The following is a 72,089-nucleotide window of genomic DNA, read 5'->3' as shown; positions in this document are numbered from 1 at the left end:
AGGGAGAGTGAGTGATGGATGTTATGCCATGGGAATGGTTATACCATCCAAGAATGTAGGATACCCTTCTAGACTAGTCGATGACAACTCTATCTGGAGGCTCAGTTTCACCTTAATGAAAACCCTAACCCAAACACAGAGTTGCTAGGGATTTGAGCAAGGACAGCTTTGGGGAAAGTGAGACGGAGAGAAAGGAACCCAACTTTGCTCTAGATATAGGCCACTAAGCTTTGTTTTCATATCCTGTGAAGGGAGACAAGCTGAAACTGAGGGCCTGCTCAGACCTCCTCCTCTACATTTCTTTTTTGATCTTGCCTCCAGTTTCTGAGCTTGCCTAGTGTTTTCTCTGACTAAACCAACGTGGTTATTCTTGCTTGTCTGGTAAGGCCAGAGAGCCTAGAAGGGTTGGAGGCAGCACATTCCTTAGAGCAGAAGTTGCTGAGAGAAGTTGTGGCTCCTGTCTCTCTGTAGGTAAGTGACTTGTCTAATTCATTAAGTTCTTGGCTGCCAGCAGAGACCAGATCTTTCATTGCCTCTCTTATGACAAGTCTCCTGTAACTGTGGGTGAATGCTACTCTCAGAAACTTTCAGGGAGAGAAAACTTTATCCATTGAGAAAGTGTTTCAGATCAAGGCTGAGCCTCCCTCTGACCCTCCCCTCTTAGGGTTCAAACTCTGATAGTTCAAGAGCTCATAAACAGTCAGTTTGGAAATGTCATTGAGAGGAGCTGATGTAGGCCCCAAACTTTCCAAAGGTTTTTGAAAGTACTTCTAAGACCTGAGGGAATGGTCAGTAAGCACACAAAGGGGTATGCAGTACTTGTAGTTGTTGCAGTATCCACAGGCATCATGGAGATGCAGAGTAACATCACAGTGAACATCATTGCATACCCATTGGGATGACCAAGTCGAATAGTATGAGCAGGACCACAACAAGTGTTGGGGGGAAAATGGGGACCTTACTGGAGGGAAGGTAAGGTGCTACCATCACTTTCAAAAACTCTTTATTAGTCTTTTAGCCAGTTGAATGTTACGTGTCTTTTACACTGTACAATGATATCCTGAGATGTTTATTTGGGAAAAATGAAGTGTTATGTCTGAAAAGATGATGCACAGTGACTCATGACAGACTTATTCACAGTAGTTCTAAGCAGGACATAGTCTTATTGTCCAACAGAGGAAAATGGGTAAAGAGTTGTGGCATAGTAATCCTGTCTCATCCATTGTTTTCTTTTTCAGTCACCTGCTTGAACTAGAGCTGGAAAAGTGCCAGCTATAGTTGACACTATATCAACTAGACAATTCTGGAAGCATATAACTTGTAACTTCTAAAATGTCCGTCACTCCAAGAAGTCTGATAGAATTTTATCAGCCCATTGGGGAGTGTGAATTACTCTTCGGTCCAGCATACCATATGTAGCCAGGGTAGACCCTGTCTGCTCTGAACTTCATGCTGAATAGTAACAGCATCATAGTCATGAGAGTCACTGTGTGGCTTCACAGCACTTATGTTCAGGCAACTCGCATTTTGCCTCAGCACTCTGAGCGAGTACAGAGAAGCAGTAACCCTGATTAGCTGCTGTGGGCATTTTCGAGGTGCCTACTTGGTGCCCCAACATGGTTACAAGTGTGTTGTTGGCATAGCCCGAGAAGTTTGATGTTCAAAGGACATGAAAGATGTGAAACAGTGCTGAACAAGTCACCCACAGCTGAGTGGGTATAGACACAGCTTGACTATCAGGAAGGTCATCAGGAAGAGAGATGTCCACAGAGGACAGGAGAGCAGGAGGAGTCTGGGCTCTAGGGTGGCCAGAGAATTAAGGAGTGCCTCTTCCCCAGGCCTTCAAGAGCTTTTAGTAACCTGTGAAGCTTCCCTGATTTGGAGAAGAGCCAGAAAGTTGCCCTCAGCTTGGAGAGTGACAGTCCAGAATATTGTGGCTTTATAAATGGCTTCCTTCTGCTATAACCACGAGAAGTATCTCGAAGAACCTCTTTTGCAGTAATACCCTTTAGCAAAGTGAGTGAAGAAAGTCAAGGCAGTTCTTTTGTAGGAGCAGTCTTAGCTCCATTCAGTTTCCCTAGCCTTTTTCTCTTGCTTCTAGGAATAACTGAATAGCATGCTGAAAAATACAATCCTGAGATAACAGAGGAACAGTCACAGCAGATGCAGTTTTGTTCCCACTTTAAGAAGTGTACCCTTCAGGACTTTAGCCCTGGGAATCCTGTGATTTGAGAATGTGAAAGGGTCTCTCATTTACAGCACAAATAGAGCACAGCCCACAAAGACACCATCCATCTGTGTAACCTGTTGAGTCTCTACCATATCAGCTGGTTGGTAGAGGAAATACAGAAAGAAATAAAAGGCACAAATGGAAGAGACAGGGACCCCCTCCCTTTATTTTTTTGCCCCACTGGGGCTGGTTCCAGTTCTTCTGCAAATAAGTGGTGCTTGGTTTATGTACTTAGGTCATAGTCCTGGTACACATGGGAGATTCTAGGTATGTTGGTATCACAGCAGAAATGGAGCCAGGGTAGGCACTGTTATTAAGAAGAGCATAATGGAAGCTATCATCACCTCTTGCTCATTTGTCTGTGAGTATCCTAGACACTGAAGATGCCGTGTATTTTGTGTCAGGATCGACACATACTCTAGATTGGACAGGACATCTAATTCACTGAGTTTCTGGAAGGGTTCCTACTGTGGAGGAGGCAGGAATGAGCGATAGTAAGGAAGAGAGCAATGGCTGTTTCTGCCTCACTAGGAAGGGGCTGGAGGTGCAGAAAACAGGTCTTGTTGCTGTTAAAAGGTGTGAGATGTGAAATTTGCTCTCAGGATAGCCCAGGGAAGTCCAATTCTATCAGTGCCAGTGACCAGTGCAAGATTGTTGAGGGCACAATCTCTTTGGGTTATACAAAGGCTTTCTACTCTAGTGTTCATTCCTTCTTAAATGTTGTATCCCAGGGACTGACTCACTGTTATTCTGACCATGACAGTTATTGTTATTAACACCTCAATCACTCCCCAAACCTTTCTCTGCTTGGAAAAAAATAACATGGCATTCTACGCAGAGAACAGTGATGGTTTGACAACTGTAGAGATACTGACTCCAGGGACCAGCATCCTGGGATGGGGGAAATGGTCTTGGCTCACTCTGGAGAGGGCATGAGAGCTACACCGTCCTAATGTTTATGAAATCTGTATTGCGAGAAGGCCATGTCACAATGTAATTGGGAGCCAGGGTGGATCTCCTGAACTTTCTTTTATAACTAAGGTAGTGGGTGACCCCTAGTTAAAAAAAACACTTTTGCAAAGACCTTATGTCAAGCTGATGCTCTGGGTCCTGGGTCTAGAATCACCCTGAGTAGCTCTCCACTGGAGCAACCTGGAAAAATTCTGGAGCTTCTTGGTTGGAGCCTAGATAAGGGGCCTGAGAACCTTTCCATCAAGACCTAGATCTGTGCCACTCCTGGATATGTCCTAAGAAAATGTTCTCAAGGAATCAGAGTCATTTATTTCCATTCCAAGTCATTTGCTTGGGGTTCATAATTTTTTTTCCTTCCTAACTGCTTGGCACAGAGGAAGATCAACAGAGGTGCCACAGAGATATAAAGAAGGAGAGTGTCACCTGGTAGAGAAGCTTCCTGAGGAGGTAAGTGTGGGCAGGGGGAAGAGAGGGTGTTTAGGGCTAGCAGGCAAGAGCTTGGAATGAGGTCTCAAAACTAGCATTAGGTGTGCACGGATTGGGGGCATGGGCACAGGTTCCAGGCTCCTTTGCCTCAGCACTCATGTCCTCCTCTCTCCCACATTCCCTGGACATTGGCCCAGGAACAGTCTTGCTTTTTGGTTAAATCTCATCTGATTCCATCTGTGGTTTGGGAACGAGATCCACAGAAAAGAAATGTGCTGAAGATGTAATAACAGACCATGACAAGTGCTTTCCTCTCATCACTCAGAAGACAGGAGGTCAAGTGGCTGGTGAAACTCAGTGGTATGCTTCCAGAGGTCTTGACTGGTGGCCAGGCTACAGTGGCTTTCATGTTAGTGCTGGCCTGAGTCAGTAACAGATGGCTTCCTTAGAGAAACAATAGTTTGCAGTGCAGTTCGGCAAGCCTTGCTGCCTTTGCCAAGGGCTTTCTGGAACCGGATGACCTCCTGTTCCCTTGAGGTCTTCAGTTGCTAGCCCTCCCTTCCTTCCCAGTCCCTTGTTCCCCTCTCCTATGCTATTCAGGTCCCTGGCAACACTCCTGCCATCCAGCAGGATCAACATCTCTGCCCTCAGCTTGTATGAAAGTGAAGTGTTTGAGTGGGAAAGAACCTTCTAGCATTTGAGGTGCTCGGTCCCAAAGGATGGATATATCTGTAGGATGATATTAGGAATCTCTAACTGAGAAGAAGCCCAGGAAAAACTCCTGGGCAATTCTTTCCATGTATTCAAATTTTGTTCTGAAATTTCACTGAGCCACCAGTGTCATTAAACAGTTCTGTTTCTCTATTGAAGCCCCAAACCTAGGTCAACCTCAAAACATGGCACTCAGATAATATGAAAGACAATGTGCTCTTCACTAGCACCACTGAATGCAGCAATGAGCACACCAGATCCCTAAATATTCACCCTTAAAAATAACTCTCCTCCATAGCCAAAGATGCGGAAAAAAATTACCAAACAAACAAAACCACAAACCAAACAAAAAATCCCCAACAGTGTCAAGTGGGATGGAGTCTAATCCACCTCATATTTATTTTTTGTTTTTTTTTTATTTATTTTATATGAGTACACTGTTGCTGTCTTCAAACACACCAGAAGAGGGCATCAGATCCCATTACAGATGGTTGTGAGCCACCATGTGGTTGCTGGGATTTGAACTCAGGACCTCTGGAAGAGCAGTCAGTGCTCTTAACCGCTGAGTCATCTCTCCAGCCCACACTTCATATTTTGTAACACCAATCCACTCACTGAAACATTATTACATTTGACAATTCAGTTATCAGGGAAATGTACTTTTTGGAAACTAGAAAAGGCCATTCTAATAAACATTTCATGCATTTAAAAAAACTTTTTATTGGTTCTTGTGAATTTCACATCATGTACCTCAATCTCACACATCTTCCCCTCCCCTTGTTCCAACCCTTTACCCTTGCAACCTCCCACTCAATAAAGGAAAAAAAATCTCATGGAAGCTATAGGGTGTCCCAGTGTGTCCCAGTGTTCCCTTTGGTTCACATTTCTTTGCTTGCAAATTTTCATTGCAATTACTTGTTGGCCAGTTAAGAGGCCTCTGGCTTCTGCTACTCTATCAATACTGGAATCTCATTGGGATTCCTCTTGGATTCTGTGTTGCCCTGTGTTATGGAGAGTCTATAGTTTTGGATCTGTAGAATGACACCTTCACGCACCCCGATAGTTCATCATTGGGATAGATATTAGGATGGACCAATTCAAAGTCCTGAATCTGGGCCTAAGAGGTATCAGCCTGCCAGCTCTCACATCCTTGGGACTGACTCACTCACAACCTCCAAAACCCCAGGCTAGCTCTACCTTGCTGCCCAAGTGAGGTGAAGGTCCACTCTCCCTAAGTTGTAGCCAGTAAAGGACATGGCCAGTTCTCCCACTCTCATGACCACGGAGGACAGCTCTCTTGCTCTCATGAACCCAGGGCCAGGTCTCCCACCTAACACAGGTGAGGGGGTGAAGAAGGTATCTCATCCATGAGGCTGGCTGACCTGCAGCTCCCACAGTGTGCAGGGCACTCTCCTCAGTACTGCAGCTTGAAGGCAAAGGCTGGGGTCAATTCTGCTGCTCTCATGCCTGTAGGGCCAGCTCTCCCACACTACCTAAATGAGGGCTGGGACCAGTTCTGCACCGCCCTCAGACATTAACATGTCCCTGGGTGGTAGCCCAAACCGTGGTCATGCCTGACCTTTGGTGGTAACAGACCTCTAACTGTTTCAGGGTCATGGACTCAGATGTGCAGCATGGGCCAGGACCCAACCATGGTCTCAGGTGGCATCACCAGCTCTCACAACAGGCCTCACTACCTTGGACTCTCCAGTTTTGCCCCTCTTCATTGTGCCCACATCCTTGTTTCTCTTTTTCTTTCATTTCTCCACCATTTCCTTGTTCCTCTTAGTGCTTCTTAGTGGCATCTGGGTGTTTGGGGTGATCTTAGGAGTTGTCTCAGAAGTGCTATGTCCCTCTGGAGCATTAGGACCCTGGGCAGGGGGATCATCTTGAGCATGGTCTGCGCCCCCAGTCCTGTGCAGTGATGGATTGGTAGTCATCTAAGGCTTGGTCCCTGTCAGGGCCCCATGACATGGGTCAGGTGTTTGTTCATCTCAGGCTAGCTCCTCCTCAGGCCTGCTCAAGTAACCCTTTGCAAGACTCATCTGTCTGAGGCTCATTCCTAGCCAGGACCTGTAGTCCCAGGTGGGGATCTTTTAGTCTTTGGTTTACTTCCCTTGGTGCCTGACTGGGCTAGACTGGTGCCAGACTGGTGGCCATCTTGGTCTCACTTTTTTTTTTTTCCCCCAGAAAGTGTTAGGCTACTAATCATTCAGATATCCGTAGGTCAGAAAACTGAAGGTAAACATAGCCTTTCTCCTCTCTGCCACCTACCGATGCACATGTGACACAGCAGTTACATCCACAACACCTCCAGAGGCACCGCACACTAGATCTGTTTTTTCAACAGGATGTTTTCTGTTCACTAGAAGTGGATTTCTTGTGGTTTCCTGCATTCTGGGTAACTGAAGTTTTACAACGCTAAGTGGTATACCCAGTCTCTCATGCACACTGTGTCACTCCATCTGGCTCACAAAACTGTCAGAAAGTAAGCTATTTGGCTTTGTAGCCAGATGGTCTCTGTCACATCTGTTCAGCGCATCCTGAAGGAAAGTGCAGAAGCCTGGGTGTGGCTGAGTTCTAGAAAGGCTTTGGCATTGGTACTACTGGAGAGAGAGACCATGTGAGCGATGTATAACTTTAATCATTTCAGCAGCAACATTTAAATGAAAGAGTAAGACTTGTGTGGTGGCTCATGCTGGTGACCCCAGTGTTTGGAAAGCTAGAGCCAGTCTGGGCTGTAGAATCCTGAACAAAGCCAAATCCAAATGGCACAGTTGAATTACTTTTAGAAGTACCTTTTTCATTGACTTAATATCTAAAATATTATTATTTCAACATGTAGCCAACAAAGAAGATATCTGCAGTCTCTTTTCATAATGTTCCAAATCTAGTGTCTGTCGTAATCATTTCAAGCATGCTTGTCTGGACAGAAGACTCTCGAGAATATTTTACAAACTATGCTAACTAACGTCATCTTTTCTGGCTTGGTAATTCCCTAACTAGCTTTGTTTCTTCCAGATTTGGGGAATCTGCTTGGTTTTTCATGAGAATGGCAAGGAAGACGTAGTATGTCAGTGGATGTATCTGTATGTACAGTTTGTATCGATATGTTTGTGTGTGAGTGTTCTCTCTGTGTGTGTATGTGTGTGTTTAACATTGTCATCCTCTTTAGTAGGTAAGTTGATGAGGATGTGATCTCTGTCCACAGGACAGGAGAGGACAGAAGGAACAATCATGGTCCACGTGGGGCTCAGTGCCTGTATGGAGGGGGAGGGAAGGTGCCATGGAATCTCAGAGGAGAAGGAATGAGAGGATGAGGTTAGAAGAATGGCAGGTACCTGTGGTGCAATTAAGAAAGACTGGAGGTCATTCTCAGGGTCAAGGTGGTGAGGCCTTGAACATTTGAGGAAACATATGCCTTTTTGTGGAACCTAGAATAGACTCTTAGAAAGGAGGTTCATACACACAGTGATTGTGAGAGAGGGGTCTGGTAACCATTGGCAGAGAAACTGTAACTGAAACTGCATGCTAGGGCTCTTCTCCCAGGGACTCCTGGGGACTGACAATCCTCATCTAGGAGAATAGGAAGGAAGGATCAGAACAAGGTGCAGGTTTGGGGCCAGAGGAGTAGGAAGTGGAGAAAGCCATACTGGGATTTCCTTCTCTTTGTGTAGCAATAGTTTCTGAGGCCAGTTTGGGGCTTAAGACAATGGAAAGAAAGCACAGGTGGTAAAATCCTCAAGATGTAAGGCTTTCCTAGCAAGGGGGAATGCCTTGGAGAGGTTAGAAGGAGCATTAACTGCTTAGTGACCATGTCTGCACAGAGGTTTGACTTTCTCTAGACACATGTCCTGGCTCCACAGTTGTGTTCCTAAAGGTTAGCTTAGGTTTTTGGCTTTAATAGAGGGAGGGTAAAAGGACAGATATTTCTGAGTCTGGGGTTGGCAAGGGATCCTTCGGGGAATGCTAGGCTGCAAAGGACCTTCATAATAAAGTCCTTTTCTTCAGTTATAGGACTTTGATGTAGCTTAAAGGTCACTTTGGCATCTTCTTAATGAATGGAGATTAATTCCTCTCTCTTTACTTAACATCCTGACCCTTGTTATCAAGTACTTTCCTGTGACATTTCTAAGATCAATTGAATTTCTCAACTTTTTTGGAGGTACTAATGAGGGCTTCAAAGGCTTTTCAAGATATGGCTGCACTGCAATATTCTCTTTCCTTACCCTGCATCAAAATTTAAATAGACTCGAGTGTTCACACTGCTTGTGTGCTGTTTGCAGTCCGTGATGGGAGAAGATTCCATCAACTCTGTTGTCCTTTGAAAAATGCTACAGGTCATCCCTAGTGCATGTGAGTCATTTGGAGTGATTCCAGGCCTGTGCTTGCCAACAGGCTCTGTGTCATGGTCAGGGCCTCCTGAGCCCTGCTGGTCTTTTCTGAAAGCATACAATGGGGGAAAGACTGGACTATATCACTGCCCTGACCTCTCTGATCTGTAGAGACAAAGAATAGGGGACAGTCTTCAGGAATGGGTAGAAAAAGGGGCCAAACAGGAGCTCCCCATTTCTCTCTTAAAATGAAGGGACATTCAGTTTGGTTTTCTATGTTAGGTTTTATTTGAGGAAGACAAGCATTACATGGTGTGCTGGTTAATTATTTTTCAACTTGCCACAATGAGGGTCATTATGGAAGAGGGACTCTCAATTGCAAAAATGCTTCCCTCAGATTTTCTATAGGCAAGACAATGAGGCATTTTATTGATTGATGATTTATTTGATTGAAGGAAATCCCAGTATGGGATCAATCAAATAAATATTTTTATTTATTGATTGCCCAGCCCACTGTGGGCAGTTCCATGTCTGGGTAGGAGATAATTGTGCATGCAGCCTGTCCAGATGAATGGGGGCATGTGGATGTAGGGAAAGTTAGGGTTGGGGTGTTACTCAGCTTCTCATCACTGATATAAAAAGCCTGAAACTGTTTTTAAAGATGGCTCTTTGGGCTGGAGAGATGGCTCAGTGGTTAAGAGCACCCGACTGCTCTTCCAGAGGTCGTGAGTTCAATTCCCAGCAACCACATGGTGGCTCACAACCATCTGTAAAGAGATCCGATGCCCTCTTCCGGTGTATCTGAAGACAGCTACAGTGTACTTATATATAATAAATAAATAAAATCTTTAAAGATGGCTCTTCATTTTATGCTTCCATAGACTCATCTTTGAACAATGAAGAGGCAGAACATTATGGTGGAGGAATTATGTTGCAGAAGAAGCTCCTTTCTTCATGGTAGTGAAGTAAAAACAGTGAAAGAGAAAAGGGAGTCAGGTATAGTCCCTCAAACGTATAACCTTAAAAGTCCACTGCTTCAACTGAGTCTTATCTCTTAAGTTCCCATTATCTCCCAGTAGCCTATTAAATCCACCCGTCACTGGATTAATCCATTGAGAGATAGAAGGCTGCATGATTCAATCACTTCTAAAAAGCACCATCTCTGGACAGTGCTGTCCTGGAGATCAAGCTTTCAACACACGAGTCTTGGGGGACATACATCAAAACATATGAGATCTGGTGTGGCTCTCTTCCTTCCGACCCTTGTTTCTTTCTCCACTCCCATAAGCCTTGAAGAGAGACCTAATTTGGTGGTGGTAGAGCCATCAAAATTAAGCCTCTGAGTTGCCCCAGAATTGCCATCTGAGAGATAGGTCAGAAGCAGCATCTGAGAAAGCAGCAAATTCTCTGTATTAAGCCTTTGCATTATCAGTAATTTTTGTGTTATCAGTTTAGTTTTGAAGCACAGCTTAACAGTTCTTACTGTTTACATCATTGAGAGCAGTTTTACCTTCACCATAGTCGCTTTTAGCTGTAGGAGCCTATGAAATTCTATCATTTCTGAATACAGGTCTGTTCTATTCTGACTGCGATTAGTAACAGAACAAGGGTCTGCAGGTAACACTATGGAACTGACCAAGTGCTAGATCATGTAAAAGGCTTGCAGATGTCTACTGGATGATTAGATCAGTCCTAGCAAAGGTGCTTAAGGGTATGAAAAGTTGACAGGGATTCTGAGAGGAAATGAATCTCGAAGGTCTGCAGGTTTGGTCCTTACTAGGAAGCATGATCATGATGTTTGGACAAAGAGACCAATAGGTATTCAGGTCTCTGCTAGATCCTATGAGAACAGCCTCCCTCCCAGAGCTGTGTAGTGGTACTGTCCCATTGCACCAGTAATCTGGGATTGAGAGATCGCATATAGGGATTTCTTTCTTAGGCTCTTTCTTACACTAAGCATTAATATGATAGTCGTCGGTGTAGAGTGACTGCAGTTCCCAGCATTTGTGGGAAAAGTGTGAGCAGTTAGCTGGTGGGCAGCTGAAAAGAGAGCCAATGGGTAGCTCCTGTTCCCAGAGACTAGCCAGAGCAAGCAAGTATTTTAAAATTGCAGGCAACATCTTGTTTCTTGGGTCTGTTTGATTGGAAAATTCTTTTCCAATGCTTTACCCTAAGATAATGTCTACTCCTCACATTGAGGTGTATTTCTTGGATGCAGCAGAAGGATAGATCATGTTTTCATTGATATTGATAGATATTAATAACCAATTATTATTAATTTTTGTTATGTTGTGGTGGTGGTGATCTGTGTGTGTGTGTGTGTGTGTGTGTGTGTGTGTGTGTGAGAGAGAGAGAGAGAGAGAGAGAGAGAGAGAGAGAGAGAGAGAGAAGAGAAGAGACTTCTTTTAGTTTTGATGGTGTGAGATTATTTATTTACTGTGTTTTGTAGGTGTAGTTAGCAAGCTAGCATCCTTGGCAGAGAGTTTTCCTTCTAGTACCTTCTGTAGGACTGAATTTATGAATAGGTATTGTTTAAATTTTACTTTGTCATGGATTACCTTGATTTCTCTATCTATGGAGACTGAAAATTTTGCTAGATATAGTAGTATGGGCTGGCATCTGTGGTCTCTTAGAGTCTGTAAGACATCTGTCCAGGCCCCTCTAGATTTTAGAGTCTCCATTGAAAAATTGAGCAGAGTTATAATAGGTCTGCCTTCTTATGTTACTTGGTCTTTCCCCTTTGCAAGTTTTAATATTCTTTCTTTGTTCTGTATGTTTAGTGTTTTGATTATTATATGATAGGGAGAATTTCTTTTCTTCTCTAACATTTTTGATGTTCTGTAAGCACCTTGTACCTTTATAGGTATATCTTTCCTAGGGTTAGGGAAATTTTCTTTTATGATTTTGTTAAATTATTTTAACAAGAAATTTTAAAGAAGAAAGATTATTCTCTTTCATCTATTTCTATTATTTTTACTGGATGTTTTATGTCAGGAATTTTTTAGATTTAATATTTTCTTTAATGTATCAATGTCTTATATTGTGTCTTCTATGCCTGGGATTCTCTCTTCCATCTCTTGTATTCTGTTGGTGAAGATTGCATCTTTTCAGTTAACGTTTTTTCTTTTTGAGACAAAGTCTCTCTCTGTATCTAAGGCTGATTTTGAGCTCTCAAGATTCCTGCTTTAGGCTTGAGAGTGCTGGGATTCCAAGAGTTTACCATGCCCTACCTCATTGGTCATTTAAGACAATGGAACGCCTCCTGGGGCAAGGTTTCTATTGAGCCAATATGCTCCAGTAGTAGGCAGTGGAGTGGGGACAATAGGTACTCACTGGGATGCTTTTCAATTCTTTTAGTGATTAGGTTCATTGCCCTGTTCTGTTTGTGCCCTTCCTGGCTGTGCAGAGCTGTAGTTTGGGTAAGGCTGCTATCCACCTGTAGTGGGAGAAAGTCGGGGGGGGGGGGGGGGACAAAAAGCAAGGGGAAGCTAAGGAGGTAAAGCTCACTTTTATAAGAGCCTGCTCTTGCAGTGACCTAATCAGTCTTTAGAGGAAAGGCCGTTAATATATTGGCTAATCTTTGGCTCAAGTCTCAAACATCTGTCTCTAGTTCCTACTTCCTACCACTGCTGTGTTGAACAATTAACATTCCAACATGTGAGTTCTGGTGGACTCTTAAACCATAGAACCACTGTTGCCCTCGTGCTGTGCTCTAGACATAAAATCATTGCCTCAGTGGAAGGATTGAAGTATGATGAATGAGAAGAGGATTTCTTTTGAATGTATTTTTTGGCATTTATTTTATGTGCTTGTGGCAGGATGAAACTGTTCTTTTACTAGTAAAAGCCGCACCTGGAAACAGTCATCGAAATAGTGACGAGGACAGTAAGCATCCCGCCACAGTTTTCATTTCTCTGAAATGCTTGTTTTCTCTTTAGTTTTATTCAGTTTCCTAGCAGCCTCCCAGAGACATGCCAAGGGGACTCAGTTGGTCAAATTAAGTGCTGTTCTGCAGGGCTGGTGACTGAGAGTGGGTACCTGCCCAGCGGTGACCTGTATTACCTCTTGATTACATCTTTGTCTGCCAGGCATGAGCTTCATTCCTTATCACTGAGAAATAAATAGGACTGATTTAAGCATCTTCAAATTGTTTATAAAAATACAGAGAATACCTAAATCTGTGTAGTGACTGGATACTCTGCCACTTTGCGGGACCCTTAGAGTTATCAGTGACTTGTGTTGTTGGCTATGTAAGAGTCCTTACTAACACACATGTTTGCAAATGATGGCATCCTATGTCTGTCTCTGTCATTCTTCAACCCTCAGTTTCCTTTTCCTTCCTGTTGCACCGTCTAGGCCCTGCCTTATAGTCTAAACAGAAGTGGTGACTTCTTACGTGAGATTAAAGCCCCATGTTGGTGGGAAAGGGCTGTTTGCCAAGAAGCAGGATGTTTTTAATCTTAGTTTTTATCAAGTTGTGGAAGTTTCCTGATTTTTGGCTTCCTTTGAATTTTATTCTAAGTGTCTTCTGAACTTAAAAAACAAAATGTGATTTTTCTCCTTTATTCTGGTAATGTAGGATCTTCATGGGAAGGCTAGTCCATACTTACAAGTCACCCAGGCCAGGCCTAGGCACTTAGCTCAGAGAAAATACTGGCTCCCTTCCTAGTGCTGCCTACATAGCCTCAGCCACCAGCCAGCTAAGTACATAGGAGAGCTAAGCCAGATTACAGTCCAAGTTTCAGGACTCACTGGAGGCCCTAGATGTATGGAAGTCATTGTAAGAATGTATAAAATGGTCTGGACAACTTTAGCTGGGAAGGAAGAACCTATCCAGGCCAAGATATGTGTGTGTGTGTGTGTGTGTGTGTGTGTGTGTGTGTGTAGGTGACAGACACATTTTCTCTGCAGCATTTTTGTTGTTGTTGTTGTTGTTGTTGTTGTTGTTCACTCTTGCCTTTGGGTTGCTTCTCAGTTTTAAGATGTCTTTGATTTTACATGGAGGGGCCTTATGCTGTCACTGGGACTGAGCAGGCACCAATCCACTAGCTCCATTACTAAGTGCGTGTCTTTGGGTAGTTCAGCTTAGCCTTTTGCACCTCTATAATAATGTCCTCAGATGGATTCACTACCTTACACATCTTGAACAGCTAAAAATGTGGAAATGTCAGGAAAGAGCAGTGCCTGGGAAATGTCTCACCTGCTGTGTGTGTATCCATGCTCTGTACCTGCTGGACCAGATTCTCTCTGCAAGGGCAATGGTTTGGGTATCTGTTCATCTGTCCACAAGAGTGAGCTCTCCCTCTCCCTCCCTCTCTCTCTCTCTCTCTCTCTCTCTCTCTCTCTCTCTCTCAGATCTATTTTACATGTATATGAGTACCTTGTTGCTGTCTTCATACACACCAGAAGAGGGTATCAGAGCCCATTACAGATGGTTGTGAGCCACCATGTAGTTGCTGGGAACTGAATTCACAACCTCTGGAAGAGCAGTCAATGCTGTTAACCACTGAGCCATCACTCCAGCCCGAGGCTTTTCTTAAACATAGTCTTTGCCAGCCTTCTAGATTGTGAAGTCAAGTCAGAAGAGCTCTGGGGGTGGGGGGTGGGAGTAGAACAAACAAAAAAAACCTGTGTATTTTTGTCCTTGATAGAGTCTCTGATGCCTTCTGTCTCCAAAAATCTCCCGTTCAAAGCAGTACATTTTGGAGTGACATAGTTGGAATTCATTCACTTGTCCACTTGAAAGTTTGGGAAGTCCCATACATCAGGAATCTGTGGGTAGCTGGGAAGAGAGATTCATAGGAGAATTTGTGTGAGAGATCTTTAAAGGGAGCACTGAAAAGAGATCAGAACAGGCAGAAAAGAGCAATGTACAGTATGTTGTCTCTGCCTTACTATCTCATGCACCCAGTCTGCCCACTGAATCAACTCATCCTCTGAACCTCATGGCCCTCCCACAGTTATATTAGGCAGTAAAGCTGATGACAGCTTGCAGCATGTCTGTGTCCATTTCTGCTACTATGGAAGAAGTCCTGAGCTGGAGTAGATTGTAAAGCAGAGATTTATTACCTTATGGTTTCAGAGGCTGAGAAGTCTAAGAACACTTTCCTGACGTCTGCCAGAGGCTTTTGTGCTCTGTCATCTCACTGCAGAAAATGGGAGGGCATGGGAGGGATGCCTTGAACAAGTGTCCCCCAATACCCACATTGAAGGCTTAGGCCCAGCACAACACTGTTGAGTCCCAGCCTTGTAAGAAGAAATCAGGTCATTTGTAGCATTCCCTTGAAAGGGACTTAAACGTCTCTTCCTTGAGGTACACAGCTTGCGTTACCATGAACTCTTACTCATGATGGGCCCCTCAATACTGGCCCAAAGGCATTAGTGGGCAAATTGAACATGGCTGGAAAATCCTAAAAGTGTGAACCAGAAGAAATTTTTCATAAGCTTAAACCCTTGGTTCCCAGCTGATGATGTAATTTGGTAGGTTATGGACATTTTTTAGACATGGGTCCAAGCTGACAAATATGGGGCCATAGAGGCAGGCTTGAGGTCATAGTGTCACCCTGTTTGAGCTTAAACTATCTGCTTCTTGGTCAGTACCATGTAACAGCTGCCCAAGTCTCAACATCATGTTGCTGCCTACCACCATACCAGCCCCAGGGTCATGATGGATTATAGCACCTCATACTGAGCTGAAATAAATCCTTCTTCCTTTAAGTTGTCTTTGCAAATATTTTGACATCACAGCGTGGGGTGTAACCAATGTTCTTCTAAGTGATAATGCTGCACTGGGGATTACCGGGCAGGGAAGCCATAGCCCATCCCTAAGAGCAGTTATTTCAGAGTGTGCCATGCAGCTTGGGAGGGTTAACTCAGCACACACCCTAGTGGAGGCTCCAGTGCAATACTTCAGTCCTTTGGAATGAAGACATGATGTCACTCGACCATGTTGTTGTTATTGCAGCAATGTTTTACTACTGATATAAATGCTATTCAACCCCACTATCAGAAAAACACATGACTCTTCAAAGCAAACCTACAAAATAAATGTCTGTTGTAGTCATCCTTACTTCAGTGCCCCTTCTCCAAACACTTGCTAAACTGTAGAACCTCACTGCTTAGGAAATGTCAGAGACAGATCATGGGCTTTGCAGAACTGAGACTTTGGGCCAGAGATGTTCATCCCAGGACCTGGGAGACCCTGTATGTTTACATGTATTAAGGCTGGCATGTTTCATCTTCCTCAATGTCTCTATTGCCTTGGCAAAAAGGTTCTTGTCTGGGAAATGGTGCAGAGATGAGAAGAATAAACATTTTACATCCCTAACTCCTGCCCACTCTAAAACCATCTATATAATTCCACAGCCAGAGACCAGGGAAATGTTTTCTCAATCCCCCTTAGGAAGAAAAGGAAAACAGACAGAAGAGACAAAAAGCCTTCCTTACACCCAAACACAGCCCCCCAGGGGTTTCCTTGGGCTCAGGGCAGGATATGAGCCTCACAGGAAGACATGCAGTGTGTGCCGCTGTCACCTGAGCCCTGATTACCCTTAGTTCCTTCTCACCCCCAGAGCTGCAGGCCCTTCCAATCCTGTCTCCAGTGTCCCTCCCTCCTCCCTAATGAATGCTTCCCACTCAGAAAGGATTTCCTGGCCCAAAACACATTACCCTGACCTTTGTTTTCACACACATACCATTTTCTTAAGAGGACTCTGTCTCCTTTCCTTAGAAATATTTAAGACTGTATTTTAGGAAATCTTATATTAAACACAACCACATATGGAGGCTGTTTGGTCCCTGCTATGGGTTTCTAAGGAACAGGATTGAATGTCTTTGTAGAAATGCTATTTGCTACCTGGCCAGGGTCTGCATGGATATGACTGTCAGAACACACAGGGATGGGGGTCATGGTGAGTAACTATCAGCTCAACAAGCAGAGGCAGGCTTCATCCTAGAGAGAGCACTTGAGGTGAGGCAGCTTCTTGAGAAGCCAGGATTTTAAGGAGGTTGATGGACCCATATCCCATCTAGCCATTTGACCCCATCACACACATGGGTTGTCTGGAGCCTTGTCACCTTGTCATACTGACAACACAGTAGGTGCCCAGTGATAAAGGACTAGATTGATCAAGCCTCCTGATATCAGGTCCCCTGATTAAGCTAAAAATCTCAACTGTCTGCAATTATGGATGAACCTTGAGGAAATGGGTTCAGGGCTGACAACAAGGAATTTTGAGGAAGTGCGTAGTCTTTGCATGTTTTCTGAAGCCATGTAAGGTGTCTCCCATGAGATTTCACCACACCTTCTCAGTGTTAAAAGGCCTTGGTGCCATGGGCTGAACTACGTTCCCTAACATTTATATATTAGAGCTCTGGTACCCCAGTATGTGATGATGTTTTGAGACAGTCTCTAAAGACAGGATTAAGTTAAAATGAGACACTATTTATAAGTCTTAATCCAGGACAGCCAATTTCCTAGTTAAAAACAATGAGAGAACTGGTGAGATGTATCAGTAGGTAAGATGAGAGAAAATGGTCCCCAAAAGCTGACTTCTGATCTCCACATGCATGCTTTACCATGTGCATACCCCCAACTAAAACAATACAATAAAAAATGGTATTAATGATGATGATGTTAACAATGTGGTTTAGGTAGTTAAAACATAGACACACAAGGCATAGACAGCAGGAGAAGATGGATGTGTAACAAGGTGAAAAGAGAAGCCTCAGGAGGGAGCAGTCCTTCTAGAACCTTAAACTTGAACTCTCAGCTTGCAGACCTGAGAGACAGGTTTTTGTTATTAAACCATTTGATCTGTGGGTTGTTTAGTTTGGAAGCCATCAGATCAATACATTTGTCTTCAGTCCTTCATATACAGGCAGACAGTACAAACCTTTGAGTTCTCCATAGCACGTAACTTGGTGCTGACTTGTGACTTCCCCTTAAGAAGCACGTGTGGATTACAACAATGACAACGGGCATTCAGTCTTAGTATGCTTAGGTAAACTCGGTTGAACTTAGTTCAGATACTGAACCGCCCATCCTGAAGGACGAGCAGAAGCTGAGAGGTAGTTGTGTCCTCTTCGTTCCTGATTAGATCCGCTCTGTGTCTTGGCCTGCTGCCTCCTGCTTATGAAGCTTCCTAGATGAACTGATCTGGTTTTGATCATAATTGTAAAATGAGATAATAAAGGTGACAACGGAAGAGGGCTATTGCTCAAATTTGCATAACATATTTGAAGTTCAGAATCTAGTTTAGTTCCCAGCACAGAACACAGATGCAAGATGAGTTGGGTGTTGTACGAATTTTTTCTAAAAATAATTATGATGATAATCAAAACGGAACAATTGTTTTAGAAATTTGCCTTGGCTTATCACAGAATCAAATGCACTTAGATCAACCTATTTGCAAGAAGGCTTTGCAATTTATTTGTTAAATTTGCTTAAACAAGTTTGTTGTCTAAGACCTGCCTCTGTTTCTTCTTTTCAGCCCTACAGATATATTTTTGTTCCTTGTTTGAAAGTGATGGCTATTTATTAGGAATTAAAAGTAAGTTGTTAAGAGGAGAATAATCTATAAAGTTATTTGAAGCCCCTTAAACCTACAGTTGCAATATTTATGTATTGTTTTTTTTTAAAAAATTTTTTAGAGCAGGTTAAGATGACTCATTGGGTAAGAGCACTTCCTGCCAAACCTCACAGCCTGAGTTCATTCCCAAACCCTACATGATAAGTTTCTCACAGGTTCCCCTCTGACTTCCACATACCTATGCTGATAAAATAAATAAATGTTAACCAATCTTGTATTTGCTCATAAACATTGTTTAAAAAGCTGAAGCCTACCTATTTCTTGCTCTGTGGTGGTGGCAAATCCATCATTCCAGCTGATCCTAGTGCAGTATCTGGATTCTTTATATTTCATTAAATGACTTTCTTTTTGAACATGGGATTGCTCTCTGATGCCTTACCAGAATGGCAATGGCGACAGGATGGGATGGGCATTCAGCTCATGCACAACATACTTTGTCTGTGTCCACCCAGGTTTGGTTACAGGAAGGAGGAGGTTGCATCCCCCATCCTCTTTCATTAGGAGTCTGAGTCTAGCTGTTTCAGAAGAGTTACAGTAAGTAGAGTCACCTTGACAGAAAACGTCCTGGGCTTCACTCTCAGTATTGTCTACTGTCTGGATTTCACAGGTCAAAGGCTGGGGAAATGATGCAGATGTCCTGTTCCGAGCTGAGCAGTTCACTCTGTTGTCACTTATCTGAATACTTTGACCAGCATGAGTCTACCCTAACCACAGCCTACGGCAAAAAGAAACATCTTTGACAAAGGCAGAGTGTAGCACCAGTCCCTGGATACAAACATAAGCATTTAAAGGGCAGTTTGACAGCACATTTGTTTAGCAAAACAAAAGTATAAGGTCTCCTTACCCCTACCTCCACAGCTCATGCCCTTCCCAGGCATAGGATTTTGACTAAGTTCATAGTACTAAGCATGAATTGCCTTCTGTGACGTAGGTTTCAATTTAAAAAAGAAAAAGCTGCTCCCGAATATCTTTGCTTAAACTTTTCAAATCCCAGTATCTCCTCCTGGACTTCCATATCACATGTGTTCTATTATCCCCACTTACGGCTCTCCCCTTTTTCATACCCTTCAAGGTCTCTTCCTACTTTCCTGCCTCTACAGATTTTCTAGGTTAAACACACAAATTTAAAAACTAGAAGCTAGAGTCCATACCTGAGAGAGAATATTTGGTGTTTGACTTTCTGTGCATGTGTCTTCTAAGTGGGTGGGCACCCAAGGATGTCAAAAGAGAGTTTCAAATTTTTCAGATCCCCTGAAGCTGGAGTTGCAGGCAGTGGTGACCTTGCCCAGCTTGGGTGCTGGGATCTGAACTCAATTCCTCTGAAGGACAGCAAATAATCTCAACCACTAAGTCATCTCTCCAGCTCTCTTTGGAGAAAGAAAGGGAGGGAGATTTCTAAAGATTTTTTCAGATTTGAAAATAACTACAATCTTCTCTCATACTTGATTGGTTGATTGTATGATGTACATTCGTACACCAAAACCAGTTCCCTAATGAAACAGTACTGAGGGCGGGGCCTTTGGGAAGTGGTTCAGTCGTAAAGTCTCTGTTTTCATGAATGAGATTCAAACTCTGACATGGTAGGACTAATGGAATTTATTAATTTCTTCTGCCCTGTGGGTACTCAGCAAAGAGAGGACTATATCTGAAGCAGTATGGAAGCTGTCAGCAGGTATTTTGAACTTTAGGTCTTGATCTTGAGCTTCCAGACTTCAGAATAGTGGCAAATGCTTTCCTGTTGTTTATAAATTACAAAATATAAGATATTTTGTTATAGAAGTACAAATTAAATGAGAGAATGACTTTCCCAAATAAGAGAAGTAGGTTCTAACTACTTGTTTTGGGGATCAAGAACACAATGATTATATTTTGCTCTTTCCAATTTGGCTATAGAGAACTCTGATATCACGTGAGCCTTGGTCTTTGATATTAAGCATTTTTGGTTTCTCTCTAGAATGGAAATTCTGTGATCGGTCTGGATCTATTTTCATCGAGTTTGAAGGACTCTTAGAGGGATCCTTCATCCTGTAAATTCCTATCCTATTAGCCATCTTGCAGCAACACTAGCAGAATACATTGTACAAATGCATAAATTATATAGCAGCTGGTGAATTATAAAGCAACCAGCTGGTTCCCTAACATTGGCAGGTTGCTTTCCCTTCCCCAGTGGGGACTTCTGGTGTTTGGGGGAAGTTGAGTCACTTCCTGGTGGAAATCACAAACTGTCAAATGTGGTGTGTTTTGTAAGTGAATTTTCCACTTATCTAAAGTAACAATGGCTTAGCCAGAGCTCTAGGAGAATCTGGAATTTACTGATACTAAGTTGTATGACTTAAAGTAAAATATCCCAACTCATTTGAGCTACTGAATGGTGGATTGGCTACTTAGGATTTGACTCTGCTCCTCCAGATAAGCTTTATGGTAGCTCAAGAGCAAGCAGGGAACCATTAGAAAAGGAGGCTGAGGGCAAAGGACCCTATCAGGGTTACATTCTGCATCCATTGGTTCTAGCAGCTGAGCTTTATCACCAACAGAACTTTCTTAATTAAGTCTAATTAATTTCCTTAGTTAAGTCAAAGCGATGGTGTAATCTCTTCCCTAAAGAAAGTTTTCAGTGTTTCGCAGATTGATAATGATACTACTAATGAGGCTTAATGCCAGAGGTAAGATGCTTAGCTTTGCCAATTCTGTATTTATACCTTGTGGTACTTGGTACCACAATGCAAGTATAATATTCCCTGCTAACAATGAATACGAAGGGACTCTGAACATCACAGAGAGCTTTCCTATGATGACAGTGATTTGCTTTATACCTCGGTTTGTGTGTGTGTGTGTGTGTGTGTGTGTGTGTGTGTGTGTATCTCTGTGTATGATACTCTCTATGTATTTATTGAGACAGTTTCTCTTTGAACGTGGAACTCATCAATTTGGGTAGGCTGTAATGCTAAGGAGCTCTATAAACTCTCTTGTCTCTGTGTCCCCAAGGCTGAGATGACAAATCTATGCCAACATGCTCTGCCTTTATGTGGATATTGGGGATCTGAACCTACATACAACCACATGCTTCCAAAGCCACAACTCTCCAGCCTTTGCTACTCTCCAATAATGCTGCTTGTTCCACATATAAAGGTACGTACACAGTGATAGCTGGAAAAACATTATAGCAACTTGTGATGTAACTGTGAATGACCCTGACAGCAAAGCTGTTCTCTTGGGATTGGCTACTCCATCCTGTCTAGAGAGACCTTATAGATGGACACTGCTCCTTAGGCAGTAGTACATCCCTCCCCCAAGTGTGTGAGTCTGAGTTGTCTGGGCAGCTGCTCTGTACCTAGGGTTTTTCATCTATAGGTGAGGTGTAGTAATGGTGGCCCATTCTACTTATGAGCTCTTTCAGAACCCAAATGAGAAAAATAACTACAGCTATCAATGCTTGAACAAGATTTAAAAAAAAAAACATTATTGTGTTGTTGTCACGTTGTTGCTTGTCATCATCATCATCACTATTACCTACAACCTGATTCTTTCAGCATCCTTTGTGGATCTCGGGAATAACTGTCCACCCACAGGTTATACACAGAGGTAGCAGAGTGGCTTTCTCCCGACACGGTGCATTTGGCGAGAGGGACCTGTGTTCTCCTGGACTCACACTGGGGCATTTAACTCCAGGTGAGGTAAAAAAGAGCATCTCTTATAGCTGGAGTGGAAATGGAACTTCTTCCTGTTGGGTGGGTCTGCTGCTGTAGCACACTGGCCAGAAGGGAAGGCAGAGTCTAGAGGAAACCAGAGGGGCTGTACCCTTCTCCACTAAACCTTTGTCCAGCCTCATGACATCTGTTTCTTTATCTATTGTGCCTGTGTTTTCAGAGACAACATCCCCATCCAGGGTCTTATCAATGATGAGTGATGTAACAGGACAATGTAGCTACCAGGAAAGGTGAGCTATTGGAAACAGAGCAGGGAAAGGTCTTGAGTAGATCCTCTGGGACCAAACTCTAATTTTCCTGAGTTGCTCCTGTTACGAACGGCAACTGCAGGGTGACATCATGAGGACAATATGCCCTGGACATGTTGATATGCAGTCCCTGCTCCTTTTTATTCTATTTTTCTTTTATTGAAAATATGATATATTCTGATTATAGTTTCTCCTCTCTCTCCCAGCTACTCCCAACTCCTCTCCTCTTCCTCCATTCCCACCCAAATTCAATACCCTTTCTTTCTCTTTCTTACAGAAAACCTACGGGTATTCAAAAATTAATAATAAAATAACACAACACTAAACAAAACAGAATATGAGGAACTAAATCAATAAACAGAAAAAGGAGCTAAAGAAAAAAAGCACAAGAAACATAAATACATGCAGACACACACATTCAAACACACACAGATATCTCACAAAAACTCAAAACTGGAAACTACAGCACATACACAAAAGACCTGTTATGTAGATGAACAGATGAAAATCTCCCATCCCTCCATGGCATTGAGTTCTTTTTGTGTTGGCCATCTACCGCTAGGCATGGGGCCTACACTTAAGTGTACTTTGTATTTATACCGAGATAGCCAGTGAGATTTCATTGGGGAAAACTAATTTTTCCTTTGCGAGCAGTTATCAACTGGACTGGGGTAGGAGTGAGTGTTTGTGTCCACGTCCTCTCTCCATGCTTGGGATTCCAGCTGGCTCAGACCCATGCAGGCCCTGTGAGTGTTGCCACAGTCTCTGTGAGTTCATATGTGTCAGTCCTGCTGTGTTTAAAGACCTTGTTTTCTTGGTGTCTTCCATTACCCCTGGCTCTCACAATATCTCTGCCTCCTCTTCCACAGGATTCCTTGAGTCTTGAAGGAAGGATACAATCCCAGCTAACACTAGATGGGCTTGGATGGTAATAGGATCTCCTCTGTATTGAGCATTTGAAAGACACAGCATTTCCACATGGTACACATTATATCCTTTATTTAAAAATGAAAAGACATGGGCTTAGGTTTTTATTTAGATTACTTATTAATAAATGGAATACAATTAAATAGTTACATCAGGGCTTGGATTGAAACCTAAGATCCAACCCTGAAGTCTTGGTGATTGTGTCATTTTGTGCTGAAATGACTTAGGCCTTTCTTTCTTTCTATTTATTTATTTATTTTTTTTGGTTCTTTTTTTCGGAGCTGGGGACCAAACCCAGGGCCTTGTGCTTCCTAGGTAAGCGCTCTACCACTGAGCTAAAACCCCAACCCCAGGCCTTTCTTTTCAAGAGCAGCTGAATATATAGCCCTATTACAAGGTCCATATTGGACTAGGCTAAGAAGAATCCTACTCCCTTAATTCATAGAACTATGGACTGGTCACTTTACAACATGACCAAATGGGACCACGTTCTCGGAGTTACTGACTCTGTAAGTAGTTAAATAAAGATGAGGGTGCATTGGAGTAGGATGGACATTACTACAATGGAACTGGTGTGCTTATAAGAGGGAAAGATACATTTACACGCTGAATGTTCTGAAGCATGAACTCTGACTGCTCAGAGGGTCCCTCTTTCCCCTTCCCCTCCCCACTTCCCCCTCCCTTCCTTTCTTCCCTACCCCTCTTTCTTCTGTCTTTCCTTTTCTTGTATGTGTGGTGTTGTGTAGGTATGCTGTAAGTGTGTGTGTGTGTGTGTGTGTGTGTGTGTGTGTGTGTGTGTGTGTGTGTGTGCGTGTTTGTCCATGTAGTTGATACTGGGTGTCTTCCTCAGTCACTCTCTACCTTAATTTTTGTACAAAATCTCTTGTGGAACCTAGAATTACCTATTTAACCAGAGATGCTGGCCAGTGAGCTTCAGGGATCTGACTGTCTTCTCCTTCCCCATCGTAAATGTGATTGTGGAGAAACACTAGTTTTTACATGGGTTCTGGGAATCTGAACTTAGGCCCCGTGACCTATTCTGAGATTCCAGCTTCCTTTTCACCCTTTCTTGCCTGCATGAAGCTGCAGTGACTCTTGATGTATGATTATTTATGGACAATTCTCTAGATATTAAAGGGATATATTTATGCTCCCAGAGGATATGCAAAATAAGCTTGTTTCAGGGGCAGCCTGGGCCTCCAGCAAATTGCTTTTGGAAGCTTATACTTCCCAAACAGCTTTGGCAGTTGGTGACTCACTACTCAAAGGGTGTTGTTTTTGTTCTTTTATTATGTGTTATAGAAACCACCAGGTCTCAAAGCTGAATGCATTGCCAGGCACTTACAGGCTTAGTGTCAGAAGTATAGTGTAGGGGCAGGGCATTAAAGGCTTTAACCAGGGAAGCAAGAACCAGTGTGGATCTTTTATGATGGCTAGTGTTTGGAACCACTGGAGTCAGTTGTTAAATACAGTCATTAGGAACAGTTTATGTAAACTTATAGCAAAACAAATCATGTTAAACACAGGCAATGTATGTACGCGATATTACTCTGCTGTTTTAATAGCTGTGGTCTTATGTTGCATGGTGTCTATGCTGATGGTGCCTTCTAGGTGCTTCTTCCCCACTCTCTTTGTTCAGTGACATCCTGCTGGTGGCTTGGAGCTGGCCTCAGTGGAGCATTTACACCCGAGTAAGGAGCAAACATGACACATCGGTACTTTTCCATTTTCATTTTTCAGCACCAGTGGCTGGCCCAGGATCCTTGTGTGTCTGGAACATTTCTCTGGAGATAATGATGTGGTTAGCCAGCCTCAGTCTGCAAGGTGGGGTTGGAGAATGCTGAACAACCACCCACCCATGTGCAGCTGGGATTTCTGCTAACCTGTGTCTGGTTGGTGTTTGTATACATAAAAGGCAGAAGACCCACTGTTCAGCAGCCACTGGAAGATTCCTACTCAGGCAGAGCTGGAATCTTTTCAGCATTAAATTATTTAATTGTTGCTTATATATACACATATATATATTCAAGTATATATAGTATATCGAATACATTATATATAGTTTATTCAACTATGATGACATATATATATATATATATATATATATATATATAGTGTATGATTTCCACAATCAAGTTAATCAACACCCTAACAATACCTATGGTTACCATTTTATATTAGGTGGAGAGGGACAGAAATCTCTTTTGTTGTATTTCAAGCACACTATATAGCATCATTTACACTCAACACATTGTCAATTAGAATCTTAGAAAATTGTCCTTTTTTGCACTAACTTTTTATAACAGTTAAATATATATATATATATATATATATAAAATCTCAGTTGAGTTCAAATATTAAAGTAGCACATATGACCCAAGATAATTTAGCATTTTTCTAAGGCATTTCCTGATTCTCCAGGGCTAGATGAAAAAGAGTAAGAGTAACTAGACTGTATGGAATATAAAATAACCTTTTGCTTATAATTTATTAAATGTGTTATTTTATTATTATTACAATGGTTGATCCTCTGGTGACCTGCAAAACCAGCTGCATGGATACAGAAATTTTAAAATTCAGAAACTCTTTTCTAAAACTTTAGGGTGAATAATTTACACAAAGTCCACAAAGATTTAGACAATGCAACTATTTCTTCTGTCTTCTGTTACTGAAGTTTTAAGACCTAAACTAATTGCACACACCACAAAACAGTAAAAATCCTTAAACTTCATGTATCATAAAAGTATTACTTTGTTAATGATGTGTCTTTGGGTGAGAGGGAGGGCATTTCTCAACTCTTGCTTATGCTTTGTTTGTAGTGATAGGGTCCTGGAAAAGTCACTAACCCCCAGAGATACCCTGAACCAGGGGTTTCCAAGTCTGTTGTCTCTCACCCAAGAAGAATAAGGAAATACAAGAAAGAAGTGAGCAAGGTAAAAGTGGATTTATTAAGGAAAAGTGGGAAAGAACTCTTCCCAGTGGAGTGGGAAGGGCTCTAAGGGAGGAACAGCACATGGTGCCCTGCTTGATGAGCTCTTATGAGTCTTATGAGGGAGACTGAGGTAATCTTTATTGGGATTGGTCATTTATGAGAGCATCATGGACTGAGCCAAGTAAAGAGTTTACATGACTTGTGAATGTTCTCTAAACCTAAGAAGAAGGTTATAATTTCATGCTGGGTAGAGGCCAGGCTAGGCTCTTAACTACTATCTTATTAGCAGGGAGCGCCACTGTCTAACTGCTAGATTGTGTACTCTTTGACCAGTGTCTCATCATCTTCTGGCATCCATCATCTTACCTCATATCTATGAGTTTTAAATAGAATCTCTCTCTAGGTGTCTTTGTTGATAGCTTCAAAGCTGGCCCTCAGTGCTCCTGAATGCACTCTCGGTCCTGGGACTACTCTGTCTCTTGCAGCTATCCCTTACATTGGCATCTTGGTGACCTGGAGCCAGGAACTAAATGCTCACAGAGCAGCCAAGGACAGGTTTTTAGTGCCTAGAGCATTGTAGGGTTCACTTGGAACCTTGATTATGCTTAGTCTAGGATGATGTCACTACAAGGGTCATTGCTCCTCTAGAGAGGAGTCCTTTGTGTGATGGCAAACAAGTCTAGCTCTACCCTTTGTCTGTCCTCTTCTCTACCAAACATCACTGCTGCTTCAAACATTATCTCCTGGCTTCTAGGCTCCATTAAACATTCTCTTGTTTGCTTACCACTCTTCTCAGTTAGTGAAGACCTTTGTGATATTAATTCCCCCCACTAGCCTTTTCTTCCTACATATAAGCCAACTATCTGTCTGGCCACCCATGAGGCTAGGGGTGAGGCCTAGTGAAAGTAACCTTATATGGAATCTTCAGCATCTAATTTGATTTTCCAAACATTAGAAACAGTTTGGCTATGTGAAATAATGACCTGTCAAAAGCATTCTCTACGTTTACAAGGAACTAAGTTATTAAAAATCAAACCAACAAGCTATGTTTTGCCTACTGCCCATCCAGGAAAAGTTTTATCATAAGGTTGTTTCCAGGCACACAGGCTAGGTCCCACTCTACTCCTCTGAAGACATCTCATCTGTGTCTAATCTGTACCCAATACTTATGTCAACAGAGCTGGAGTCTTGTTTTCATGGAACCTTCTCTCAGATTTCAGTTCTTCTCCTTGGCCCTACTACTCAACAGTGATTGACAGAAAGTCAAATATATCCTCAAAAAATGAAATAGTTAATTATGGGATGTCATAGGCCTTAAAGATGGACTTAAATGACACCCTTGAATGTGCATGAATGTGTATTTATGGGTAATACAAAAGAGTTCTTATTCAATGACAGGGTGATTGAAAATGTTGGAAACATCAAAGCTACATGCCTGTCTTCCAGCCCTTTAATGTGTTGTAGGAAGAGTAGGAAGAAGTTCCTGGCTGCTGAAAAATCTGGGGAGGCACCCTAAGTCCACTGAGTCAAAACACTCTGACGAGAGTCCATATTCTTAAGACCCTGTGATATCAGAGATATTGAGTTATTTCCAAGGGTCACTTTCCTGTGCAAGGCCTGCTGCTTTCCAACACTCTGGAAAGGTGCTATTGTATGCTTCCCTTCTGGTCTTGCAATTCGGGATGCTCTGGGCCTTGGGAGGAAGGTAAGGCTAGGCCTATGGGGATAGTAGGGATGTTTAACTTGATGTATGCTCTCCTCAGTAGGCCTTAGCCCCTTCAGGTTCTGTACAACTTTATAGATGAGTCTCCTGGACATTTCTTTGGGTTTACCCCCACTGGGGCTACCCATCTTCATATATTCGTTGGTTTCATCCACTCCCAGGACCTTGCTTGCAGGTCATCATTTTTGCACTGTGTCCACCCCTGCCTTCTCAGGTCCTCTACAAGAACAGTACATGCTCTTAAGTATTAAGCCACTTCTCCAGCTCCCTCCAACTTCCTTTACTTTTAAAATAATTATTTATGAAGCTAGAAAGATGGCTTAGAAATTGAGAGTACTGGCTACTCTTCTGAAGAACCCAAGTTTGATTCCCAGCACCTATATGGTGGCCACAACTGTTTCAGTAAAAATTAAAGAGGAATGTTTTCTATCAGTTCCTGAATCTGCTCCCTTTGGCTGCTACTCTGCTACACAATCCGCAAGCCACCATCTCCCAGCTTTCTCCTTTTTAGCTGCCTTCTCTGAGAGGTCCCCTAGGTTGTAGTTACCACACCTGGTGCACGCGCGCGCACACACACACACATACACACACACACACACACACACACACACACACACACACACACACACACACACATCTTGCTCTGCGGGTCCTGCACATTCTCACTCTGTGCAGGCAACAGAACCAGATCCACATGCTCCAATTGCCTCTCAGCCATTTCTTTCACCTACTGTCCTGTTTAGCCTGGTAAAATCAAAGTTCCAGAAACATGTAATTTAGCAATTAGATTTACATGTTAAATCTCAATCCACATTCATCCACACAATAAATTCACTGCCAATTGATAAAGATATAAACTGCCCACCTAACAAGATAAAATTGATCTAGTTCACCTAAATCTGAATCATCCTCTTCCATAGATTCCATCTTGAACATCATCCTTTCTTCTCTCTCCTGCCTTACAAAAACTTTGTCCCTGTCCCACTCTCTACTATCCAATCATATATCACCTTGACATCAACCTATACACAAGCATCTGTAACCTCAGTTCCAGATGGTTAAGTGCCTCTCTTCTAGCTTCTGTGGACACTGAATGCACTTGGTACGGAGATATAAACCATCAAAATACTTACATATGTAAAATACTAAAAATATACTTTAAAAAGTAAACATATTTATTTTATGCATATGGGTGTATGCCTGAGTCTATGTTTGTGCACCATGTAGATTCAAGATCCTGTAGAAATCAGAAGAGGGCACTCTGATTTCCAGCTGTTGCTGGACTTGTTAATGTTTGGAGATGGAGAACCAACCCTCTTGGCAGCTTCCACAGTAGTCTAGCTCTGCAGGCAATTGGACAGAAGTGTGAGCCCTGCTTTTGCTTTAGGCAAGCCATTTAAGTTCTTAAAGTTCTTGAGTTCTATATATAATATCCTCACATGTAGAGAGTTGATGCTTCATTACATTGTTTGAAACTTTAGTAAGAGGGTGAAGTTAATCAGAGGAGCATAAAGGCTTGAGCAACAGTGTCTGATAGAAGTGGCCAGATAAATACAGCCAGTTCTTGAAGCTGGACCTGGCACAGCCAGGGTTAGGAGTTCTAGGCCAGCAGAACCACAATCAAGGGTTTGGTGACAGATGTTTAGGTACAGGCAACTCCTCAGAACTCATTTTATGACAGAATTACTACTTAAACAGTTTATCAGGCACCATCAACTGGGAGCCAAGCTCAAGAGCCTGCAACTCCTTCATTGGATTTCAAAGTCCTTTTCCTGCCCAGAAAAGAACAAGAAACAGAGTGTGTCTTGCTGGATAGAGAAGATATGCTCCCTGGAGGTGCTGGGATATGAGGCGATGTGACTCTTCTGGGTGAAAAGCTGGTAATATCCAACATCAAGTGCAATGCAAATGGCTGTGCATTTTGACCCTATGAACCTTCTAAGAATCGACCATGAGAAGTTAAATATGATCTAGGAGAATGCGTAGTGATATCACTAAGATTGCATACGATACTGAAAATGAGAAGTGGCATGTGCCCAAAGTTGAATGTGAATCTCCTTCACATTGCCTGCTTCTGCTGAGCAGGGAGAAACCACAAAGCAGATTTGGGAGCTCAGTGGTCAGAACACCAATTCAACCCCTAAAAGGAGCAGGAGGAAAGTACTTCCTTACCTCAGCATCTCCATACTATTGTTAATATCTTGAAGGCTCATCAAGTAGCACAGCAAATGTGTGGAAAGTCTCTCAAAGACACAGATGAGCAAGGAAGATGTGACCCAAGAAGCAGAAATGACACTCTCAGAGAGACCAAGCAGACTGTGACTGCAGCATATGCATAAGCATATGGAAAAAGCAGCCTTTCAGAGGACTAGGGGTGGTGGAATATTCAATAGTGACATTTAAATGCAGTGATGATATTTGGATATGCATTTGTCGGAAAGTAAAGTAGATCCCCTTTTATGTCATTAATGCTTCTGGAAGTTATCATTGAAAAGGAAATAGTTATAAAAATCAAAACTATAGTTGGCATGCATGGGATATTGATATGAATAAGGCAAACCCCATGAAAGTTATTAAGCACAAGATCAAAGTGTATAGTTCCTTCACTCTGCTCGACAGATTCTTGTTGTGTGGTTCACATTGTCCTTGAATTTTAATCTCATGCCTCCACCTCTACAATGCCTTGATTACAGATATATACCATCATGCCTGGCTTGAAGGTTTTGATTACATAAGAGCAATTTGAAAATCTTTTCCATCTGATGGAAAGAACAGGCAGTTCCCCAAAGAATAGAAGCAAATGGCCAACAAGTACTTTTCAAAGTGTTTAACAAACCTAGTCATCAAAGAAATGAAATTTTAACTACTTCGAGGTAGCACTTCACCATTGTCAGAATGACTATCACCCAGAAATATAACAGCAAATGCTGACAGGGATGCAGAGAAGGAACATTTACCCACTACTAGTGAGAATGCAAACTAGTACAGCTATTGTGTAAATCAGTGTGAAGGGTTCTCAAAATAGTAAGAGTTGAATACGACCCAACTGTACCACTCCTGATTATTCATATGCACATGTGTGTGTGTGTGTGTGTGTGTGTGTGTGTGTGTGTGTGAATATATACATACACACATATATTAAAAGGTCTCTAGATTCTATCATGGAGACACATCCATGATTATCACTACCCTATTCATGATAGCAAGGAATTAAGCCACCCTAGATGTTTGTCAACAGATGACTACATACTGAAAATGCAATACACATAGACAATGAATTCTTCAACTGTAAAGAAAATTGAAATTATAAAATTAATGGATGGATCTGGAAAGTATAATATGAAGTGAGAGACCAAACTCAAAGAAACAAACCTTGTATTGCCTCTGATATTTGGCTCCCGGCAACATGTGTGTGTATGAATGGGTGTGAATGTGGGCAAAACCAAAGAGAGGTGAACAAGAAGGGGGAAAAAAGAGACACAGCGGAAGTAGGAGAGGACAAAAGGATTTGGCTGACCGGAAAGCAGAAGAGAAGCTAAGGGTACAAGCCAGGGACTCGGAGATAAAGACATGGAGATGAGAAGGCAGAACATTTACTAAAATATACTTGGTTGGAAGATGTCATAATATTTAATATGGTGTTTGCAAAAAAACTGAGATAAAGACAAAAGAAAAACTTCTTGCTATAAAAGGTATCCTATTATCTTCAGGGACATGTTAAAATTTGGAGAGTATATATAATTTATATCTATCTTTAAAAGTTTTATCTAAAGGAACTCTAAATTAGTAAAAAAAAGATTAGCAACAGCGGGGAAGAGATGTGACCAGGTTGCTCCCAGTGGAAGGAGTTTCTCAGCCAATGCAAACATTACTGGAGTTCAGGGAAATTCACACTGGAACATCCATGAGGTAAGACCTTGGGTCTATCAGTTGGCAAGCATTAAAATGTGCGGTGATTTCAGATCTGAGCAGGTGTAGGAAACAGATGTTCTAGTTGGGGGAGAACAAGTAAATCCAGCTACTTTGAGAAAAGACTTTGATTCAGCAATCCCACTTCTCTGCCTCCATCCTAAAGAAGCAGATGAACGGAGGGAGGTGCGTGAAAATGTTCACTGCAGTGGTGTTTAGTGGAACGGAGGTCACAGGGGGCAGGGTTGCCATTTTCACCTGGTTGAACTCTTGCTATGTTTTCAGGACCTGAAAACAAATCACTAAGTAAACACATTAAATTGCAGAAGGCTGGGGATGTGGTTAGTAGCAGAGCACTTGCTTAGCATATGCAAGCATACATACAAGCTCAAAAGCTTAGTTTAGATCTGTGTGTGGCTCAAAGGCTTAGAGCCTGTAATCCTACTACTTGGGAAGCAGAAACAGGAGGAGCCCAAATTTGAGGTCATCTAGCATTACATAGCCAAATCCTGCTTCTAAAGAGAGAGGAAGCAAAAAAGAGCATTACACATGAGCTTACATTTTGTTGAAGGGCAATTACATTTGTAGGTTACATGGGGGAAAAGAAAAATATGGGAGGATTAGTGGGTGAATGAGGTCACAGTAAAGAGGGATCATAGGCATTTTCAATTTCTTGCATGGGTGTGTTTTTAATTTAAAAATATTTCGACAAAAGTATAGGTCACAAATGTACCATTTATTTTTGTTCTTTTTGAGACAATTTCTTGCTACAAAGCCCAAGCTGGCTTCCACTTCCTATATAGCTTCAGATGGTCTCAAACTTAATCTTTCTGCTTTTGGTTCCCAAATGTTGTGCTCATAGGTATGTGCAAGCATGCTTAGATTTTACTACACTTTAAACAGGTATCATCACCTAAATATTGTTCTGGTCTCTTGGACTGATTGACGAGCACTTGGTCCTTGCATGAGGGGTTCTAAACTTGACCTGAAAGGGGAGGAATCATGGGCTCTATTCTAGTTTCTTCTTCATTGTGTAATAAACTCCATAATTAAAAGCAACCTGGGGAGGAAAAGCATTATTTTTCTTAAACTTCCAGATCACCATCCATCAGTGAAGTCAGGGAAAAAATCAAGCAGAGGCCGAAGCAAAATCATGGAGGAGAGCTGCATACTGGCTTGCTCCCCTCTGCTATGTTTAGCCATTTTTAATACAACCAAGAACTAACTGCCCAGAGATATACCATAACAGTGGACTGGACTCATCCACATTAACCACCAACAAAGAAAATGCCCCACAGACATACCCACTGACCAATCAGATCAAGGCAATCTCCTAATTGAGACTTCTTTAATTACTATTGGTTATTTTAAGTTGACAGCTGAAGCTAACTTGGAAAGAGTCTTTTGGGGAATTTGAGGACAACATACCTAAAGGAGGCTCCTCTGCCACTTCCAATGCCAGGGTGTTCCCCTCATTCCTGTATATAGGGGTGGAATCTGTCATGGCTGGAAGACTGTATACAGCATAGGCTCTGCCAGTGTCCACTGACTCAGACTCTTCACATGGGTTTGAGGGCCGTTGAAATGCAACAAACTCAAGGTGTTGTGCTCCTGATCAGGCATGCCTGAGTGTGACAAGAATCCAGGCCAAGCTCTTCCAGTTAACCCATTCCTATATCCCTGGCTACTGCCTATTGGGTATGTTAGGCCCTATTCACTCTACTCATCTGACAGCCTGGACCTCAGATCCAACGTCTCCTAGATCTGTGTCCAGACCTTAGTTAGTGACCTCAGGAAGAAGTGTGAGCTGCAGAGGAGCATGGGCTGGTGACAGAGACTAGCCAGGGCTGGCGGCATATGGGTAAGAGCTTCCTTCGAGGTGACAGAATGGACATTTGAGACAAGGAGGAGCTGGCAGAGACAAGGTGGCATCCTGAATAGGGTATCAGCACATACAAATAAGGAAAGATAAAGATGCTCCTTTCCCTTGATTTTTTAAAGGAGGCAGTAACCAACCAACCAATCCATGTCCTGTGATTTCTCTATTCTCTGAGTGAAGCCTGGAGATGGGACAGGATACATGGGGTCTTGGTAGGAAGCCACTCCCTAGTGTAGACAGGCTTGGATTGGGAAGATGGCTAAGAAAGGGGACATCTGGATATGTTGGGTACATGTATGATTGACTGCTAATGTGCCTCTGAAACTAATTTGAAGTGACTGTGAAGAAGGTCTGGAAGATGACTTCTATGTCTGCACAGGAGACACTGGTGGGAGGGTTGCCATAGTGATCAGACACCCAGTGTTATAGTGCCATTTCTTCCTTTCCCCGTGGGTCTGGGTCATCCTCTTGGCAAGTACCCTCCTGGAACATATAGTTTATAGTCACAGGGATAGATTGAGGTGTCAGTTCAGTTGCACCAGGATTATAGTGGCCTTTGGGCTCTAGGACTGGCTTGGCCACTTGCTTATTGTCACAATGAAAATTTCTTGGAGAACAGTAAACAGAGGCAGGTTATCTAAGAAGTCAGTGCCAAGGGCAATAAACCAGAAAAGTGTAAGCGTTAGAATTCCAACTTGTAGAGAAATGCTTTCTAAGAAAAGGACCATCACTGTGGTTCTGCTAATTCAAACAAGAGCTGCCGGCCCTCATTTCCCCTGTTAATACATGTCTGCCTGGTTTGCCTCCATATCCTGAAATCACTTTTCTTTCCAGAAGACTCGTGTAGGCCCTGTGAGTTGCCCAGCAAAACATGGAGTCAACCTGAGGGTCAAAAGGGTGCATGTCAGTGCAATGTTGGTCTCACTGATGTGGAATCTCTGCTTCTGTGAGCACTTGGATGCTTGCCAGACATGGAGAAGACCTGAATGTGAGAGTTAGGGCTGCCGAGCAGAAACCTGGGAGGGGATACTTGTGGTCAGGAATGCTTTCAGAGTAAGAGATAACACTGATATCTCTGCTTTGCCTTCCCAGCCCCAGTACAAACATGACTTCAACTAAGAAGGGACTTGCTAAAGCTTAAAGACAGAACTCTTCCAGTAAGCTACATGTATCTTTAGTTTACCACAGAGCTACAATGCCTACCTTAACATATATTGCTATATATTATTTTTAAGATAATTTCTTTACTTAAACATATCTTGACAATGGATGCATTTGTTGGTGGTGGTGGTAGGTATTTTTTGCATATGATCTCTGTGCTTTTAGACATTTTCCTCACTAATTTCACGAAGGTGAAAAAGATGTCACACAAGAGATAAGAGATGTGATCCTCCATTCTCCTTTCTTACAGATTTATTTTATTTTTCTAACTATGGGTATATGTGTGGGCACAGGCACAAGTGAGTACAGGTGCTCTCGGAGTCCAGGAGAGAGTGTTGGATTCTTAGAGCCACAATGGCAGGCAGTTGTGAGTCTCTTGATGTAGCTATTGGGAGCCTGACCTGGCTGCTGTGCAGGAATAATATGTGCTCTTAATGGTGGAACCATTTGTTCAGCACATATGGGCCTTTCTGAGTGCTGTGAGATGCTCAGTGGAAGCAATAAAGCATGACAGCTGAGGACACCCTGTCTGTACTGGCCAGCCATGGAGCAGTCAGACTGCTGGCTCATTCTTCTTCTTCTCCCATAAGCCTGGTATGCTTCTTCACTTCCTGTCTACCCTCTGGGCAATGCCTGGGGGACCAGCTTCTATCATCCACCTTTCCCTCACCCAGTGCTCCATCCCTGAATGGAAAGAACTGCTGTGGGCATAGTGTGTGCTATATGCTGTAGGAGTGAGATGAGCTCCCAACACTTCCGTAACTATATTTAAGATGCCTGCAGACCCAGAGAGTTTGCCAAGAGCAAGATCAAAGCTCCCTCCTTTTGGCTGATTGATAACAGTATTTTAAATGCAGAAAAGTACACAAAACTATACAATAAGTGAACTCATGCGTCTTAAAAATTTTGAAGCCTTTTCTAAATTTTTTATTTTTAAATTGACATATGATGTTACAATTCAGTATGTGTATAGAATAAATTTGTAATGTTCAAATTGGGGAAATTGGCATTTGACAGTGGAGGATATAAATGCATGAATGTGAATACATACATATATGTGTATGGGACACATAGTAAACTATTTCACACTTTTTACTTGTGATAGTTTGGATGATAATAGCTTTCATCAACTCATATGGTTGAATGCTTAGTCCCCAGTTGGTGAAACTGGGGTTTGAGAGGGATTAGAAAGTGTGGCCTTAGAGTGGCTGTGGCCTTCCTGTAGGAGAAGTGTCACTGGGAATAGTCTTTGGGATTTAAAAGGCCTAAGCCAGGCTCAGTCTAGCCTTCTCTTTGCCTGCAACTTGTGGATCAGATATGAGCTCTAGCTACTGCTCTAATATCATGCCTGCCTGTTGCCACGCTTGTCTTAGTTAGGGTTTCTATTGCTATGTAGAGACACTATGACAATGGCAACTCTTATAAAGAAGAAACATTTAATCGGGGCTGGCTTACAGCTTAAGAAGTTCAGTTCATAAATGAAACTCAAGACGGATGATCAAAATGTGAATGCTTCACTCCTTCTTTAAAAGGGGAACAAGAATACCCTTGGCAGGGAAGAGAGAGGCAAAGATTAAAACAGACACAGAAGGAACACCCATTCAGAGTCTGCCCCACATGTGGCCCATACATATACAGCCATCCAATTAGACAAGATGGATGAAGCAAAGAAGTGCAGGCCGACAGGAGCCGGATGTAGATCGCTCCTGAGAGACACAGCCAGAATACAACAAATACAGAGGCGAATGCCAGCAGCAAACCACTGAACTGAGAACGGGACCCCTGTTGAAGGAATCAGAGAAAGAACTGGAAGAGCTTGAAGGGGCTCGAGACCCCTTATGAACAACAATGCCAAGCAACCAGAGCTTCCAGGGACTAAGCCACTACCTAAAGACTATACATGGACTGACCCTGGACTCTGACCTCATAGGTAGCAATGAATATTCTAGTAAGATCACCAGTGGAAGGGGAAGCCCTTGGTTCTGCTAAGACTGAACCCCCAGTGAACGTGATTGTTGGGGGTAGGGCAGCAATGGGGGGAGGATGGGGAGGGGAACACCCATAAAGAAGGGGAGGGGGAGGGATTAGGGGGATGTTTGCCCAGAAACCAGGAAAGGGAATAACACTCGAAATGTAAATAAGAAATACTCAAGTTAATAATAAAAAAAAAAGAAGTTCAGTTCATTATCATCGTGGTGAAAACCATGGCAGCAATCAGACAAAGAAGGAGCTGATAATTCTATATCTTGATCAGCAGGCAGCAGAAGGAGACAGCTGACTTGAGCTTCTGAGACATCAAAGCCCACCCTGGCAGTGATATACCTCCTCAACAAGGCCAGACCTAATCTATCAAAGCCACAATTCCTAATAGTACCACTCCCTATGAGCCAAGCATTCAAACACACGAGTCTATGGGGGCCATTTCTATTCAAAGCACAACACTTTACAATATGATGGCCACTAACTAACCCTCTGAAACTGTAAGCAAGCTCTCAATTAAATACTTTCTGTCATTAGTTGCCTTGGTTTTATCATAGACATTGTCATTTTCTGTGCTGTCTTAGTGACATCAAATTTGCTTTATAAACAGTTGATTTGCTCCCACTTTGGAGAATTCTTTAATCTAGTTTTTAATCTTGAGGCGAAAAGAGCCAGAAACACTGTGATTTGAGTAAAAGAATTACTGAGATTTGCCCAGATGTCCAAGTACCCGCTGATGTGCTAAATCAGGAAAACAGCAAAAACAAAGCCAATACACAAGAGGCACAAATGAGTGCCTGGGTTAAAAAGCCTCAGCATCCTGGAAACCACAAGCACTGTGCTTCCAGGGTCTTAGTCGGGTTGGCTCCTGCAGATTAGTGCATGTACCTAGGGGAAAGTGAGGCTAGCACTCCATGTACCAGCTTGTACCAGATGAGGGCCTCTGCTCTTGCAAATCAATAGCTTTCATTTAGGAACAAACAAAACAGCAAATACGGTTATTGAAACACAAGTTTTTGAAACAGAACATGCACTTTTACCCAGACCAGCCGGAGGAAAGAATTTGATTTGCTTCATGTTGGACTGATGTCATGTATCATATCAGACCCTGGAGGAGTACAGGGCACACAGCATCAATTGCTAACACTAACGAGCTATTGTTTCATAGCACGATCTCTCCCTAATATCACATCACCGGCTTGTGCTCACTTGGAAAAATGAGGACATGGGATTTCTTCTCCATACTAGGCAGTGATTCAGGAGGATGGCAAGAGATTTTTTTCAGATTGTTTTGGTTATCAGACAATAGTGGGTGGAATTCCAGAATCAATTCCCAGAACAGTTGAATGTCCTTGGGTTGGAAACTCTAGTTCTCAATGCTGTAGTTTGCAGGGAGTGGGGTATGGGTACTGTTCAGCCTGCAGGAAGAGACTGGGTGGTTTCTGACACAGTGCTCAAAAGTCAGGGATATAATAGTGATAATGAGTAATGTCAGGCCATGCCCGAAAATGCGAGCCCATCACCTCAGCTACTCAGGAAACTGAGCCAGGAGGATTACAAGTTTAAAGCCAGTCTAGGAAGCTTAGTGAGACCCTATCTCAAGATGGGAATGTGAACATAGCCTAGCAATGGAGAGACTCTGGGTTTATCACACATCCGTACAAAAAAGTAATACTGAATAATGTACAACTTCCTTTTAAAGTCTTTGCCCAAGGACTACAGTGAGGTAGGGCACAGGTGAGCATCAGCCACAAGTGTTTTCTCATTCACTCTAGACACTGTGGTGCTCTCTTAAGTCTTGTGCAGCTCAGACTCTAGAACGTGGTTTTCTATTGCCCAGAGATCTGGAAATAACTCTGGGATAACAATGTGCCTATACCTCTTTCTTGGGAGAGAAAGTGATGTACATAGTAGGTGCCCATTAAGTGTTTGCTAATTAATTAATTTTTGTTAAGCAAAGTATACAGGTTAGTTTTTGTCAACTAGATACAAATCTAGACATATCTGGAAAGATTCTCAATTGAGGAACTGCCTTGTTCAGATTTTCCTGTGAACATTTCCTTGATTAACTATGATGTAGGAGGTTCCAGCCTACTGTGGGTGGTCCCTCTGCCTTTGTTTTCTGGCTTGTATAAGGAATCAAATGAAGCACATACGGACAGGAAGTTATGATAGGCAAGACAATAAACAGCCCTCCTCTACGGCCTCTTGTTCAGCTTGTGCTTTGAGTTCGCATCTTGACTTCTGTCAAAGGTGGACTGTAGTGTGGAAGTATAAGGCAAATAAATCCCAAGTCCAGAGTATTTGGTCCTCTTTGTGATCCTTAACTTTGTGTGTCAATCTGACTGAGTTACAAGATACCTAGATATTTGCTCAAACTTTCTTCTGAATAGTTTTGTGGGGTCCTTTGGATGCCAGTAACATTTGAAGAGTAGACTAAAGTCAATTGTCTTCTCTAATAACTGTGAACCTCATCTAATCAGTTGAAGGCCTAGATAGCCCAAGAAGGCTGACCCTTCTTCCCCCAAGAAACAGAATTGTCTATGCCTGGTGGTCGTCAGTGTAGGGCATTAGCTTTTTCCTATCTTTGGATTCAAACTGAAACAGGCTCTTCCATTTCTTTAGCCCAAAAATGTGCACACTGGGACCCAGGCTTCCAGCTTGTTCCCCGTCACGTAGAACTGGAGACTTGTCAGTTATATAGATACATACATTATAATAAATTCCTGTAAGTAGATCCGCTGTTCTCTTTCTCTGGAGAAGCCTAGCAAATGCAAATTCACTGAAAGCTTGCAACATAGGCGTGCAAACAAACAGGCTAACATTGATCTGCAAACCACATTGCATTATTGTTGACTTCTGGAAACGCTCACTCTTCACCATGCTCCCTTTTTAACTGTTCAGTGAATCCCCATTCTATTTATCATCATATTATAACCATTTTCTTTGGAAACAAAAGTCTCACTCTATAGCCCAGGCTAACCTAGAACTTGAAACCCTCCAGCTTCAGCCCATAGATGGGATTATAGGTGTATGCTCCTATGTCTGGTCACCACAGTACACTCAAGTTACACTAATAGACATTTCCAATGCTGATGGAGTAACATTAACTCCAATGATTCAGGATTTCAGAAGAAATCTCTCTCTCTCTCTCTCTCTCTCTCTCTCTCTCTCTCTCTCATAGAATTATCAAGTATTATACAAACACCTCTGTAAGTCATATCCCAGTGTGTTAATGTGACACACAAGTGACCATAATTCCTCTTGATTCTGCAGTTCCCTAAAGGAATTTGGACACAGATGAAGCTGTTTTGTTTGCATTTTTAAAGTATGACCAAAAAACTCCACACAGAGTTCACTGCTGGTTACAATCCATGTCCTAGATCTCACAAACCACAGCTTACTCCATGGGACTTTTCGTTGTAATGTCTAGCTAGAGAACTCACAGGAAGACAGAAACAAGATGTTGTTTTGAACAAGTGAGACTCCAACCTGCAGTTTCTGCACTCTCCCCATGGCTACATGCTATTCTCTTTTCTTTCTATATTTGAAGGAAAGCCAAGGGAGTATTTATGTAATTCCTGGCCAAATGCAGCCCCTACCCCATATCCCATTTTTATCTTTGAATAATATTTTTATGTTTGACTTCATATTCATAAGTCAAATAATGAGACTGACTATAGGTGGTGAATCAAGAGGAAACCATGTTGTTTCCTGAATCAGTATAAACAAAACACACTCCCACTTCAAAGCATCCCGGGGATAATAATCTCCTCTTATACCTCCAGGGCTAGGAGAGGACTGGACACTTGCTTTTGTTTTGTTTGTTTGTTTTGAAGTAAACATTGGCAATGACACAGTGGTGCTCTGCGTATGGTTTGTCCTCGTCTCCATGCTAGTAGTTGCTATGGCCAGACACAGTTTTTCTGGAACTGTCTGCCATGAATCTATCAGTTCTGCTCTGTCGCTTGGAGGTCGCTTACTGTCTCTTTGTTAGGTTTACTACACACCAATCGGCAAGATATTTTCACTTCAGTTCTCGTGCTATGTGCTTCATGCTGGCCTAAAATTCTTAATCTTCCTCCCTCTCAAGTGCTGGGATTATGAGCATTCACCACTACTGCTGGTAGAACCACTTTGAAGACACTATATAAATTTAGCAGATTACATACTCTGGCTAAGTATCCACTTAGCTGAGCCATTAGTTATAAAGTGGGCACAGGTTTGATTTGTTAACATCTTATAACTCTATATCATTATCATAGTCTGTCAACTAAATTTATGTATTTAGTCATGAAGTACTTAAAAGTAGGCTGATTTTTTGTTTTATTTATTTAACTTTCATATGAAGAACATTATAGGGATAATTGATGGAATCGAAATAGGGACTGTGGGTTAGACAATATCAAGGCAGAGTTTTCTGATTTTGAGAACAATTGTTCAGGGGTGTGTTAATGGATTGTCTTTTTCTTAGGAGTTAAACACTGTAATAAACGAGAGGAGATTTCTCCGACTTAGTATCAAACATTGCAAAATAAAATGTGTATACGTGTGTGTTGGGTGGGGGAGGACAAAGCATGTGGAACAATATGTAATTAATTTGTAAACTTGAGTAAAAGGAAAAAAGGAATTCTCATGCTACCCTGGTAACCCTTTAAAAATTTAAACAATATTAAAGTAAAAAGTTATTCCAAGTGAGAAGAAAACAACTGCATGGTGTGTGACCCAGAAAACAAGTGGAGATCAACAGTGACCTTATAATTTACTATCCATATAATACATATTTATTTTGTTATTTATCTTAACGCTTTAAAAACAGGGAGACAGGACAGTGTACTTTCTTGGACCATTGGGAATTTATGACAAAACAGAGTCAGTCAATAAAGAACCCTCTCTGCTCAGCCCATAACTGCCATTCTTTTTACTGCCACACGGTGGTGCTATTGGTGATGGAGCTTACATTCTGTGGCAGAATGACTCTGACCTCTGCAAAGGCTGCTTTGGAAGTGCAGGGTAGCTGACATATATGCAATTACCGTGCAGGGAGGAGTAGAGGGCCGAAGTCCTCGCAGGGAAATGTGCCAAGTCTTAATGTGGTAAGATAATTTTAGCCTTGGTGAGGTTTTATTTAGAAGAAAGCCAGAAGTCTAAATTGCATATGAAATAGTACATGTAGGGAGCGAATGATTTGGTAGTAGTTGGGCTTTTCCATGGATACGGGGAAATATCTTGTTCCACCTCTGTCAGGGTCTTAGCTTTTACAATAGGACTCTGATGCTCAGCCTCTCTTTCTCCCCTTGAACCTGAGCTGGCTGTCTATTGTAGTCTAACTGGAGGTGGGACTCCAACAGCAAAGCTGAATTGTCCACACTGAGGCCAGAAGAGTATCCCTCCCTAGCAGCTTCTCTGTAGACAAGAGTTAGTATATCCATAGTTAAAAGAATGAAAACAGACAGACAAAAACAACCAACTAGACAAGACAAAACAAAACAACAACAAATCAAGAGAGAAAACATAGTGGTTGTTTAAAACCATTCTTTTAAACTTAATTATAGGCATTCACTCTGACAACAAGTATCACTACTATTACTCTCTACCACCCAGAACCTGGGAATACATCCCCTTCTGGAGTAAAAAGACTCTGACTAGGATCCTGAGAGTATCCTGGATTCCATAGGCAAGTTCTAGTAAAAGAATCACAAAAAGAAGACAGCAGAAAGAGCTAGGAGCAAGGATGCCAGAGATGTCAGAAGTCTTGAGAAACCAGAGGAGGAAAAGGAAGGGTTTTCCCCTTACGCCTTCAAAGGAAGAAGCCTTAATTCTAGCCCTATATGGCTCCCTTTGCATGTCTGATGTATATAGAATGGTAAGAGGATTAGTTTGTGGTACCTTAAGGAGTATGTCTGTGGTAATTTATTATACCAGTCATGGGAAAGACATTTGGCCACTAAGCTTCTAGGAAACTCACTGTACACCAGAGGAAACTGATATGCTCTTGTAGCCTTGTGGAAGCTTTAGGACAAGAAAGAAGGGAGGGAGAGGGAGGAAGGGAGGAAAGAAGGAAGGGATGGGGGAGAGTCATTGAACTTGGAGAGGAGCATCCTGAGAGGGACTAAAATATACTTTGCCAGATATTTTGATGAAAATTTATAACAACATACTATTTTAATGTATATTTGAACAACCATCTCAGAGACATTAATTTTCTTGTGACTACATTACAGAAGCTTATGTACTATATGTTGGAAGTGAAGAAATGAAACAGATTGTGTACATGTTAGACTTTGGGTGCATGGCCTACCAAGGTCATCCGTGAACCTGTAGTGAGCTAGGAGGGAGTGAGGCCTAGTGACTGGCGTTAGGTCACAAAGATGTACCTTTGAGTGGGATGTTGGGACCTTACCTCCCTACTCCTTGACTGACATGAGGAGAGCAGCCACAGCGTGTTTCCTGTTTCCCCCATTCTGTTCAGCTTTACTACCAGCCCCAAGTGATAGGCCGGGCTAACCATGGACTGAAAACTTTGAAAGTGTAACCCAAACAAATCTCTCCTTCCTTTAAATTATCTCTGGCCAGGCTAACCATGGACTGAAAACTTTGAAAGTGTAACCCAAACAAATCTCTCCTTCCTTTAAATTATCTCTGGCCTCTTGCCACAGCAAGAGAGCTGACTAGTATAATTCCCTCAGAGAAACTTCCCATGATTGTGTCCTATCCCATATCACCCATCTTCCCCCTCATGACCCTCCTCCCCCTCCCCATTCTCTAAGGAGTTGAGCCACTGTGACAGGTGTAAAGGCAAGGGCTTTCACCAAGATACATCGGACATGCTTCCTACCTGGCCTGGCTTCACCTCTTCACATCTTGCCTCCCTTCCCATCAGCTCCTCTGCCCCTTCTTTCTTTATTTTAATTTTATTTTTTTCATTGTCATTGGATGAACATTCCTTTTGGTGTTTTGTGGTCTTTCTTCTAAGGTGAGTGGACCTTCAATTTTTCTTTTTGTTAACTTTACAGCTCAGGTGGACCTCAAAAATTCACTTTGGAGCTCGAGGTTGTTTCAAGCTCACTGGGCTCTTCCTACCTCTCCTCTAAAGTGCTGGGATTACAGGTGTGAGTTGTTGACACACCTAGCTGGGTTTAGACTTTCTGAAGCAGCCATTCAAGCTGCCAAGTTGGCAGTATTTGGGGAGTCTAGAGCTAAGGGCCACTTTTGTCTAGAGAGGGCCTCAGCTGATTCAAGGAATGTGGTGTGTTAGCCAAGCCATCTAAACCACAGCACTCATGTTTATTGTCCCACTCACCACACAACATCTTGTGTTGACACGTGGCCGCTGGGGGCTGGGGGTGGGTCTTAGTGATGCAGCACTTGTAAAGGATGTGGGAAATACTAGGATCCAGCCTCAGCACCCACCCATACATGTCAATGAGCTGCATTTTAATCTACATTCTTAAATAAATAACTCCAGACCAAATCAAAACACCCGGGAAGAATTTTAAGGAGGTCGAAGGAGCAAGTCTCTTTAGTGAGGAAATGTGATGGCTTCTCTAAATAATGGGCTGTGTTATTTTGATGATGCAGCTGTACAGGGATGAAAGCAGTGGCACGGGTCATTTCCATATAGAGGGAGTAGAGGGAGTGTCTTTGAAAAGCAATTCTTTTGTCACCCAGGGTTACACATATCTTTAAAAGATGGCCACAGTAAGCTTTGGCATACTTTGTTTTCTGGAAACATTGTTGGCCTGCATGTTGGTGACTAGCCCTTGTCTGCAGGGGTCAGCTGAGCTGTCACTGCTTTCATTTTATCAGATGAAACCACCCATCTGAAAAGGCCATGTTTGAGTCCATCAGAGGTGAGGAGTTATGGGCAGAGCGATGTGGAGATCCTTCTCTGTAAGCTCAGTTGCAGAGGAGACAAATCAATCATAAGACCTGCAGTTGGGGTCTCAGGCCAGCCACTTCGTGCTAAGAACTTCTGGGCTCTCTCAGAGTAGCTCATGTTTTTCCAAGATCGAAACACTTGGTCAGGGGGAGCTCATCTTTTCATTTACCCTCAGGATGAATTAGCATCTTAGGCAGAATAAATCTGGAGAAGGCCCAGGAGGTTTGCTGTAGTGTCTTGCATTTGCCTGGGACCGTGCTCACTTTAGAATTCACTGAGCAGGCCCATGGGACACTTATAGGAACAAACTTTGAGGTCTATATGACCCAAACTGCTGCCCATAGCTTTATCTTCTGGAGGCTCATTCTGATGCTGTATATTGGAGTCAGGTCAGCTGCCTTGGTCCATGCAGGGTACTGAAACCCTGACATTTTAGGCTTAGTTGCAGAGGAGACAAATCATATTTCAAGTACAGTGGATACTAATCCAAACAGGAGGGAGGCTCCACCCTTACGACCCAGTTGCCTCCCAAAGGCCCCACCTCCTAATACCATCACTTTGAGTAAAATCTGAACTAGCACAAGTCAGTGCTTAAATAAAGACACAAACAGACCATGTGTTGGCAGCATGTGTGGCCAACACTGTCACTTTACAAGGAAGGTAGTTCTAGGCAACTGTGTACCTGATAAGAGTTCTTATGCACCATGCTGAGTATCTTGGATGGGTGTTTTTGATTGTTGTATATTTGTAAGGCAGATGAATGGTCTAGATAATGGAACTAAGCATTAACGGGTTAAGACCTCAGCTTGAAGCATGGCAGAGGCAGGAAATCAAATGGGCTGTCTCTGGTTCCCAATGCCTATGATATTTGCACCATGTCAACACCTCTCCACTTCTCTCCTGCCTTGCTTACTCCACCTTCGCTGTGGGAAAGGACATCCATCCGACACATAACGATTCACTTTACTACAAAAAAACTCAACCTAGATGTGTACAAGTTGGTTGTCAAGTGTCTCATCTCTCCCTACTCAAGGCAGGGAGGGGAATGTGAGGCTTGCAGGACAAACCTTTGTGGAGGTTCTAGGTCAAATGATTTTCAACTACACCCTGGCCCTTCCTTGGCTTTCTCTGGGTAATTGTCATCAAGCTCAGGAGCAGGTCTCCGGGTGTGAATACACCCAGGGCTTGTCTTCCCTGTACATGTTGTCAAAGCACCATAATGAATTTGCAGGATCCTTATTTTACTGTGGGTGCCAGATTCCTAAACCATGGTAGACTGCATAGAGCTTAAGTTTACATCTGTTGAGCCAACTACAACTTCCTGTTTTTAACTTCTGGAGGCTTAAAAAGCCTAAACAAATGGAGGTTGTTTTGAAGCAGGAGTAAATATTCCCTTAGAGTATTTTGCACAAATAAGCTTCCTTCAAAATACACACATTTCAGAGGAAAGGGGCTCAGGGAAGCATATCCTGATCTGTCACTGAGTGGAAAATATAGCTGGCTTTTGTTTTCACCTCTCTCTCTCTCTCTCTCTCTCTCTCTCTCTCTCTCTCTCTCATTTATGCATACTGTGGGTAAAACTTGCTGTCAATCCTAGGACTCAGCCTGTTCTAGTTGTGAGCAGGGGAAAGCAACCTTGGATTGGGAAGATGAAGAATGGGCTGCTGACACCCCAGGGAAGGGAAGTTGCTGCTGTGGATACTGTCTGCCTCCATTTCGTGCCACCAGCCCTAGTTTCTGCTCCTCACAGGTGATATGACCAGCAGAGAAGCCCTAACAATGTCTGGAATGTAAGACTGCCTCAGGCTCGGCCTAACCACGAACAGAAGAGAAACTGCTGTGAGGCCATTGGAATACAATCAGATTTTAGAGGAAAGGGATTGGAGGATGAGTTGGATGACCAGGCTTGAGGATTTCTCACCTATGTAGTCATAGTGACCAATCGCCAGCTTGACATTCCACACTCCTGGAAGCAGGTACTAGACTCTAAGGTGTATGACCCATCCCTAGCCCCAGGAAGAGACCTCCTCCCTTCTACTTTGTCCGCTTTGAACAAATAGATGTGTTCCTAACTATTCAGTTCCTCACCACAGTCTCATCTGTGTACACTGCTTGTTCTACTTTGTGTGTTCTTTGAAAGCTTTAACCGGCCTCTCTCTTTTCCTTCCTTCATATGTTAAGGGCATGGATATCTATTTTGAACAGCACTGCAGCAAATCTTATTACAGCTGTTTGCTTGCTAGGTACTGGAAGTTAGGTCGAGGAGTTGTCAACAGTACTCCATCCATTCTGAACACATTCCACAAGTGCTATTCTTGATTTCTCCACCATCATCTCCACCATTTTAGAACAAGGAAACTGAGGCACATGAATCCAGTCAGGCAAGTGAGGCCTGGGGCAATGTAGCATTTTAGCATGCTTGTTATTTGTCCCACGAAATAATTTCAGTCTAGGGTCACAGTTGATCATCTTGCCCCCTAGCATACCTCAGCACAGAGCCTTAGGCAGAAGGGGCTGCTGTCTCTGGGTGAATTACATTGGGTTTCTGGGCTGTTTGTGGGATTGTCCATCCTGGCAGGGGTTGGGGGGGGGACAGGAAGGAGAAGAACAGAGTTTGATGAACTTTGAACTGATTTAAAATAAGATAGCTACATGTGTTGTCCCTGCAGGCACACAGGCAGGATATGTAGCCTTCACATGAAGCCCTATGCTGTCCTTGACTGCTGTCTCTTTTGTGGGGTGAAATTAGCCAAATTCAGAGCAAGGCAGGTTCATCCCAAGGCTCAGGAAATGGTAGGGCCCCAACAAACTCTGGTCCCACATAGAGGGAGAGAAGTCAGGGATCATATTGTAGGGTGTAATGACTTCAGTTTTTCTTTGTTGAATAGCCAAACTTGCAATTAGAAAATGACTTAGTGACCAAAGAATTGTTCTAGTGACTGCATGGTAGAACATCTAGATGCCGAGATAGGAGTGCTGTGAGTTAGAGACTAGCCTAAGTTACACAAAAACAGTCTGTCTCCAACAAAACAGACAAACCTTAGTAACTGAAGTAATTCATCATGCCACAGATGATTAATTATCTTGTGAGCAACTATCAGTACCTTCTCAGTTGCCAGGCACGGAGGGGAAGGAAGCCTATAACCCAGGAATCTTGATCTTTAAGCACTGTGGTATAGATGGGAGCCCAGAATGCTTACCACTTGAATGACTAGAAAGTGGGTAACAAGGTCACAAGCACTTGAAAGTGTGAACACAGGCGTCTCATAAGGCCAGGGCAGGGCTTAAAGGGAAGTGAATTTTACACAGCATTTCCTTTCTGTCAGAGTGATCCATGCATCTACTTTTCAGTCTTGTAGAGGGAAACAATGTGACCCTCTCAATACATCTTGCTGTGTATTATATTTTAAATGCAACGTTGGTTTTAGCCACATAGGAATGTGTTATGAGGCTTATAAATCATCACTGCAGTGCTCTAGACAGCATAGGTTTCTACAGTTCTGAGTTTGAACTGTTAGATAATCTTCTCCCAGGATAATATGGTTATAACTGCTCTCTTTGCCATTAGTTATTATTGTCAATCTCTTTCTCTGCCTAAATTATAAATTAAACTTCACCACAGAAGAATCTGTATAGCAAAAGATATAAGATCTAACATTTGGCACAGTCCCTAGTCTTAGACCTCAACTGAGGGTCTTAGACTGTTTCCCCTGTGAATAAGGAAGGACTAGTGGGTAGCTTGCTTCAAAGGAATCATGGAAAGAACTAAACTTACATAGACTATTTTAAACAGCTTATATGAATTTGCCCAAGTACTGAGCAAAGAGAAAATGAAAGTCTACTTAGATTTACATGTAATTTCCAAAATTACAAAACAATAGTTCGTAAGTCAAATTTAATATTTATGGGGAAATTGAGGCTTCTATTTTTGGCATACTTAATAAATGAGATATTAGTGTGAGGTGACAGGAGTTATTGATGGAGCCCCCACCCCAGAAGCTCTTTCAGGATCTACTCCATACCCTAGCTGTAGGGCTGCAGGTGGCTCAAAGTCTTCCAGAGAATTGCCCTGAGTCCATAAGGCTTGTAGGCCCAGGAACCCCTTAGACATGGGACATCCCACTAAGGTCATAACAGGTAGAACAGCTTCCAATCCTCATGGAGTCAGATGCAGCTGACTCCGGGAAGCTTCTTGCTGATTGTGTCTTCTGTACTTCCTCTGAGGTTTGGCCTCCTGACAGAGAAGTGCTATCTCAGCCTTGGGAAGCCCATGCAGGTCAGATTCACAGAGGCGCAGGTGAATGAGTTAATTTCCCTAGGTGACCCACTCTTTCTATCTCAGAATGGAGCCTCCTGGGTAGACATGTCACTTTGGTAATGCATTCCAGTCACATTTGTTACCTGTGACATTTTCACTAATAATTATATGGAAGCAGCTTTCACTGTTTCTCGGGATTCATTTTTTTCATATACCAAGTAAAAACAGTTTTGAGCAGTTTTCTGTTAATGACTTAGAGCTTCATTTATTTATTTGGTGATGATTAACCCAGTGCCTCGTGTATGTGCTCTACCACCAAACTGCCACTACCTGCCATATTGACTTAGAAATATAAGTTGGGACTCTAATTATCTGTTTCGTGACTTTCAAAGTATCAGCAGATTGTATAAAACGATGTGGAACTTAGAAAAGACCGTTAGGTCTTAGGTAATCTCTCTTAGATTGATTTATGTCTTTATCATCTCTATAGTTGTGCCCACAATTGTCTGTCCAGCACATTTTAACAATGCTCTCTGCTGCCAGCAGAGGGTGTCAGATCCTCTAGAACAGTGTTCCTCACCTTCCTAATGCTATAGTTCTTTAATACATTTCCTTGTGTTGTGGTGACTCCCCAACCATAAAACTATTTTGTTGCCCTTCATAACTGTAATTTTGCTATTGTTATGGATCGTAATGTAAATATCTGATATACAGGATATCTGATATATGACCCCTCTGAAAAGGTCATTTGACACCCCCCAAAGGGGTCATGACCTGCATTTGAGAACCATTGCTTTAGAATTAGGTTTACAGATGGTCGTGAGCTGACATGTGGTTGCTGGAAATCAAAGTTGGGTCCCCTCAAAGAGCAATCAGTTCTCTTAACCACTGAGCTGTTTCTCTAGCCCAATGTCTTAGCTTCTTAAATGCAGTGTGACATCAGTTGGAAAATACCTTTCCTTAGGCTGTTTGCGTCTACATTCACGAGCAGTGGTTTGTTATTGTTTCTTCTCTCATTAACCATGTGCAGTTGTTATTTAAAACTTTTGGGGGTTTTTCTGTTATGTGAAGTATGCTGGCCAGTCTAGTGGCCAACTGCCATATGTGAGTGGCTATTAAGTTTATCAAGTTCCATTAGCAAGTGCTAAGGCAGAGATTTTGAAGACTTTGCCCAAAACACCAGAATATAAAGTATCTCAGCAATTTTCATCTAAGGATGATAATATTTGGGGTATATTGAAAAAGATAAGATTTATTATAATGTTATAATCTAAAAATGCATATGTTGTCAATAGGAAACAACTCCTCTCTTCATAGTATGCCTTAATATAACTTCACTGGAAGCTGTAAAGGAACAGAGTGGGGTAGGAGTAAAGGGGTGATGTAGAGAGGACTATTTCTTCTGGGAACTGGCCCATGTCACATGCATGTTTGTATTTCAGGCCTGGATTTTAGGAAGATGAACATGATGAGAGTTGTCTCCATACGAGTGGAAAGCTTATCCAAAGCCTTGTCCTCAGGTCTCCAACCAGTGCTTGGAGGAGACCCAGGCCACCAACTGTAAGAAAACAGGAGGAGTCCGTACAGTGCCCAGCACACGGCAGCTTACTCTCCAGGACAGGCTCGACATGACATGCACACCAACTGGGTCTGTAGGATTCTTGCAGTGTGAAAGGGGAGCATGGTGACTTCATGACCTTGCTAGGCCAATTAGTCATCTTACTCTGAGAGAAGAATAAGCACAAGGGTGGAGAAAGCAAACAGACCATTGTTCCAGCTGCTCCTAGAACAAACAGATCATTTTATTCGACATTTATGGGGAACTATTAATCTCATCCTAGACAATCAAATAGCAAAGGATTGTCTATTTATCCTGACAGCAGGAATTCCAGGCTGATACCATCCTTTCATTACAAATGTCATCACTTCAGCTATCATGGACTTCCCTAGGCAGATAAATAAATAAACAGAAAAAGAATGAAATGAGAAACTGGTTCCTGCGGTGGTTGCAACTTTGATGTTTTCTACACTTTTCTCTATGTGCAAGGTCCTAGGTGTTGGTCATTATCTATCAGCTGGGTTGTCTTTAAAACAATCACACTCATTATTCCCCCACTCCCAAATCACTAGGACTAGGAGTTGGAATCTGGCTCTCACAGGTCATTTCACTGCCGAAAGTTCAGGGCTTGAGCTCAGGGCTTACCTCAAAGTGTAGAGGTATAACTTACCAATTTATTGGACTAATCTTGGATAACTGTGTAGTGGAGATTGTTTGTAGACCCTCAAAGAAGCCTATAAGACTTTTTGTCCAAAATCCCTGTACAAGCAAATAAAAAAGCCCTCCCAGGCAGTAACTGAATCAAGATACCACAGCCTGTTAAGGCACTTGCATATTATCTGAAAAAGACAACTTACCTATAATATGCATATCTTGACATTAAGCTTGAGTCACTTCGTAGCTTAGTACAAGATTGGGTTCCAGGTTTCAGTGGATGCCATGGTTGTGGTTGGGAACAGAGGGCTGGGAAACTCTGGGCATTGAGTACAGCAGGTGTCCTGATTCCCCTAGAGAGTGAAAGTTCCTAATCACAGCCTCTTTGAGGCTACACTTACACATGCATTGGCACTGAGGGAGGTGTGGAACAGAGAAAGGGAAGAGGATTACCAACGGAAAGAGCATGGGCTGTGGGCTCTGGAATGAGCTTTGCAATGAGGGAGGCTCTCAGAATATGAGAAGCAGCTTGCTATGGGAAATGTGGAGGGCAGCTCTCAAAATGGAGTCTGAAGCCTGGCTCAAGAATAATCTCAGTGGCTCTATTGGGGGGAAGAGAATGCTTTGACAGTGGAAGAGGAGGCTTAGGTTTGGATCAGAGGTCAGATCATAGGCATCCTTAGAGACCACGAAGAGTTTAGATCATAATATTAAGCAAATAGGAAAGACACGTGCAGCAGGGGTTAGGTGGGTGGGGCTTTGAGTAGAGGAATAACAGAATCTATGTAAAAGATCATTATGGATAATGGAGAACAAGGGATAAACTGTAAGAGGACAGATGAGACAGACAGAAAGAACGCACTGGATGGTTTCGTAAGTGGTCCTAGGGCTTGAGGAAGGCTTGGGCACGAAGGTGGAAGCAGTGTAGACAGACTCTTTTACTCAGAGTCAGCTTCGCCTCATGCCTGGTGTAGACTTCAGAGCCCCTGCTCACTCTAAGCTCCAAGACAATGGCTTAGAACCCCTTTTCCTTTACTAGTCTGGAGCTTTGTCCAGTACTGACAATCCTCCCCATTGGTCCAGTTCTTGACACTTGTTGTATAATTTTAAAACTCATTGAAATGTTTTCTTAGTTCAGACTGCTACAACAAATGACTACAGACTGGGTGGCTTAAGAAATATGTATTTCTGGGCTGGAGGGATGGCTCAGCTGTTAAAGGCTAGGCTCACAACCAAAAATATAAGAAATATGTATTTCTTACAGTCTGAGGCACTGAAAGACCAAGTTCAAGATATTGCCTGTTTCATTCTCTAGTGATATGAATTTATTTCCTTCTATATCTTTAAGTGACAGAAGGGCAAAGAGCTCTCTAAAATGTAGAGGCACTAATTCCTTTCATCAGGGACTGCTTTATGACCTAACCTCCCTGGTTATACTACCACAGCAGGGTTGGTGTTTAAAATAAAAATTTGAACAGTATACATCATTCCAATCCTGTACTCCATCCCATAATCATATTCCTAGTGCACAAAACAGTGTCCATTTTATTCCAAGAGCCCCTAAAAAATCTTAGCTCATTCTAGATTCTAAAGTACAGAATCCAACTTTTAATTTAAATATCATCTAAATAGGTTATGAATGAATCTCAAGGTTTGATTTGTCTGGAGATAAAGTTCTTCCTCATTGGAGAATGTGTCACACCAGATAATTTGAATGCTTCCAGACTACAGTAATGGGGTGGGCATAGGATATATGCTCACTTAGAAGGGAAGTTGGAGAAAAGACAGGAATGATGAATGGCGACCAAGAGTGCCTACACCTGCCAAGCGTATTGGCAACACATCTCCTGTGTAGTGAAGCCTGGAGAGTAATCCTCTGTGGCTTCATGTTTAACTTACAGATCCACCAGAGCTGTGGTCTTGACCCTCCAGCTCTGCTGAGCAAAGGTAGAAAGCCATGGCATTGGGCAAAGGTCACCTGACCTGCTGAAAATTAGTCAGTTGCCTCCCTTTTTAAAACCAAGGAGGCAACCCTGACGATCTCTGAATTTCCTGTGAGGTCAGTCTTTCCTTGTTTTGAAGAAAAGAACACTTTCAGTGCCAATAGCTCCATGAACTTGTCCTATAAAACCCTAGACATCAGATAACTTTGCTTCATCCCTTCATATTCTTGTTCAAACTGGCAGTTTTTCCTGCTAGGGTTGCTGATTTATGTCCATGGTTCACACCCATACTAACCTTATCAAAGGGTCAGTTGGCCACTCTCTCTGTGTTCTCTTCCAGCTCCATTTCTCTTTTTTTGAGGACATAAATAGCCTGAGACTTTCCAAAGATTGAAATGTCTGATTATCTCTTTGCTTAATAAGTTTGTCCTGGAGTTACTTTTTCCTTCTGGCCTTTGCTATAAGCAGCCAAGAGGAACTAAGGCACTCTTTCAACACTGCTTAGAAATTTCATCACCATCCTCTTCAAACCCACCTTTCATAGAACACAAGACCAGAAGTACAACCCTGTCACATCCACTCGCACTTCAATGAAACTGTGCCTTTCTTCCAGTTTCCAAAACACATTCCTCATTTCCATTTGAGACCTCACTGGAATTACCTTGATCATCTGTCCTTTGGTCAGTTGCTTGCTATTTTTCATTCTTTATTCATTTTAGATAGCATTTCATTCTATGGCCTTTTGCAGGCACTAACATTGTGACTAGTTTGGGTTCCCAAATGCAGAGGCCAGAGAATTGGGAGCATGTCCTACTATCATTCTGGTTTCATCTGTATTTCCACCAACATTCTGCTCAGTTACTTACATGATTTTTGAAAAAATAATGGAGTTCTCTGTAGCTCTTCTTTAAGAGATCTCACTAGAATTGATTCATTCTCCCTCAAACTCACTTCATTCTCCTAAACCTTGCCTTTTTCTACCATGTACCCAAAGCTCTTCTAACATCTTATTACCCAGTTCCAAAGACATTTCCACATTATTAGGTATTTCTCTCAGCAGCTTTTCCATTCATCAGAACTAATTCCTGGCATCATCATTTAAATGGACACATCTTTTCTTCTCATGGTCCTAGAAACCAGAATGCTCAAAATCAAGGTCCTGGCAAGAACACTATGTGCCAAAACCTCCCTGTTCTGAAAATCTTAATCTCCTCATGGAGTCTTCACATTGTGGAGAAAGAATAATTATTCTTTCCTAAGAGGATCTGCTTGGTTATTTACTCTTCCTATTGGAAATAAGGTGGCTTCTTTATTGAGGGGAGACATCAAGGACTTCAATGACTGACAAACACCCCAAGAGCCATGTAGAGGGTAGACATGTGCTGCTATCTGTCTGTCAAAAGTATAGCCAATGACAGGAACCAGATGTAGATATCTCCTGAGAGACACAGCTAGAATATGGCAAATACATAAGCAAATGACAGCAGCAAACCACTGAACTGAGAACGGGACCCCCGTTGAAGGAATTAGAGAAAGGACTGGAGGAGCTTGAAGGGACTTGAGATCCCATATGAACAACAATGCCAACCAACCAGTGGCTTCCAGGGAATAAGTCACTACCCAAGACATGGACTGACCCTGGACTCTCACCTCATAGGTAGCAATGAATATCCTAGTAAGATCACCAGTGGAAGGGGAAGCCCTTGGTCCTGCCAAGACTGAACCCCCAGTGAACATGATTGTTGGGGGGAGGGCAGTAATGGGGGCAGAATGGGGAGGGGAATACCTATAAAGAAGAGGAGGGGCTAGGGGGATGTTGACCTGGAAACTGGGAAAGGGAATAACAATTGAAATGTAAATAAGAAATACCCAATTTAATAAAGATGGAGGAAAAAAAAGTATAGCCAAGAGCAAGTAGGTGACTGCAAAGTACTTTGGTAGTTTGCCTAAGAATTTCTATGAGAAGATTTTCTACCTTTCATGGAAAATTGCATTATCATTGTAGTCTTTGGAAGCCTTGTGCCCTGGAAGGTAGCCAGTAACTCTAGAACTGTTCTTTTTGTGGTCAGGCCTCAGGCACCTTTTGGTGGAATGCAGAGGTTGGAACAGGTAGGCATGAGAAAGCTTACCTGAGGGCTAATCGCACTAGGGCCAACAGGAAAGGGACACAGCTTTTACTTCCTTTGCCTCCTTCATCAAATCACTGCCCATCGACAGCAGTCTTTTTGTTGCTTCATGTGAAATCATAAGTCTTCATAAATATGAGATTTTGAAGTTTTTATTGGTCAGACACAAACAGCATATCACTCATTGATACCCCCAGCCTGTTGCTATAGACAAGAGTGGAATGAAACATGAAACTCTCACATATAAAAATCAAGAACAGAAATAATAGAAAACACTAAGTATTGACTGTCAGTATACTCAAAATTATCATATTTTTCCAATGAGTCCTTTTAACCACCTTTGGGGTAGGTAATATTGTTACCTAAAGCCATTTTTCTATTCATCAAACTGAAGACTACAATGTGACAAGCATCACTCTGGTCAGCAGAATGTCTGTCCCCATGTTAGTCTAGACATACAGGACTCTGCAGCTTACAGTGACTAGGTCAGTTACAAAGGTTAGCGAATGAAAATAGTAACCTGGGGCTGCTAACAGGGCATAGGTGATGCAGTTGCTCCCTCAGTTTAGATTGGAAACTTGAAGTTCTTGCAAGTTTATATGCACTTCTCTCTGTGGATGTGGCTATTACTTGTTGAAACTCTTATTCATGTATGAGTTCTTTGTATTTCTTTTGACAAATACAGCAACATGGTAAGCCATCTTTCTTCATGCAATAACTTCTAATGACTATCTGATAGCAGTGGCTTGATGTACTGAGAAAGTGAGAACCCATTGTTCACAGCCTCTCTGGGTACACTGTACTGCCGTCTCCCAGCTTCCCTTCCTGTTCATACAATGCAGCTTCAGCTCTCCAGAGTCTGAAATCCCGAACCTCTGAAAAGGTATTTCAGAAACCAGTGGCCACTGGAGGAAACGATTCTCTGTGGAGAAGCTGAACTGTGTTGTGTTTATTAGGTGCTTATCAAACACGGTTGAGGCTCTGCAAATAGTGAGTGGGGGTCAGAACCCATATTGCGTGTGGCAGAGGGATCTGGTTTTGTTTTGGCGAGATGAATTGTTCTTTGAAGCCATGGGCTTGCTGGAGGCAGCCATGCTTGCAGCATCTCCAGTGCCTTCTAGAGTTTGGCTCTGAGCTCTGGCTTCAGGTCATGGTGGTTAGAGTTGAGCTAAAGGTTTGCATTCATACCATGCTCCAGGGATCATGCAGGGGCTGCTAGTAAAGACCCTTCTTTAGACAAGCTCTATGCCTGGTGGGATAGGATATGTTATAGGTTTTCAGAGACATAGATCTCTATACAGCAGTGACATATTTTCTTGTCTTTGTTGCAAATCATGGCAGGGGGACCTGGTCATGTGGGATCCAACACTCTTCCTAGAGGGGTGGAGGCTGAAGTATGCTCATGTTTGAGCTACTTCTTCGGAACTTTCCTCATTTTACAGCTGAGATAACTCAAGGTCAGAAATTAATGGCCAAACTGAACCCAGAATCAGGCCTCTTGGTATGGTCTGAGCTGTCTGCCACACTATAAGCTTGCCTTCCAGCAATCCTGCACCCTGGTTGAAGGTAGTGGGGCAACATGGGGGTTGTATTAGTGTGTATTAGTGTTCCTTTCCTCTAGAATGTCTCCATTCAGGCATGAATCCCTTTGCACAGGCCAACTCTATCGGGGGAAGATGAAAGGAAGCAGGCCAATTGGCAGAATGAATAGAAAGAGGCTCAAAGACAGGGACTCTGACATATTTTCTTGAGGCACGTCTGGGTTGCCAGACCCTGAATGTCTCCTCTTCAACTGAATGAACAGTACCAAGAGTCTGACCAGTGCAGACTGTAGAATCAGAAGGACCTTGAACAGGGTGGCAGCTGGGCCATGAATTTTTAATGTTTTCCTACAAGGTGAAAAGGATGTTTCAGAGAATAACTAAAGTTTCTAAGCATCTGTGACACAGTGGTCATTTCTATAAAAAGAAACAGAACCGTGGCTGTAAAAGAGCTGGCTACTTAATGAGGGAAGTTTGTCAGCACAGAAAAATGCATTTATGAGTGTTTGTGCTCAGGCTTGACTCTTTTAAAGCCTTTGGAGCCCAGAAGACCATCTACCAGGACAAGTGTCCTTGTTTGGGAAGCCATGGGAGAGCAAGGGTATAGGGCAATCTTAGGCCACTGCTCCTTGTTCTGCAGTGGCATCTCTCATATTTGAATGTCATGTTAATCCCCAAGAAATCATGTTAAGATATATAGATTTGCATTCCTGAAGTCTAACTCAAGGCCCAGGAGAGATCATGAATTTTGACAAACTGACAAGTGTCCTCGTCTAAGAGTAAAAGGCTCTAGAGCAGTGGTTCTCAATGTGTGGGTCACACCCCCTTTGGGGGTGGAATGACCTTTTCACAAAGATTTCATATCAGATATTTATATTATGATTCACAAAAATAGCAAAATTACAGTTATGAAATAGTAACAAAAATAATTTTGTGTCCTGGAGTCACTACAACATGGGGAATTGAATTAGAGGGTCGCCGCATTAGGAAGGTTGAGAACCACTGCTCTAGAGAATGCTCATAGATATGGAGGACAAGAGGTTGAAATGTGTTTTGTAGGTAGGTCTTAGTGCTGAAGGAAATAAGGCTCTGTTTGATAGCTTAAGAGTCAAGTGCAACCCAAGCCTGGATCCCTTGGAGAGGAAGGGAGGAACATTGACATAGTAATGCTATAGCAAAAACCTCAGCTTGGACCACTTTCTCTTTGAAATCAGAATTGAATCAAACAGGGATCGTTTGGGACTCAAAGAAATAGAATTTCATTGGGAAAGTCTATGGTACTGTAACCGGAAGGGAAACCAGTGCAGGAAAGAAAAGTCAGAGACATGAGGACTGCAATATTTTGTTACCATGATAGAATAATTTGACAGCACATCTTTTTTTTTTTTTATTAACTTGAGTATTTCTTATATACATTTCGAGTGTTATTCCCTTTCCCGGTTTCCGCAAACATCCCCCTCCCCCCTCCCCTTCCTTATGGGTGTTCCCCTCCCAACCCTCCCCCCATTGCCGCCCTCCCCCCATAGACTAGTTCACTGGGGGTTCAGTCTTAGCAGGACCCAGGGCTTCCCCTTCCACTGGTGCTCTTACTAGGATATTCATTGCTACCTATGGGGTCAGAGTCCAGGGTCAGTCCATGTATAGTCTTTAGGTAGTGGCTTAGTCCCTGGAAGCTCTGGTTGCTTGGCATTGTGACAGCACATCTTAAGAGACAAAATTAATTCTGATGGACAAGAATCAGTGAGGGAAGAAGGGACTGGAGGCTAGATTTATCCTTCTAAAATGTGCCTCTTTGACCTATTTCCTCCAGCCAGAGATCACCTCCTAAAGTTCCTATAACTTCCCAAAGTTGTGTCACCAACTAGAGATCAAGCTTTCAACATAGAAACCCACAGGGAACTTTCATGTTCAAATCATAACAGCAAATATCTCTGAGATAAAATGAACAGAAAGGAAATTTGTTTGAAAGAGAGGAGTGTGCGTGGCTACAAATAACTGTTATGGGAAGTGCGATGAACAGCTGACCAGGTAGGACAGTTGACGAGAAACAGACAGTGCCCCTTTCCTGTTCCCTCTCCACTTCCTTAGCCCTTTCTCTTTCCCTGAGAGTGGTTGTGCGAGACAACTGGTGTCATCCAGACACAGCATTTGTCAGGCAATTTCTTTGGATCAGTTAGAGAATCAGTTCAGCTGAGCATAGATAAGGCAAAGAAAGAGAACTGGGAGATAAATGAGCTTGCCAAAGAGAGGGGCTGTCCGATGTCTTCTCCAAGTACATGGGGGCACAGTTTTATACACTAAGCTGCTTTTAGGAAATTAACAATGTGGGTATTTCTTATTTGTGACTCTTTAACAGGAGCTCAGGCTCTGCACCCTTCATGAACCCAACATATGGGCACCAGCTTTGTAATTTTTTTTCATGTTCAAAAAATTAAAAACAAGACTCAGAGAATGAACATCAAATGTCTTATTAGCTCATTAGTAAGAACTCAGTAGGAAGGAAAAGCAGAGAGGGGCTGAGTTACACACACACACACAAACACACACACAATCTTGAAGCTGATTATGGTGACACCTACCCATTATTCCAATTCTTCGAGGCTGAGGCAGGAGGATCACTATAAATTAGCAGCAAGCCTGGCCTACAAAATGAGATCCTGTCTCAAAACACTAAACCAATCCAAACCCAAAACAGCTTCAGTTTGATGGCAGAGACACTACTGGCTAATATCATGCAGGGCAATAAACATAATATTGTGGATTATTTCCCTAAAAGACATAAATTATACATGCCTTCACTAGAGTCCTCCAGAATATCACACAGTCCCCATGGCCCCCTAAATAATAGTTTAATGGCAGATCACACAGGTGCATTCCTCTAGGTAATTAAATGGTTTCTGAGCAGTCTGTCTAAAAATTGCCCATTATGGAAGTAATGGCCTTATTTTAAATGGCCTTTTATAATACACCTCAGATTTCTATACCAGAAAGCCTGCTTGTGAGCTGACCAGGAGAAAGCATATCAGCCAGAGCTGCATCTCCTGGGAACATCCAGGCTCTTCGTGACTGGCAACTGGCAGCAAGAGTGTGGCAAGAATGATGTGTTGTTGTTTGGCCCTCTGAATTTTCCACAAGGACAATTTAGGAAACTTTAAAGTAGTAAGGGGTTGAGAAGGGAGTGTGCTCCTGACAGAGAGCAAAAACACTTTAATAAGCTTCAAAACAAAAATATTTTTCTGATGGCTGAACAATGCACGCTACCAGCGGTCTAATGAGTTAAGATTCTGCTGCAAAGTGCAGCCAAAAGAAGTTATTATTAGTTCTCCCATGACCCAGAAGCCCTTGTTTGCTCACTCAGATGGGGCCACACTTCCTAAAACCATCAAAGCCTGCTTTAATTAGTCTGTTAATAGAAACGTATTGTGAGCCCAGGTACTCCCTATGGTCAGTTTTTGCCTCCAATCTCCGTTAATTCATAAGTATCACAGTAGCTGGAGGAACACGGTGATTTTGTTAATAAAAATAAGCTAGCTGACTTACCAAGTGCGAACAATCAAATTGAAAAACAGGAATCATTTGGTGATCTTTCCAGCTCAAATGTGAATAACATTATGGTGTTTATTCTCAGCAAACCCTTCGGTGTTGTATACACTTGGTTATTTCTGGAAGAGGTCTTTGGGGGATTGGTATGAGATATTTGGGCTTCCTGCTCTGAGTTCAGCATTTCAGTGGGTATGGAGGATGTACAAAGAGGTGTATATGTGAGGCAAAGGGGATTAGAAAGTGAGGGTTCTGCCTGGGAGAGTTGAGAATGTACCCAGTTTGAGAGAGGAAGTAATCCTCAGCTTCCTTTCTTGTGTATTCATCCCTCCCTGTGGCCCCGTTCTTCCTTGCTGCACTTATTCCCCTATGAAATCAAGTATATTTTGTGTTTGGCTTATTTCTCTCCATCCCTACCCAGCTGATATTAGGGTTCCCAATCTGAGGTAGATGCTGTGTTTGGTCCTTGATGCTATAGTTCATGTAATTTCTAGATAGCACAAAAGATGGTGGGGTTTACTGATACTGATTAGATGGATAAACTGGAATTCTGGGAGATGAAATGACAGTCACCTGTGGTGGTGACATGGCTCATAAGAAATACAGTAGGATTTGAAGATGTCTGACCTCAAAGATCATGCTCGCTAGGAACATAATGACACAGAGTCACATTTCCATCAGTTGGGACAGTGATCATTAAGAGTTATGCCTATTCCAGTGTTCATTTCCTACCCATTCCTGAAGGATGCTTACTTTCCCCAGGATATCTGGTAGATTTTGAAGGCCCCATCACTTATGCTTGTCAGTCTGCCAGGTCCTACCAGTTGTCATTGCTTCCTGCCAGGTTACAGCTGCCTACCAGGAATTTAATGCTTCAGCTTCAGGATGCTTGTGGCATCTTCTGTCTTGGCTCAGCCTACTGTGCTCTTGGTCTCCATTGGACGTCATTCTCTCTTCTTCTCGCTGTCCCTTCCTACCTTCTCCACCCCTGGAAGGGACCTTCCCCCTCCCATGTTGTTTACCTTGGGAGACTAGGCCTCAGTCTGTTTTCTCCACCCTTATGACTTAATCAATCTGCTCCCTATGCAGATGTCATTTGTCCCCTCCAAAGCTCAAACTGAGAACTGGTCATCAGTATAATAGTAGAGAGATGACAGGACCCTAAGATAGTGATTAGGTTATGGTGATCTACCATTTTGAAGGAATTAGTGTTATTCTTCCTTCCAGGACTAGGGAGCTGGGTTGATTCTAGAGGAAGTTCATGAGGTCTTACTCACGAGACTTGATTACTCACCAAGACAGAAGCTTGTTCAAAAAGCCATGCGCCTCTCTTGTGTGCTCTCTTTTTCACACACTTTATGTCCTTCTGCTTTTCTGCTATGCTATGGTACAGTGTGAGGCCTTTGCTAAATAAAGCTGTCCAGTTTTAGAATCCCAGATGTACAAAATTACCTAAACAAATCTCCTTCTTCAATAAATCACACAGTCTCAAGTGGTCTGCTATAGCAATGACAGTACAAGGCAGTGCCTTTTCCACTGTATCTCTTCTCTGTTGACTTAAATGAAGCTCAGACTTAGGTCCTTGGACATGCGGGCTGGGAGTGGGGTCGATCGACCAAGCCTGTACCATTGTAGAATCCTGAAGAATGGAGACCACTTGCCTCATGTGGGGTCAGTGGCTTGGGTTATTGGATTCATACAACATAGATGTTCTGCCCAAAGGAAAGCCACTTCAGCCACAAGTACTCCTGACTCTTTAGACAGCTCACATAGCTATAGTGCAAGGCAGAGGCCTTTCATCATTCATGCCCGATGAGTTTTAGTGGTCCCTGCCACAGGGTGGCTGTGCCAGGACCCAAATCCTCCAGCCTCAAGCAGGTCTGTAGTGACAATATTTTGAACACCAAAAATTTGATGGGCCATATGCCCTGTTGTATCCATGATGGCTGAGCACCAGTCCTCCTTAGCCTGGTACCTTGCATCACTAACTACCACATGTGTATGGAGCGGCAGAGGGAACAAGACAGAGATGACTGAACTGTACTCTTCTTGGTCTATTTTCACTGGGCCTAGTGTTGAGGCATTAATTTCAATATACTTTATATTTTTTAAATGATTCTGCTCAATTTTGCAGTGAACCTAAACTTGCTTTGTAAAATAAAGTTTATAAAAATCAAAGTAAGCAGATTTGACATAGATTATGAATTAAAATGAAATGAACAAATCATTGCTTTGTTTCCCTGCAGTCCAGTCAGGGTTTATTACATGGCTGCAAGTTCCTTGCCAACAAATACAAACAAAGTAAAATATTAATCTGTTCATCAGTAGCCATGCAATCAGGGGCTCACTTCGACCTTGGGGCTGAGTCCTAGGACTGCAAAAATATTGTATATTCACAAGAACAAACATCTTCCCATGGGTTTCTGATTTAATTGCAGAGTGACCTGAAATCACATGGCTCCTGTCCTTTGGACTCTGCACTGTCAAATTTATTAAAGTTCTTGGCTGAAAACAAGAAGTGGAAAAGGTGCTTCTTGTGTTCCAGAAGCTTTGTGAGGAACCTCAGATATCTCTCTGCTATTCCACTACCCATGGACATTACTAGAGTTGTTATAGAGTCTAAGCCTATCAGTCCCAACAAGCTAGGGCTGGCCACCTTCCTCCTATATACCAACCAAAGAGGCATATCATGCATCCATTTACGCCTTGGCGCTTCGTGACAAAATTGTGGTCTGGACTGTCTTGTGTCATGTGAAGGTTGAACTCCATTCTTTTGCATCTGAACAAGCAGGTTTCCTATCACCATCGTTGAGAAGTCTGTCTCTCATCACATCAAATGTCTTGGCATCCCAGAGGTCTGGAACCTCTTCCCCTGCATCTCTATCCCACATGTAGAATCTTCAGTGGTTCAGATGCAAGAGGGTCTCACTAAGACCCAGGTTTTCCTGGTTGAGATCCCAGGTCAGTGCTGAGCTTGCTGTCTGGCCTCAGTCAAGCCTTTGGGGAGACCTTGCTTCTTCATCTGAATATTGAAACACTTGAATCCAAGCAGTGAGTTTTCAGATGAAACGCTCTTAATGTGTAGAAATGAACTGCTTGCATGAACATTCTAGGAGAATGTCCTAGAGTTCTCTGTTTCTAATTCTCTGACCTTCCTGCCTCCTATACCATCCATTCAGGCACTCTCTATGACTCCATGGAAATGTCTCCACTCCTGGTATGCCAGTCTCTGTTGACTCTGATATTTGGATATTTCATTCCCTCCTCTGTAAAAGCAAAAAAGGACTAAGTTCAGTTGTTTCCAAAGATTGGCTGATGCCTGTCATTCAGCACCAAAATATAGCACCGAATGGCTGCTACATTTTAGGAGGCAAGCAGGCTGTGTAGTTTCCTCTCCAAGAATTGAGGTGTGGGTGATCCATTCCCCATGGTTTCTGAGCATTGTACTGCCTCCTGCTGGTATTATGGGGAATTGTTTTCATGCTGTAACATCTGTGAGAGGGTACCTGGCCTCCTTCCCCTTATCATTAGATATAGTTCCAAATTTCTTTTATAAAAAACATTTATAACAACATAAATTTTAATATTCAAAGAACTTTCTAATTAATACAAAGATATACTAAAATAATGTAGACATATGACAAAACTTACAACCAACTCTATACACTAAAAAAAGGAATGTTTAAATAACTGACCAGTATTAAAACATAGTTTTAAATGAACAAAAACTATTTAGATGTATTCTAATCCCATCTACACTCATCAATTTAAAAGAGAACATCAAAATACAGAGTGATTATGAAGACAAATGCACATGGTGTCGGTAGAGCATTTCTAATTTTACCACAATAACATTGAACAAATGATAGTTCCAAATTCTAAACTTTTATAATTATAAATAAAACAGTGATGTGTCATTTTTGGACATACATATTTATGTTGAACTCTTTCTTTCCTTAGATTAAATTTTTAGAATTAGAAGGTAAAATGTATTTACAGGCCCTTCCCCATTGGCCCTCAAGAAAGATAGCCAGATTCAGTTCTACATGAAACTGGCCATCAGTTGTTCTGCTTAGGAGCCCTGGGGCCATTCTTCACACCACTTGAATGCTTAAGAAGGTTAATGTTTTGTGCTAATTCTCAAGATGGGGGTGATGTGCCCCCAAGAGGAAATGCAAAAGGTACTAAATAGTACAGCTATCACATACACAGACCTGGCAAGAGGTCATCATATTCTGTGCAGGATCATTGGGGGAATTACTGCGTTTTGGTCAGGTGGCTAAAGATGGGAATGAAAGAGAGCTCCAGTCCCTGCAGCTTTTTACTTTGATTTCCATGGGAAAGAAAAGATAGTATCATACTTTAGGGTGGGTGTGATGCCTACTTTGGGGAGGGTGTTGTTTGAGCACAGTGGTCATCTTCAATTGTCTGACATTGACACCAGAATGATTAAAACAGAAAATAATAGAATTCTCAGAGGTGAAGGAAGGTAGCATGGGCTCAAGCCAGTTAGAAAGGGATGATCCTTGATTAATTGGTTTGTATGCCAAAAATATTCTCTGGGTACAGTTTCCCATTGGTTAATCACAGCATTAGCCTGAGGCTTTTTTATTGTTGTTTTTGTTTCATTTAAGTTGTCAAATAGCTCACTACACAGAAAACAAACATAAAGCCACAAATAGGTTAGACGAACCTAGTGAGCTTTGTTCTTATGGCTGAACTGAAAATTGCAGAGTCTAGCTACCGTGCCCCTCAAAGGGGTGATGAACTCTCCATCATTGGTGACTCCTTCTTCAAATCTGGCTCACCTTGAGCTTATGGAGTAGGACTCTGTAGCATTTGAGTTTTCATCAAAGTCTCTGGAGCAGTTAAGGGGAAAGCACTCCTCCCCTACTCTCACCTTAGCTCTAGATCGGTAACTGCAATCTCCTGCTGGTCAGAGGTGCTGCATTCCATGGCCTTAGGATCTTTGAGGAGCAGCAATGGAGGAGGAGAGTGTAGGAATGTGTGGTGTGTTGGACTGGTCACCAAGACATTTCTTTGCCCACATTGTCATTTCAACAGCTCCTTCCATGAGTGTAATGGTTTAGAAAATACTCCATGGTGTCAGAGGACCTTCTTTGTACTGTGGCAGGAACCGGATGGACAATATCAGTCACGACATCTTAGGAAACCTCTGTCAGAGATATTAGACTCTTTTACTGTCCTACAAAGACAGAAGCAGGCTTGTGGAATCAAACATCATAGCATGAAGAGCCCATGTGGGAGCTAGTTTAGTTCAGGGGTTGGTATACAGACTCCAACAATAGGAGCCATAATCATAGTAACAAGAACAAACTATAGCTAGTAAGTACTCGTGGTGTCAAACACTATTGGCAGTCTTCTTTGAACATTAAAGGGTCTGTAGGGGGTCACTTCAAGTTATGTTAAACAGCCTGAAACTCACATGCATTTATAGAAATGATAGGCAGGACAAGTGACAGTTCCAGGACAGTTAAGGAAAATATATATAGAGAAGTTCTGTCATTCGCCCCAAAAATCCTATGCCAGATTCAAAGGCAAACAGGACTTAGGGTTAGGCTGCTTTTGCTTAACCCTACCCCAGCATCCCTCCATGTTATGCATTACTTTTTTCCAAGGCCTAGAACTCATTTACTTAAGGTGTTTGCTGGGATTATAGAAGCTACAAGAGTTATTGATCACATGTGACTGGAGGTTGCATAATTTAAATCCTTCCCATGTGAGGACTCATCCCAGGGTAAAGGACTTAACTACCTGAGGATAGAGAGGGTCCTTAAATATCTTTAAGCCATAGATTAAAAAATCACCCTGTTTCCTTGCATCCTAACTGACCCTTCATCTAAAAATACCCACAAAATCCCTTTCCATAGGAATAAAAAACTTTGTGATTGAGACATATACGTAGAGTCTCATCTTACAGCACCTCATCCATCCTGAATCCTTTCCAATACCCACCTCTCTTTCACTCATTTTTTATTGTTTTTTTTTATATTGAACAGCTCAGAAAACAACCTATAACTCCATTTCCAGAGGATCCAATGGTCTCCTTTGACCTTCACAGGTGCCAGGCATGTCTGTGGTATTCATATGCATTCAGTCAACACTCATACATGAAATTAAAAAATAAAGAAAAAAGAAAATCAAAAGTAAATTTCTTTTTATAAAAAGTGCCTTTTCTCTATGCAATCTACTTCCGTGATAGTTTAACCCAGGCCACTTTAAAGGTGCGCAGCAGTCGACTAGCCTACTGCTGGACAACTTCACGTGAACCTGATCTTATGATAAGGTGTTGAACCCCTGTTGGAACTTACTGTGTACTCTGCTGAAGGTAAAACACTAGAACGATTGTATGGGGATGCTATTGTACCATAATAAAGTAGAAACATTACATGGTGAACTGGGAAAGACCTACACCCTGTCTGGAGAGGGAAATTATGCCCCGTTGGGTTCTTATGATGCTGCTTCTGTGGGAAGAGGTTTGTCTGTGCCTGCAACAGCCCAGTGTGTGATGGGTGCTTAGTTCCAGCCTAACCTTCCTAAGTGTGCTTCAAGAATCACCTTTTAGTAATTAACTGGAGATGCAAATGTAAAGATGGAGTTGAGGTCTCAAGTGCTTGCTGAGGACCTATAAGGTGCAGTGGGGCCATGCCTGTGTCCTTGGATTCCAGAGGGGAGGGGTGAGCAAATCACATCCTAGCCTGAACTTCACATAACTGTAGGGCCTTAGGCAAGTAACCGCTACTATTCCTTAGTCTTCTTCTCCCCTGTGAAATAGTTTCTGCTTTCTTCGTCATCCAGGGTGGCCCCAGGAACCCCTCTGAAGAAGACATCAACAGCTGAGGAAGCAGTGCTGTCATATCTCAGCTTCCTTGGTGGTCCAGCACTCTAACATGTTTTAAAAAGCCAGAAGCCCTTGAATCCTCCCACAGGCCACCTGCTGTGGCAAAACTAAGCAAACAAACAAATAAAGCTTGCAATAAGCCCAATACCGAGAGTTTAAATTCCAGACTTAATATCTATTAGCTTTACAACTAATCTCACTAACTTCAAGCAACTCCCTTTCCCATATGAATGATGGGATGGGACCACTTACCACAGAGTTCCAATCTATGTACCTGGGCAGATCATGGGTACTTGATAATGTGGTTACCAACATTAGAAGAGGCACAGTGGCCACTGAAGATGAGTGGATGAAGGATGGTGTTGTGAAGGACAGTTGGGGAAATCTTACTGAGTCCATGGTTGGAGCTTGATAAAACTGTCAGTTATCCAAAGGAAGGCTTCTGGAAATGAGAGTAGACCTTCAAGCAACACATCTTCTGCCACATGGCACAGGATGCAAGGAGGCTCATTGCCAACAGATCTTTGCTGCAGAGGGTCTTCTGATGCTGCAAGGACAACTAAAGGCAGAGGGATGGGAAGGCTGTATGAAGGAGAGGCACAACATGTCACACTTGCCCTTGGAGATATCAGAGATTGGTAGTAACCCTTCTGATGCTGGATTGGATCCTGCCTGCATGTGTGCCTGGCTCCAGGTAGAAGCCTATATTCTGTATATTCTAATATATATGTACTCATCCAGCACCACTGTTAGGTAAGTTCTATCCTATCTTCTGTGTACAGTTGCCCCTGTATTTTTAGTCAAATTGGGGAGGGCACATTGCTCTGGGACCCTTACCTCAGGAAGAAGGAGACTGGTCACAACTTAGGATCAGCACCAGGGAGGTCTCAGTGCTTCAGGAAGGGTCTGTTCCAGGGTCCCTGGGGTCTCCTGGGTGGCTTTCTGCTCTTTAGTCCTCCAACCTCCACCCAGTGTAGCAACGGAGCTACAGTGCACAGTGTGTGGTCCAGGATCTGGAAAGAGGCTAAGGGAGGGGACTGGACTGCAAGAGGTTACTCCAGTTCACTCCTGACACTCATGCACAGTCTACTCAGCAGATGCTATAGTCCTGATTCCTTTATTGACTTCTGCTATGTCTCTCTGATCCCTTGGAAGGGTTTGTCCAGGCAGCTGCCAGCACACAGGATGAGACTCAGGGGACTCATCCCAGAGACACCCACATGCAGTTCAATCTAGAAGAAAAGGGCAGCAGCTGAATAACAAGCAGCAGCCTATTCTGGGATTCTTCCAGATCCTGTCACAATTTTCATGGGCCTAAGTTCCGGTGACCTGTGACAGAGGCTCTGAATTTATACTTTTCCATGTTCCAGGAGGTACCCTGTATCCCTCCCTGGGACTCTTTGCTCAGTTGTTCTGTTCTTTGTGCTGGAGAGAAATGACGAAGAGATCTTCGGTCTTGTAATGGCAAGTAGTCTGTCCCTAATAACTACTCCACAGTTTTTGTTCATGACATAAGGCATGGCCCACATTAAATAGTACTTCTTTCAGGGCTGAGGACTGCTCCCCTCATTGTTATTTGCCCTCAGAGCCCTGGCCACAGGTGGGTTGGTACTGGAAGAGTTGGCAGTGGAGCTGGGTTTTGAGAGATGAATGGTAGTCTCCTGTGTGGAGTGAGCATGGGAATGGAAATCATACACAGTTTGCTCAATGACGTGAGTCAGCTTAGTATGTTTAGTGAAGGTGGCATCAGCCTGTATGAAGAATGCCCAGAAGGATGCTGCCCAACATCTCCAAGCACGGCTTATTCAATTCACTGTCAGATACCCACCCATGTCTGCCTAGTCACCTCAGGTCTTCCTGGCCAGCCCCCGCTAACCCACGACATTCTCAGCATCCCTGCCTCTCCTGGCCAGGTGAACTTACTCATTAACAGCATTAAATCACACCTGCACTCCAAGCTGTGGCTTCTCAAGCAGAGAAACCTTGCTGGAGGCCAAGACCTCTCTTCTTGTAGGCTAGTTATTCTGACTCTCACCCTCCTCCCATTGAGATGGGTTTGCTGAGACCCACTGCCAACTGAGGAAATGAGACTCAACAACAATAATGTGTTTAAAACCAATAGCAAGGGAGCAGAAAATACAATCTGATTTTTGGGAAAAGCATGTTTCTTCATAATAAATATCCATAGGGATTATAGTGTCAAGAAAAGATGATTGTAGAGGAAGAAGGTCACCAGAGTGCCCATAAGTGATCCCAGACCTGGGAGTCCATGTTCAGAGAGCAGAGACAATGATGCCTGCGGTTAGTCTTTGGGGAGGCTGTCCTGTGGGCATCCTACCTTCTATAATTTACTGCTCTCCAGTTTTTAATGTGAGGAGGTTTGTCTTCCCTAATTCTTCAGGTGAGAGCATTGAGGATTGGCAGTTTATGTATGGTCAGGTCTCAATGAACCTCCCTCTGTCAGCCCAACAAGATAGAAAGACAGTGCTGAGGGCCTTGCGGTCCCACAGCAGCCAGACCAGGCAGCAGCTGCTGGGTTAAGCAAGCAGATAAGCAACTGGATCCTGTCATTGTCTTCCTGAGAGCTGGAGGAAGGGGAAGGGCAACAGCTCACAACTCCTAGATCTGCCTGCCCTGGTGACTGCCTCCACTGACATTGGCATTTAGCCCCAACAAGCCACTAGACTGGCTCTAGTTGGGGGAAAAATAAAAGCAGGAACCACACTGCTACATTTTGTTCTTGAGAGCTGCTTAGAGCTAGGGGTGCTAAAAGGAAACATATTCTTCCATCCGTAACCCTTTCCTCTTCAGGAAAGGCTGAGAAGATGTATGAGTTCACACACTAGTCTTCCCTCTCCCCTCTCAATTCTCACAGACATCTCATTGGCTCTGAAAGTGTCCCAACTATTGGCTATTTCAGGTACGATAACAAAATGGGGTGGGAAGCATCAGCAGGGGGACTTGTTGCATCAGTCCTGTGAAGGTTAAGGTAGATGGTACTTGATATTCTTACTTCAAGTGTAGCAAATTTATTTTTATGAATGGAGTCGGCCTTAGGTACAATTGGTCTACCTCCTTCTCATAGAGGCGATAATAGAAGCCCAGAAGAACTATGCTTTTTGCTCAAGGTTGATGGTTCATTGTCCTTAGATCGCTGTCTTGTTACTCACCTTGTCTCACTGTGGCTAATCAGCCTGCCTGTGTCAAGGTCAGGATGCAGCAAGCATTGCTGACCTCTGCTAGCATGGCTATAGTAGGTTATGATTAATGAAGAGAGTAGACAAAGAATGATGTATATGGCAGCCATGGGGACTATACTTAACTTCTTAGACAGCAGGAAAAAGTGTTCCATTCATGGCAAAAAAAAAAAAAAAAAAAGACATGCTGGTTGGACTTTCAGCAAGACAGATATTGATATGGGAACAGAGGGCCAAACTCCATATGAAGACTGCTCTCTCGAGTTCACCTCAGAGATGGGATGGGGAAGGTACAAGATGGGATGGGAAAGAGTAGCCTCTGATATCAACTTTCTGAGACCCCATTCCCCTATGGATTTCTGATGCTTTGATGACTCTTTGGAGTTGTTTAGAGAAGCAAGAGACACAGGTTATCATGCCTTGATTTTTAGAAGTTTTTTTTTAATGCTTCTCCTAGAAGGGGGCATGCCTTCAGAAGAGGTACCCTTTTCAGCCCACGTAAACTCCAAGGCCCTAGGCCATGTAGTTGAGACCTCAGGGTCCAGGCATTTGTCTTTTACTCCTGGAGGAATATAGAGAGTTGCAGGACTCCATCCTTTTTACATTTCCCTTGAGGTATCAGTGTCTTGCCAGATTTGAAGGATGCCTAGGCAGCAATTTAGAGATTCCTGTCTCATTGCAGAGACCATGACTTCTTCCCTGCTGCCATTCCTTATTTGTGTCCCTAAATTTGTTGCTCCAGGGTCACAGGAATTTATACAGAACCTCCAGAGGCTGGAGTCTGCGTACCTGAATCTACTGAGGGTACTGAGGCAGGAGTATGACTTCAAAAGGAATGAGACACTTTTTGGAAAATCAACAGAATGTATCCCTCTGAAGTTTTCAGAAGGAGGCCCAAGAGTCTATGCTGAACTTTGTAGTGAAGAAAATATAGTATATTATATGACAGGCAGATCTCAAATATAAGAAGCTGGTTACTTCTGAACTGAAGCTTGCCAAGCATATGCCTTTGGCTGTAGGATCATCCTGGAGGGACCAAGGGAAGTCTGATAACCTACCTCCCCTTTTTCACAATAGTCTCAGTTATATGAATACTAAATACCGTATTCCATCTTGTTCTGCTATTACAGTCCTTGTCTGGAAGAGTAATATTTAAAGAAAGATGGGACCTGAGCCTGGAACACTTGCTAAGGACTCAGTGTGTCATCATGTGGATCAAGGTAAGGATCTCTGGTTTGTTTTTGTTTCTCTCCTCAAAATGAGGTGGAAACTGTTAATTTTCTGTGCCCCCTTTCCCTTTCTTTTTGTCTTTGTTAGTCAAGTACAAAGTACATTTATAAAGTACACAAATTAACGTGTGTAGATTTCATTGGTAATATGGCCATCACAGCTATGAGTTCTTCAATCCATGAACATGGATATCTTCATTTGCTCAAGTATTCTGTCTTTTATGTAGGCAAGATTTTTATGTGCTTTGCCTCATTGTATTACCCTCATTAAACCTATTACTAAGTATCCTATTTGTAGGTAATATGATAAATAAAATTAATTTTTTTCTTTTTTTATCTTTATTAACTTGAGTATTTCTTATTTACATTTCGATTGTTATTCCCTTTTCCGGTTTCCAGGCCAACATCCTCCTAACCCCTCCCCCTCTCCTTCTATATTGATGTTCCCCTCCCCATCCTCCACCCATTAACGCCCACCCCCCAACAATCATGTTCACTGGAGGTTCAGTCTTGGCAGGACCAAGGGCTTCCCCTTCAACTGGTGCTCTTACTAGGCTATTCATTGCTACC

The 72,089-nt window shown here is 42.6% G+C and overlaps 1 long non-coding RNA gene and 1 other non-coding gene across 2 annotated transcripts; one reads left to right on the top strand and one right to left on the bottom strand.

Moving 5' to 3' along the window:
* Positions 1-6,531: 6,531 nt before the first annotated feature.
* LOC120102047 (small nucleolar RNA SNORA17) lies at positions 6,532-6,663 on the bottom strand. Its single transcript, XR_005503083.1, has one exon. It is a non-coding gene; the product is annotated as a small nucleolar RNA SNORA17 (small nucleolar RNA).
* A 13,378-nt stretch (positions 6,664-20,041) lies between these two features.
* On the top strand, positions 20,042-68,685 carry LOC103691916 (uncharacterized). Its single transcript, XR_005502557.2, has 4 exons — positions 20,042-21,392; positions 21,794-21,932; positions 25,965-26,078; positions 67,051-68,685. It is a non-coding gene; the product is annotated as an uncharacterized LOC103691916 (long non-coding RNA).
* Positions 68,686-72,089: the final 3,404 nt, after the last annotated feature.

This window comes from Rattus norvegicus, chromosome 3 (assembly GCF_036323735.1).
Source record: "Rattus norvegicus strain BN/NHsdMcwi chromosome 3, GRCr8, whole genome shotgun sequence".
Classification (NCBI taxonomy): Eukaryota; Metazoa; Chordata; class Mammalia; order Rodentia; family Muridae; genus Rattus; species Rattus norvegicus.
The sequence above is the reverse complement of the archived record's forward strand: the minus strand, read 5'-3'. Positions and strand labels throughout refer to the sequence as shown.